The sequence below is a fragment of the Labeo rohita genome, chromosome 20, assembly GCF_022985175.1.
Source record: "Labeo rohita strain BAU-BD-2019 chromosome 20, IGBB_LRoh.1.0, whole genome shotgun sequence".
NCBI lineage: Eukaryota > Metazoa > Chordata > Actinopteri > Cypriniformes > Cyprinidae > Labeo > Labeo rohita.
This window is the reverse complement of record NC_066888.1, coordinates 4,074,128-4,142,263: the sequence shown is the minus strand read 5'-3', so window position 1 is coordinate 4,142,263 and position 68,136 is coordinate 4,074,128. Positions and strand designations below refer to the sequence as shown.

The 68,136-nt window shown below is 37.2% G+C and overlaps 1 protein-coding gene across 1 annotated transcript; it reads left to right on the top strand.

Moving 5' to 3' along the window:
* Positions 1 to 11,244: 11,244 nt before the first annotated feature.
* On the top strand, positions 11,245 to 45,615 carry bcl11bb (BCL11 transcription factor B b). Its single transcript, XM_051138805.1, has 3 exons — positions 11,245 to 11,862; positions 19,854 to 20,213; positions 42,118 to 45,615. Exons 1-3 carry the CDS (start codon positions 11,799 to 11,801, stop codon positions 44,076 to 44,078), a joined length of 2,385 nt encoding a protein of 794 aa, XP_050994762.1. The 5' UTR covers positions 11,245 to 11,798; the 3' UTR covers positions 44,079 to 45,615.
* The last annotated feature ends 22,521 nt before the right edge of the window (positions 45,616 to 68,136 follow it).

The window sequence follows — 68,136 nt, the reverse complement described above, 5'->3', positions numbered from 1 at the left end:
AAATTAACAAGGTGCCACTGAAGCCTAAACTGGGGAGGCAGAAACATCACGTACCACAGCCCATGTCCCAGCTCACCCTGAAAATGGTTAGTCCTTTCTATCTCTCAGTTTAACTTAGACTTATTTAAAAACTGAAGAACTAAAGCTACTGTTTTCCAAATCCTCTGTTTAAAACTGTATGTATTATATTTAAACCCCTCTCATACTGAAATGGTAGAAGCAACATATCTTTAGATTTTTTCTAAGAATCATTTAATCTGTTAAGCATTACATTGTTATGTCTGTTCCTTCAACAGGACAGTGCAGGTGTGGGCCAGTCACCTCCAAAAAAGGAGTGCATGGTGAGAAAAACCAGAGACAACCAGTTGGGACCTGGCGGCTTAAAGCATTTATGTAGTATTTTCATATGTTTAATGGAATATTTGTAAACAGTTATTGTATGTATTGTGCTTCTATGTGTTTAATGTGATTGTATGTATAATAATAAAAATAAAAAACCCTGCATTTATTTATCAAGGACAACACACATCTTAACACTTTAAGCCAATATAGATCATTTTTGGGGTGCCTTCCATTAGTGGGCCTTTTGTATGTTGATAGAAATATATTTATGTACCAAAAGGTAAACTGGGAATTTCTAAATATTTATTTATACAAACTGATTTGTATAAATTATACTATATAATATAATTATAATCTGTTTGACTGGCAGCTGACATATTCAGAAAGGCATTTTGAAAATAATGTTTTATTTTTAAATAAATAAATATATTTTCACAATTTTTCAAAAGAAAGAAAGAAAGCATTGATAGGATGGTGACCTTTGATCAGGATCCTCCATTTGTTCAGCTTCAGTTTTTTTTTTTTTTTTTATAAACATTTATATAGGCATTTATAAACAAAACAAAATGAGGGCAGAGGGCTTAAACCCAGTGCCATTTTCTGAAGTGAAATTTTTGACATTTTGTGCTGATGAGTAGTGCTCATGGTTTTTGTTGTTGGTGGCTTAAGGTAAATATTACATAATATCTGACTTATTAAATGTATATGCTAAATAAGTTACATTTAGCGTGTGCTATGTTAGCTGCCGATTTTAACTGAAAAATGCAAGTGGTTCCAGGGCCACAACTGAAATAATTGGATCAACTTAATTTTTTTGGAGTAGTTAAAACTTAAATTTAAAATATTTTGTGTTTATGCTCAGTGTAGTTTTCAGTGTAATTCAAATTACTGATGCAAACAATTGCGTTTCAATTTTAGTTGTTTTTGAGTCAACTAAGTTTTAAAGTGTGTGTTGCACATTCTCCACTTTTTTTATTTATTTATTTATTTATTTATTTATTTTTACGGCAGGTGAGGTAATATTGAAAGTGCTTGCTCACTTAAGTTTGTTCACTGATGTAAATGAATTCTCTTAATCTTTAACCACTGAATCTTTGAAACACTGAAACAGTTGCCAAAGACTGTAATAGTGAACATCCAGTTGAACAAAATAAATGATGCACTGCTGTTCAAAAGTTTGGTCAGTAAGACTTGACGTGTTTTTAAAAGAAGAGTCTTATGCTCATCAAGGATGCAAACAGTAATATTGTGGAATGTTATTACAATTTAAAATAATGGCTTCTATTTTAATATACTTTAAAACATAATTTATTCTTGTAATGCAAAGCTAAATTTCATCAGCCATTACTCCAGTCTTAAGTGTTTCACTGATTTATTATTATAATTATCTATGTTGGAAACAGTTGTGCTGCCAAATTGTTTATATTTATTTATTTTTTAGGATTCTTGGATGAATAAAAGGTAAAAAACCTTTTATTTAACATATAAATCATTTAATCTATAAGTCTTTGCTATCAATTTTCAACACATCCTTGCTGAATATGATATCTGTGAGGATTTTCAGTCAGGTTTTAGACCGTACCATAGTACTGAGACTGCTCTTATTAGAGTTACAAATGATCTACTCTTGTCATCCGATCGTGGTTGTATCTCTCTGTTAGTGCTACTGGATCTTAGTGCTGCGTTTGATACTGTTGACCACAACATTCTCTTGAATAGACTTGAGAATTATGTTGGCATCAGTGGTAGTGCATTGGCATGGTTCAAATCGTATCTATCTGACCGCCATCAATTCGTGGCAGTAAATGATGAGGTATCATATCGATCTCAAGTGCAGTATGGAGTACCACAAGGCTCAGTACTAGGGCCGTTACTCTTTACGCTTTACATGTTACCCTTGGGTGATATCATCAGGAAATATGGTGTTAGCTTTCACTGCTATGCTGATGATACCCAGCTCTATATTTCTTCGCGGCCCGGCGAAACGTACCAATTTGAAAAACTAATGGATTGTGTAGTTGAGTTAAAAAATTGGATGACAAGTAATTTCTTACTGCTAAATTCTGAAAAAACAGAGGTGTTAGTTATTGGGCCTAAAACCTCAGCGTGTAATAACCTAAAACACTGTCTAATACTTGATGGCTGTTCTGTCAATTCTTCGTCATCAGTTAGGAACCTAGGTGTACTATTTGATGGTAATCTTTCCTTTGAAAACCACATCTCTAGTATTTGCAAAACTGCATTTTTCCATCTCAAAAATATATCTAAACTACGACCTGTGCTATCAATGTCAAATGCTGAAACATTAATTCATGCGTTTATGACCTCACGGTTAGATTATTGTAATGCTTTATTGGGTGGTTGTTCTGCTCGCTTAATAAACAAACTCCAGCTGGTCCAAAATGCAGCAGCTAGAGTTCTTACTAGAACCAAAAAGTATGATCATATTAGCCCGGTTCTGTCTACACTGCACTGGCTCCCTATTAAACATCGTATATATTTTAAAATCTTGCTAATTACTTATAAAGCCCTGAATGGTTTAGCTCCCCAGTACCTGAGCGAGCTCTTATCACATTATAGTCCCTCACGTCCGCTGCGTTCTCAAAACTCTGGCAATTTGATAATACCGAGAATATCAAAATCAACCGCGGGCGGCAGATCTTTTTCTTATTTAGCACCCAAACTCTGGAACAATCTACCCTACAATGTTCGGGACGCAGACACACTCTGTCAGTTTAAATCTAGATTAAAGACCCATCTCTTTAACCTTGCTTACACATAACAAATCCACATTCTTATAATTCAAATCCGTTAAAGGATTGTTGCACTAATTAGGTCAACCGGAACTGGGAACACTTCCCATAACAACTGATGTACTCGGTGCATCGTCAGAAGAATGGCATCTACGCTAATATTAGTCTGTTTCTCTCTTATTCCGAGGTCACATTAACCACCAGATCCAGTCTGTATCCAGATCAGATGGTCACTGCAGTCCCCCCGGATCCAGTCCGAACCCAGCCCAGACGGTGGATCAGCACCTAGAGACGACCTCTACAGCCCTGAATGTCAGCGGAGTCCACATCAACTAGATGAGCCCCAGAGACGGATCCACATTAAAGACCACATCACCTAGACGGCTGTCGGCACAAGACCACGGGAACTTTGGCCAGAGGAGAACTGGCCCCCGACTGAGCCTGGTTTCTCCCAAGGTTTTTTTCTCCATTTGTCACCGATGGAGTTTTGGTTCCTTGCCGCTGTCGCCTCTGGCTTGCTTAGTTGGGGACACTTTCTCTTAACACAATATTGCATTTTATTTTATTGTTTTTGATTAACTACCTTTACCTATAATGTGAGTGTTTAATGTTGCCTTTGGCATTGTTGATGTACTGTTTCCTATTTAATACTGTACAGCCGCCTTGTCACAATTCTGTATTGTTAAAGGCGGTATATAAATAAAGGTAACTTGACTTGACTTGACTGAATAAAAGTAAATAAAAGACAAAAAAATGTACTGACCCCAAACTTTTGAACGGTAGTGTATATTGTAAGAAAATATTTCTATTTAAAATAAATGCTAAATACATAAATAAATAAATAAACAGCCTTGATTAGCATAAGAAACTTCTTTATAAATCATTAAAAAAAAAAAAAAAAAAAAAAATTCTTAGTGATCTCAAATTTTTGAACGATGTATCATTGTACTCTTTATTTATTGGTAAAAATTTTCATTTCACCTTTTATTTGCTAGTAAGGACCAATTACAGGACATTTTAACTTCTATATTTTAAAGTTAAGACAAAAAGACAAGAACTCGTAATGCCACATTTAGGCCTATACCTTTACGAAAAAAAGTTTATTCAAGTGTGCTATTATTATACTTCTTCTAAACTAAAAATAGGAAAGTATACTTTTAGTCTACTTTTTATGTACTTCTCAGAAATATACTTAAAATGGCATTAAAGTATACTTGACATACTTAGAAAAAGTCTAGAGCAATATTGCTCTCCGAAAATCCATGTTTTCATTGTTACATGGTAGGGGGCGCTTCTGTACATAATTTCCAAAACACAAGCAAAGAAATTGAACCAACAGATGCTTCCACATGTTTTAAACATTATCATCAGTCATAAAACAGCATCAAAACTGTAACGTTAAGGAATAAAATGTGACCTTATGAAGAGGTAATAATGACAGTTTGGGGTGTTGATCGAATTCATCTACATTTTGATTATCACTCTGAATCCAATTCATAGTCTTTTTTCATCTTTTTGTTCAAAATGTTTTTTTTTTTTCATTATTATTTATGAAACTTACCAACATTCAAGTGTTTATAAAAAAGAATGCATGAAGCTAGAATAAAATGTAAAAATGTAAAAATGTAAAATTTTGTTTACAAGCAGATGCCCTGTTTTTTCTTTTGATGTTTTATATTTTCAGGTATTCAGAATATATAGAAATTAATACCTAACAGGGACATAGTAGTGTACTTAGAGTATGATGTAAAGCTCACTTAAAAAAAAAACAAAAAAAAAAAAGCTTACGACTATACTTGCAGTATTAAAACTATTAAACTAGCAGTTTACTGAGACTATACTTCAAAGTGTACTAAAGTGTACAAAAGTGTACAAAGTGTACTATCAGTATACCTATACATTCACTTTTAGTATTGTTGCAGAATAAACTAAAACATAGATAAAAACTAGTTTTGTACTCAAAGTTTACTACTGTTATACTGTACTTAAATGTATACTTTCATATACTAGAAAGTGGGCCAATTTAGTCCCAAGGAGTATTGAAATAGTACACTTACAAGTATATTACTAGTACACTGACATTTGTAAACTTACTACATAAAGTATACTTAATGAAATAAACTTGAAGTATACTTCTTTTTGGTAAGGGCTAGGTTAGGAACTGTGAATTTTACTTCATTTGCACACCTGAAATGTGAATAGATTCAGATCGTTTAACAAACCCAGCAGCTAAATGGATTTTGTCTTCTTTTAGTGGCACTGCAATGGTCATTCAGAGTTTGATTCTTGAATCTAGTATCTCTCCTGGAGGAACTTTCTTGGCAGATTCCAGTCAGAGTCAATCTGATGTATGAGGTCCGGGGCACAATCGATCAAGCACGTGAAAACTTTGGGTATGGCCAGTGAGCAATGGTTTTTAGTGATCTTAGTTTTTAACCTGCAATCAAAGACACCTTTTTTAAATGTGAGGGTGCAGGGAGCTCAGTTTGGACCGAGTTCACTGGGCGACCCTGTCCAAGTTTACGGTGCATGTGGTGGTGATTTCTGCTGAGCACACAGATGGGGGTGTTTCACTGGAATAGAATCCACTTGTTTCCTGTTTGAGGACTTAATGTCCTCATTACGTTCCTTTTTTAAGACCTCTCTGAAGGACTCACTGGTCTTCCCTTAAATGTGTCTGAGATGTACAGGTCTTGTCAGTGAAAGCCTCCTGTATGAATTTTGCTCCCAGGTTGATTTTGTAATCCAAAATGGGCTATGTCCCTAAGGTTGCTTCCACTACTAATATTTCAGTCTTTTTCTCCTACACCTTATGGGTTATCGCATGTCACAGTATATAGCGTCTGCTACTGATGCAGCGTTGAGTAAACCTATTGCATTGCTTTCGTGGCTGCTTGGTTTGAAAGAGACTTCTTTGTGACTGGTGCTTTATGCATTGCTGCTCTATTCACAGTAGACAGTGGACCTTGGCCCGGACCTACCATAAGCATTAAGGGACCCCCCATAACACCCAAAAAAAATATGCTTGGGGGGGGTCAGTAAAAATATAATACTTCAAACATAAAACTAGTGAAAATGAAAAAAAAAAAAAAAAAAAAAAATCGATTGCTGTATTAAATTTAGACCTGCTCACGTTAAATCATATTTATTTTCTATGGGTTTTTACAGCGTTGCGCATTATAACCAGTCACACACGACTCTGTTGAGTTTAGAATGCAGTGGCCAATCAGAGGCGTTCAGAACAGTCATTGCTAAAACCAGGAGTTTTGTTCAGACTGAACTCGCGAATTCCCTCATCATAAGCAACAAAGTGCAGATATACGAACTATGTAAGTAAGAGATTAATTTATCATACAGTGTATGGACAGCTTCATTGATTATAAGAGGAGTTATGAGTGCTTAAACACTCGCTAGACTGACTGTGCTCATTTAAAGTGCGATCTTTCTCTGCGTGATTCAGTCTAATAAAATGCATTTTCCTAAAATTCAGCATATGGGGGCAGATTTATAAATTTATAAATTGTATTTATATAATTTCTTTTTTTTTTTTTTTGTTCTTTTTTTTTGTTCTTTTTTTGCAAAAATCACAAATGTTCACAAATATTGATTTTATGCAACAGTTAAATAAACTAGAATATTATTATGAGTCTTACATCACAGACACCATATTGCGTATTTTTGTTCTATTTCGTCAACAAAAATCATTCCAAACACAGCCACTTCACTGTTCTGCGTCTCTGAACAACATGATGTTTGTTTCGTTCCTGAATGAATCAACCGTTTAAATGATTCGGTTCAATCGCAATGACTCGCTTATTAACTATGACTTACTGAAACCTACTGGCGGTTGTAATTCCACTTTAATAATTAAAAAAAAAAAAATCAGCATTTAACATTTTAGGATTAAAATATTTAAACATTTTTCATGCATTTGTGACTGCAGGTTAAATGCATTCATGTCTTGCATTAAACAGTGGGTAAATACATCTAAATGCCATTTCAGATGCAGCGTTTGTTTCCTCTATATTGAAAAGATTAATTTTGTTGATAATGATTTTATTTGTGTGATAACAGCCTAAATGTGTTATTATTCTAAGTGATTTTATTGATTAAATATAAGAATTTGACACAAAAGAAAATGCACACTTTCAGAAAAAAAAGAATGGCTTTGTAAAAGTTGAAAAAATGCCCACAAAAGGTAAAAATCACTTTAAACTTGAATGATTTATTAATTTCCTCAGCTAGATATTTAATTCTTCTTTGCTTAGTGATTGTTTGGTACACCTAATTCACTGATCATCGTAAAATAAGTTTTATATCTTAGAATTAGGTTTTCTCGGTAATAACAAGGACAAGGCAAGGGTTAGGGTTAGTTTTTTATGGGGAGGGGTCTGGTTAGGGGGACCCCCCAGGAGCTTTGACACAATTCGAACACTGAGTAAACTCTAGACAAACTCATACACCTCTGTGCATACTCTCAGATAAAATCCTGGATTATTTCTAAGATATATGCAATTATCTTGTCAAATGACAATTCCCACAACATTAAAACTATCAGGGCTTGGGAAGAAGAACTTGATTTAGAGTTTGAGGATGACTACTGGTGTAAAGTATTAGACAATGTACGTACCACCACTTCATGTGCTAGACTTAGCTTTATACAATTTAAAACGATCCACAGAGGTCATCTTTCGAAGACAAAACTTTCTAAAATATATCCTAATGTTTCAGATGTGTGTGACAAATGTAAACTTTCACCATGTAACCTTAGCCATATGTTTGCATTCTGTCCCAAGTTGCAAAACTTTTGGAATTCTTTCTTTAAAATAGTTTCTGATGTTTTAGGGGTCAAATTAGTTGATTGTTCTTTGATTGCAATCTTTGGGGTTCCTTCTCAATGTCAGCCTTTAAGTCGGAAACAGGCTGACATTGTGGCTTTTGCATCTCTTCTTGCCAGACGTAGAATACTGTTGTCTTGGACCTCCTCACAACCCCCCTCTATTTCACTGTGGCTGAAAGATTTGGCCTTCTTTTTAAAACTTGAAAAAATTAAATACAATATCAGAGGTAGGGGAGAAATGTTTTTTGAAAAATGGCAACAATTTATCACATTTTTTAATGATTTAAAAACCTTAGACGTGGATTGAGTGGAGGTGTATATATAGAGATATTATTATTTTATGTTATGTTATTTATTTATTTATTTTAATTATCATTAATTGTATTATTTATTTATTCATTTATTTATTTTTCTTGTTTTTTTTTGTTTTGTTCTGTTTTTTTTCTTTTCCCTCAGATGTCATTCCTGTTAACTGGGGATTGTTTTGTTGGGGCTGGGTAGGATTGTATATGGTGTGTGGGGTGGTAAAAAAAAAAGGTAAAATTCAAAAAAAAAAAAAAAAAAAAAAATGTGTGTGTGTGTGTGTGTGTGTAAATAAAATTTGTGAATGGTATGGAGCTTTTCTAATGAATCCACTAGAGGGCGTAATTGACCGCAATTTTAAGAGTCAGATCTTCAGTCCACTGTGAACATGACAAACAAAAAGGCCAGTAATCAATAAAATCATAAACATTTTGCTTGCCATTACTACTGAAGCTATCATGTTAAAAATATTATTCCCAGATGTTTAGTTTCAGCAAATAACCCATTTTAAACCTACAGTAAGACAAATATATTAAACTAATGAACTGTTTAATAATGTTTAATTAAATGCCTTTTGTTGAATAGTACATAAATCTTTGTCAAATTAATTTAAATATAATTAGATGACATAAGTCTTTCATGAGCAAATATTGGCTCACTGTGTATAAATGACAGCTAAAGATTTAGTCTCAGCAAAGTGTTTCAGTTAGTCATATTATCTGATACATTTCAGTCTGTTTAGTAATGCAAAATTATAATTATTTATTTAAAAAAAATAACTAATTATTAAACATTATTATTAAAATGGCCTTTTTATTGTTTCATTGCACTACGTTTACATTCGTATTGGTTTTTTTATCAAGCTCATAGGTCAATGCTGTGTTTTCTTGGCACAAAGAGATATTTATTAGCTGTTTGCATGACAAGTGTGCAGTGGGTTTACAGTGGGTCAACCTATACCTGCAATATCTACAAATTTTGTGTCCCAAAATGTCCTGCATGGTGGGTTCTGTTCTTAATCACCATCTACACCTTTCAGAGTGAAGACAGAGACAGTGTTTTAAAACCTAGAGGGTATTTTTGCATCATGTATGCGTTCCAGGTCACTGAGCCGTGTGAACATGTGAGAACGTGTCTATGATGCCCAAAAAATGCAGTCTACCTGTATGTAGGTAAGTCGCTATTGAGACACAACCAAACTAACAGCATAAACTTTTTTCAGTGTCTTGCGTGTTACCATTGTATAATGGTGTTCCTCTCCCAGAGGCAACAACGGTAACCCTTAATGGAAAAAATCATGTTTTATTGATGAATCTGACTTTGCTCTGGGGCTTGACTACACCGACTGTACACTGTATGCAAGTTATTGCTTCGGTGTGAAGTGATATGCCATTTATCATAGTTCATCTGCTGTGATAGAAACAAGCCAAGATGGCTTTTAATTAAAATTTCTTAAAAGTGCATAACAAATGGGTTGTAGGCTCTAATATTAAGACTAAATTGGAGAGGCTATAGAACAATTTTGTTTGTTTGCTTGTTTTTTTTATTTTTATTTTTTTGTTTTTTTGGCTACAGTTGCTATTTGTACTTTCACTATAAGCACATACCTAAAATTGTACAATTGTTATGATGCACGAATTTTCCGAACAACAATGAAAAGAACTGCAAGAAAAACATTTATGTAATGAGACTTTTAATTCAAAACCTTCAGTGCTCAGATGGACCAATATAGCCCTTGTGACAACTAGCCCCGGTCTCTTCTATGCTCTTTTTTTTTCTTGCATGTGTTGGTCTGGAGCAGATGTGGTAAAACCTAGCCTTACCCTCAAAGAACACGCTTTAGGTCCAATTTAGACCAACAGGTGGCGCTATTGGCTTAAATGGAAACAGGACACACACGTGCAAGGGGGCCTAGCACACAAAATTACGTACCGTGAATCTCAGCATTTGGGATCTGTAATGTGTACAAATTAGTTTATGAATTATTATCATTATTATTAGTATTACCACTGTAAATTAAATGCAAAAGACAGCACATGATGCTAGCAACATATTTTAGTTTCTTAAGCGCTGCATTGTATTAAATCACAGCACCAGTTTCTACTTTTGTTTCTACTAAAATGTCAAGTTAATAAGTTATTTCTATAAAATTGTGCATTCTTATAGTAGCATATAGCCACACGACAGTGTAAGAAGCTTTAAGCGTGTTTTAAAGTAGTTTTTCTTTTCTAATACCAGGTTCATACAGAAATGCTAAAATATTCTAAAGAGAAAGATAAAAATAAAACGCTACAGTAAAATATATATTGGCTACATTTCGATTGAACCGGAAAATACAGTACATTTTAGTTTAAAAATTAAAAAGCACAAATTACCATACAAATGAACAGGTCTATTTTTAGATAGCAAAACAATACGTTTTAATATAAAATATGTGAAAATTTACAGTGCAACCCTGTAAAATGACCTCCCGGAAGTCTCTGTTTGACGCATAAACTTTTAATAACAGGCTATTTTATTTATCATCAGTTCTATTCATTGCAGTTGCCTGCTCCGTTATTATGCAATGTTTATTGTATATCTGTTACCCAGATGGGGTTTTGTGTTTGTGCAGCTTTTAATTCAGCATTTTAATTATCAGCAAGTTATATTTTAAGGTGCAAATCAAATTGAACTTGTTTAAGTATGTTGATACTATTTTAGTTAATGAAATGTACGGTTTTGACCTGCAACGCAGGCTATACCTGCACTACAATGCAATCCCGTGTAACGTAGCCATCGTACTGTTAGTAAATTTCATGCAACCGAACCCGTCTGATTTTTCCCCCCGTGAATTTTGTAAGATTTTTTTCCAACAGTGCATTGACGGGAGCGTTGCTGGTGGGCACGGAGACCCCTCTGTACCCAGACTGCCGCCACTAGTCGCCCCCAGCGCCACACGTCACATCACGTCCGTACTTGAACTTGAATCCCATTCCATTCTTCAGAGGCAACCCCTGCCACACACACAGGCGCCGGGTCCTCCCTGTGAGCAGCGTGAATGCGAGACGTAATTGCTCGGGTCCTGATTGATCTGGAGAGGAGGTGTTGTCTTCAGAGGTTGAGCCATTCTGCGCTGTGATGCCAAGCGCACATGGAGGACAGTGCCAAAGACTTCTCTCACCTGGCGAGCCCGCCGTCCACGGATCTTGGATTTCCATTATAGCAGGACAACAACTGTATTTATGTTTTAGGGATTTTTAAAGAAAGAATATTTGCATTTTAGGACAGTGTTTTGGAATCGAGGTTGTCAGGGGTTAAAGAAGCTGCTGCGGGTCGGAGTGATTTTCACGTTTCGCTATCTCAGGTTAAGTGGCACTTAGTTAATGCTTCACGACAGTCGAATTCAGTTTAGTCTGTTCACAGAGTGCAAGTGTTAGTTTGTGCCGTGATAACGAGTAGACTAGCCCGCGAGCGAGCGCAGTGGAACAGTACCCGGGCTGTGGAGGAAAGTTTGGAGAGCTTCGGGAGCGCACACATTAGTCCGAGTGTCCGTGAGATGCTGCTGTAAATGCGGGGCGATGTCCCGACGGAAGCAAGGCAACCCACAGCATCTGTCCCTCACGCAGAGGGAGAACCTACCGAGTAAGTACAAGACCTTTGTCACCTTTATCACACTGACCGCACATAAACTGACTGGCATACTCTGATCAATAGAAGAGCACAGAGAAGTTTCTTTTTCTTTCTTTCTTTCTTTCTTTCTTGTATCTGTAACTAAACATACTTTGCTTTTTTATGTAGCACGTGTGTTAAACATGTAAGATTATCACCTCGTAAAACCGACTAGCACAAGTTATGTTTTTGCATAATGTAATTATGTGCACTACCCTAACTAAAAAGAACCGGTTAAGTTAATTAGAATCAAAAATAATAACAGTAAGCCAGCGTAGGTTTATTACAGTACTTATTACACTTAGGCTATATTTATCGATAACCTATAACCAACAACCGAGGCCTGTTAGTTTTCTTGTTTATTTTTGTTGTTTATTTTAAACACTGTCAGTACATTACTATAATGAGGCTTTTCTCATTTACTTGAATAACTGATTTGAATAGTCTCGAAGTGCTAAAAATAAAACATTATTCATAAGGTTTTGTGAGACCCACGCGTTCATCTGCTCTGTCCCACTCAACACACACACACACACACACACACTCACCTATTTTCTATTATTATCACACACATACAAAACATACATGGCTTATCAACGTTTACTTTATGTAGTTTATTTAAAAGGCCCCGTCTTTGATCTATAGTCTGGTGTGCATGTATATCTAAAAAACAAAGTGCTTATATGTTTTTAATTAGTTTATTTTTATCATAATCTCTGTTTTACTATATCAAGGTTTGCATGCACAGACTTTGGCGTTCATCGTCCAAAACAACACGCTTCTTATGTTTATCCTTAATTTATCCTTTTATCTAAAATGCTTTACACACTCTTTCCACTAGTAAAACTTTATGTAAAAGCACCAAGTACTCTAAACCCTTATTTAGTTTTTTTTTTTTTTTTAACTCCCTAAAAGCTTTTCTTGCACAATAAAAAGAAGCATAAATTAGCTGCAGTGTAAACTATTGAGAGTAACATCATGCAAAGTGTTTACATAAAAAAAAAATAATAATAATTATAAAGGCCTATTCTGTCTAATTTATAACTGGTCAATGATATAATCTTTACACAATGCTCACAAGTGTTTATAACAGTGATTGTAGCCCTAAACAATAAAATACCAGGAAAGTTTGTCCACGATTAATACATTGCATATCTTTGACATGATGTACCCCGTACACCCGTGGTATTTGTGAATTAAACTCGGGAGCTTCTATATCAAATATTTTTACATTTATGTATTTGTTTGACCGACCTCAAGATGTGTTTGTATTTATCACATAATTACTGAGTAAAATATGTATCATATTTAAAATATTTTACAAATGATTTTATTTTTAGAAATGGTTGCCATTTTTTGATTTACCATGACTTTTGATGCTCATTGCGTTCTACCTTGTTATTCATTTTGGTATTTCTGGTTTCTCTGAGAATGTGGGTACAATGCGAAGGCGTGCCTTCCTGAAAATATCTGATTCAGTAGTGAGTAGATGGTCTTTACACGTCAAATTTTGCACTGTTAATGATGCTGATGGTGCCGTTTTACAAAACGTGAAGACAGGAGATGAGAAAAATGTGTTAAAGGAGTGGGTGGGCTTACAGAGAGCCGGTGGCCTTTCAGTTCAAACCACTGTTAGTCTGGCAGTTTATTTCACCTGATGAGGTTTATTTAGCAAATAGATAGCTTCTTTTTTTTTTTTTTTTCTCAGAATAATTTTTTTGGTTGTTGTGACTAATAAAGACTAAAACATCTTGTACATTAGTGCTTGCTTAAATATGTATGCTTGTACAGCAAAACCCATCCAGTGTAAGAGTGTCGAGCAGAATAATTATACTGTGTCTCAAATACGTGTTTAGTTCAAACATAATTAGTCTGTCGGTGTGTGTGTCAGTTGGCAAATGTGCAGTTTACATTGTGCGCTCTATACACTCTTTCGCATGTGTACAGAGTGTAAACCGACACTTTTTAAGTGGACTCCATTCAGGTTTGCACGCCAACCTCCATTCCAGTCTTCACGGGCTCTTACTGGGGTGTCTGTCTGTTTGCAGGGGAAAACCAAAGTGCCCTCATTTGGCTATGTCAATGCTTTTGGCACAAAACATGTCAGTTAGCTGGAGGTTGCACAATAGAGAGATTCTGCCCAGAGCGACAAGACCTATAGATCACACTCAAAGAGAAAACCAAGGAACAGGAATATCAACATACTTCACGTCTTGAAATAAACGCGGGGCGCACTCTCCGCCCGCATGTACATGTACAGGTGTTCGCATTAAAGAAGCCGTCTCGAGCCACGACCTAAAATGGCAGGGCTCTTGCAGACGCAAATAAGGGTTCTTGAGGAAGTCTAAGAGACGAAAGCGCTCGTATTTAGATTTCCGCAAACCGCCCCAGTGCCGAAGAAACTCATTAGTTTTGGTTTTTCTTCATGAGTAGCATGTCAATTGTGTGAACAAACATGTATGATTCATTACACGAGTAGTCTGGTTTACACAGACTTTTTGGACGTGTTGCTTTAAAATGTTAAAATGTGGGTGGGGACCGTCCATTAGGGCCCTTTGCTGGCTCTTAAAATGTAAAACGATTCTTTAATGGCTGTGAATGTCAGCTCTTTGAATGCTCGCATGACGTTTTCCATGATCTTTTAGCGGCCGCTGGTCATCATCCTAATAAAACGCAAGGCATGAAGCGCCGGACCACAGCGCCTTTGATTTCTAAGAGTGGAAAGGGTCACATCAGCCTTTTACAAGTGGCCCACTTCTTTGGGAGTGACTTTATGGCGATGTCCACCCTTTTTGTATGTGCAAGCGCTGCCTTCGACAGAACGCATTTCACAGACCGTGTGAGCCGAGAGCTGTTTGATGGACGTGTGGTTACCCGCTGATCGGACTCGTCTGACCTGACTTGGCAAATATTATAGGCGAGTCTCTGTTCTACTGCACAATATTTCGGTTTATTTTATGAGTGTCGTGTTTGCTGGTTTGCACAGCTTCAGTGGAGTGCAAATGTGCACGCTTGAAGCTGATAGGGGGTGCTGTAAGTCCTTATGAGAGGGAAAGTGATAGAGAGGGTGTATGTTTGTGTGTGTGAGTGTGAGTGTGAGTGTGTTTTCTTTGAGAATCTGATTACTGCCTTCAGGAAACGTGATAACTGTATTTATAATGGTTAATACCCTGAATTGCTATCTCTCCTCCCAAGTGTATCATTCCCACAACAGGCTCAGTATAAATCTCTTATCTTACGCTAAAGGTAATTAATTCAATTTATTGGAGTATAGATTTCACCCTGGGGAGCAGTAATATAGACGCCGTGCCCACTGTGCTCATTGCTCCTAAACATTTCATGTCCTTGCCTCCAACTAACTTTTTAAAACAATATTTGTGGTTCTGATTTCGAGCACACGGCTTTATGTGAATTTTTGGGGTTCAGAGGAGTCGTTAGCACACGCACGTGCGTTTCAGAATTGTGCGCGTTTGCTTGGCACACATCCAGAAGCAGTTGACAGTGTATAGGCCTTAAATGAAGATAAGAAACAGACGTTATCAAGCACACGGATTATTTTTTTAGAAATACACCTGGTGAGCTCAGAAATCACATTAGACTAAATCTTTTAACACATGCTGAAGACAGTAACTGTAACAGTTCCGCAAATATATATCACTCATAATCTTTGTTGTAAATGCGCTAGGTGTTCTCTGTCGTCTGCTGTGTGTTTTTTTTAATGATGATTACTTTAATTCAGAGCTATAACCACAAAGACTTGACCTCAAATTATTACTTATTAAAAATGATTCATAAATTTACACAGTTATTCAAAATAGTTGATCAGTATTTTTTATGACCATTTATTAAACGTTTATCTTATCACAAATATAAATGGTTACATGCTTTCTTTTATTATTAATACTCTAATTACTACGGTGTTATTACAATGCCTTTTAATAGAATAAATAAAAAAAGTTATTCTTTTCTTAGATTTGGTTGCACACTTGTTTTTACGTACTGATTTCCTCTTCACGTAAATCCTTTCCTCTTTTCACATATAGTGAGGTTCAAAAATCTGAGACCAATAATAAATGTGCATTTTTAAAATGTTTTTAAAAAACAGAATTACAATTTGAGTAAAAGGTTGAATAAAAAAATTATAAAAACTGATGATTACTTTATGCAGCATTTCACTGCAAAGCAAGTCTGATTTTGGTCTAAAGTTCACATGATCAGTGTCACAAATCGATTTTTTGATCAGTGAAATAGGAATTATTTTAAAATGTGATGTTCATTTACAGATCCAAGATTTTAAATGTGGACTTTTTAATTCCACTGTGTGGTGAGCAAATGTCTGTAAATTCACAGTGTTATTATTTAAAGAAAACTTGGAAACGTTGCTGGTGCATGTGATTTATGATATATCAGCTTTACTCCATCTTCACACACTTTTTATTTTCTGTAAAGATTTAAGTTTCAGCTTCTGATTGAAATATCTCAGAACACACATCATCTGCTGTACACCTGTGGCTCTCACATACACCTTCTTCTATTGTGTCCACTGCTCGTGTCTGGCCCGTTTAAGACGGCGTGGCTGCCTCCCAGCACACCCCTCCGTGCACAATTCCGTGGCATTGGGTCCATGCCAAGCCTACGATGTTTGTGTTCTCCTTCTTGGCATTACTCCACTGCTCTGGGGGTCTCCTGTCAGCCGGCGAGAGAGCTGCAGACAGCCGAGTGTGTGGCTGCGCTCGCAGGCGTCCTTCAGATCATGCATGTGATGTTCTGTTTAGATACCACATGCTGATCAAACTGACTTTGGTCAACTCTGTGATGGTGGAGGTTCTAAATTTAATGCAGATCAAGAATATTGTTTTAAAAGACTCTAAATATCATGCTGAGTCAAAAGATTCTACAGGAGTTAAGTTACTGTAGTTCTTCCCCTGGCTCCTGCACTCTTAATAATAAAGGTTCCAAACCTTTCAGTTCTTAAAAGAACATTTTTTCCTTAGTGTGTAGAGCATTTTAGAAACTAAAGGACTTGTTGTGCTTTGAAAAGGATCCATGGATGTTAAAGGTTCCTCCTGAACCGTAGACGCCAATAAAGAAGCTTTATTTTTAAGAGTATCTGCCAACCTGTGTGTGTTCAAGAGTGTGTTTGTCCCTCAGGCAGAGACTGGAGTTGATTTGCTATCGAAGCTCATACTGCTGCTGTTTTTTCCTGTATTTACGCTCTCTGTCAATCTGTTTTGTATCTCCTTGTGGTTTTGTGTTGAGTCAGATACATTTCACAGTAAAGAGTGTGCGTTGACTGTTTCGTCATTAAAAATAATGTGGGAAAACAGCGTCGAGATGCCAAACAGGGAATTTTGCGAGGGTACACAGTGGTAAAGATGTAACCGATTTTCTCATACGAAAACGTCTGTTTGTGAAGCTCCTTAACCACTGTTCCCAATGTGCACCTGCGATGCACTGACACACGAGGCGACCCATGCCTGAGAGCGTATTTTGAGGCTGCTTTTGCGGCTTTTGTGAGCGCTAGATTGTCTGCTGTGACATACCTGTACGGTGCATGTGCACCTCTCCAACATCCGTCCAGCATGCAGAGAAGTAGACCGGAAACACAGATACCACTGCAAGACTGCGACTGTACTACCTGTCACACGCAAACAAACACACACACATACACACCCTCCACTGATCTTACTGTGCAACTCACAGGTGTTAATCTGTGCTGTGTGAACTGTGAATTTTGCTTTATGAGGACAGAATCAGACACGTCGGTTCCACAAATAACTGACTAAATGGCTATTTTATTTTCATTAACAGATTAGGTCCAGTTCTTTGTGGACGCACTCAGCTCACAGCGATTTGTGAGGATAGCCACAAATGTGTGGAAAATTTTGGTCCATGTAGTCAAAAGAACTCATTTGTCGTAGTATATGCAGTACCCTAACAAGCAAGTTAATCATGTCTGGACCAGTTTGATAGCCAGACTGAAAAACAGATTTGCAGCTCACAATAACTGAAGAACAAAAATCACAGACACACCAATAGCAATTTGTCATTTAGAACTTGACAGGTACTTTAATTAGTTAAACCAACTATTTTAAATTCGAACTAGTCAAGGCAAGGCATACGTATTTATGCCATCGAATATTTATGTGGACCAAAATGTTCATTTAAAGTGCTTTCATAATAGAGAAAAAGAGATTTAAAGAGAGATGTAAAAGATTTATAAAAGTTTAAAAACATTTAAAACTAATTTTAAATGGTCATTATGTAGCCTCATGTCTTTCTAAACTTGGATGAATTTTCCAAAAATCGTTATAAAGTTCAATGTGACAATGCCAGTCAAGCTCCATAAATGATAGAAAAGCAGCATAAAACTGCAAACTGACTCATGTTTGGTTTTCTGAATTCCTATAATAGCTTTTTTTTTTTTGTGACAGACTACAATTTAAGTCATAATTCACTGAAATTCATCCTTTTCATCAAACATGATTTGGAAACAGATGAAGTGAAAAAATCTAAATGAACACCTTCAGTAACCTAAATTCACCTTACAAAGCTTTGATATGTACATGAGTCAAAGACATTAAGATGTCCACATAAAAGGAAATTTAAAAAAGTGATTTTATGTTCAGAAAGAACATTAAATGTAATTGAACTGTCTACTTTTAAGGTTTCAAATACGTTTTTGGAGACTAAAATGTCAAAAATTGTTTTAAATAATGTTACATTGTCATTCAGTGTAACAATATTTATGTAAAAATTCAAACAACATATTTATTCTTACTTGTACGTCTTAAGGGATAACGAATAAGGGAGCATATTAAATTTTATTGTATTTTAAATGAGTAAATAATTTGTATTTGACAAACGGGCAAAACCTAGGACAGTGGCAAATTTTAAAAATGTAGAATTACACTAATTAGTATTTGGGTTGAAAGTAATTTGTCTTTTAAAATGTCATAAATTGATTTTTCTTGTAAATATGCCTGACAAGATTGTTACACTAAATTACATTTTAGTGGGTGTCTTCTGTAAATTAGGGGAAAAATGTATATTTATTTTTTGCTCAGAAAAACAAAAACAAAAATGCAATAAAATTGAACTGAAAACTTTTTATTTATTTATTTATTTATTTATTTAAAAATGACAACAACTTAAAGCAGTATTACACTTTTGTCTTTGACCCACATACAACTTCAATGTTTTTTTTCAGGTAAAAATGATTAAATGTATTGTTTTTGTGTTTAAGATTGTTATAAAAATAACAGCATGAATAACAGGGATAAATAAATAATGATAGAATGTTCTTTTAAGAACAGTAGACAAAGACAAGACAAAAAAAAAAACAAAAAACAAAACAAAGATCAGTCAAAACCTAATTCATACATGTATTAAAACGAAAAAGTATTAATAAAACTGAAATTAAATAACTCAACCCAGTCCGTACAAACTGAGATCAGTATAATAAGTACAATTTCAGCACAGTGGTTAATTTGAGAACGCAAGCATATGTTTTCAGTCTGGACTTGAATGTGGTTACCGTTGGGGAACGTATGACATCTTTTGGAAATCAAATAATGTTCACCTGTACTTGCCAAACATGCAATGTTGTTCACACTGTTGTAGCTCACAGCAAATTTTGCAAATCACACATGACAGACATAGGTGAATAGTCAAATATGTATATTTGGTATTAATACTTGACTAAAAACTCAAATCCTCTAAGACTTAGATAAATGCGATGGATTAGAAATTATAACAAGAAACTGATGATGAAAACAATATTCAAATTTATACAAAACACATTGGCAGGCTTTTTATCTCAGCTGTTTGCAGCTACCTGTGGCAGATTGATCGGATACAAACCAAAATTGATTATTGTAAGCCTTTTATTATTATGAACTATTATGTCCCTAAAATAGAGTCATGCAGTAATGGATCATTTTTCCTCTTCTTTCACTGCTCAGCTGCAGCAGATCATGACGCAGGGGTGGATCAGTGCCCATCAGAGGGCTCCATAGCCAGCCCTGTGGGCGGATCCGGAGAGAGTGACCTGCTGACCTGTGGTCAGTGTCAAACCAACTTCCCCCTGGGAGATATTCTAGTGTTTATCGAGCACAAAAGGAGACTGTGTCCCGGACCCAGCGCCTGTTTCGATAAACCGACTGACTGCGGCGGCTCCCCGTCCCCCAGACCCCCACGGGCAGAAGTCTGCCGGAGGTCTGGACCGGTGGAGGTTGGGATCCAGGTCACGCCAAGAGAGGAGGAGGAAAAACGACTGACGCCCGCCAGAGGAATCTGCCCCAAGCAGGAGGGCGTCCCAACAGGTAGGTGTTTTACACTGAGGGCTGGAGGAGGGGAATCTTTAATTTCTGAAGCTTGGCAGGAAAGAGAAACCTGTGAAGTGACAAACACCCATGCACACACATAAAAATGTTTACTTATATATTTGAGGTGCACTCTTAACAAACCAACAAAGTCTTTTCTTATCGTCTTATCAGTTTTACAGTACATAGTAACTATAAAATAAAATCTTGAGGAACTTAAAATGTAACAGACAGAAGTTTTTTGGTGGTTACTACATAAAATATTTTAATATATAATACGTGTTTATTATATTTTAATATACTCTGCTGGTTTGGAATAATAAGGATTTTTACAAATCTTTTGTTCTTTTGGCAGTTATACTGCATTTATTTAAGAAAAAGTACAGTAAAATATTATTACAATTAAAAAAAATAATAATGTATTGTAAAATGTAATTTATTGTGTTGGCAAAACTGAATGTTCAGCAGTCATCAACATTTTTGTAGAAATAATAATAGTGATAAATAATAATTAATAGGAATAAAAATAAATTGAACATATTTTTATAATTTCAGAAGGATCATGTGACAATGAAGACTGGAGTAATGATGCTGAAAGTTCAGCTTTGCCATCACATGAATAAATTACATTTTAAAATATATTAATATTGAAATAATTTTTAGCAATAGCCAACAATATTTGTTGTATCGTATGGGTCAAAATGATCGATTTTTATGCCAAAAATCATTTTGATATTAAGTAAAGATCATGTTCAATGAAGATATTTTATAAATTTCCTACTGTAAATATATCAGAACTTAATTTTTGATTAGTAATATGCATTGCTAAGAACTTCATTTGATGATTTTCTCAAAATGTAGATTTTTTTTGCACCTTCAGATTCCAGATTTTCAAATAGTTGTATCTCGGCCAAGTATTGTCCTATCCTATCCATACATCAACAGAAAGCTTATTTATTTATTTATTTAATTTGATTTCATTAAATTGACCCTTATGACTGGCTTTGTGGTGCAGGGTCACATATAACAATATTATTGTTTTTAATGTATTTTTGTATCAAAAAAGATACTTATTTCAAAACCAACAACAACAAAGACTATCATTTTCATTAAAACCAATTCTCTATGAATCTAAGGCCATCATTCCACTAGAATGCTCTGTCCATGATATGCGAACTAAGGGTAAAAGTTGGTCTCAATAGGTGCTTTGCAGTAATATACACAGTAGCTTGGTGAACAGGGATTTTGCTTCATAGCTGTTCCTCTATTGTATATTTTAGCAAGGCTGCAACACTGACCAATTAGAATGCAGGCTCAGAACTGTTTGTTTTATAAAAGTTCTTTAAAACCAATGTGATTCTAATTAAAACCTTTCTTTTTGAAAGGAATATTTTACCCCAAAGGACTATTTGTCTACTTTTGTGTACTAATCATGTCGTTTCAACCTCCGCATTATTTTCTTTCTTCTGTGAAACAAAAAGAGATCCATTAGGCGGAATGACTGAGCTTCTGTTTTAAACCGATGGCACATGACGTCAGTGGCATCAAAGCTGATGTGAGGCTTTTAAAGGTGCTACTTTTGAATTGAACACAATTAATCATACAAATGATCCCATTTGAGGAGAATAAGATTTGAGTAACTAAATACATTTTGATCTGTTCATCTAACAAAGCTATTGTATGGATTTTTTGAATATTGCAATTTGGGTACTTTTATGCTGCTTTTTTAGATCTTTTTGGATCTTAGCAAGATAAATCACCATCCATTTTTGTTGTATGAAAAAGAGCAGCTTAAAAATTCAGCCTAGCTTGTCTTTTGGAAAAAATAACGGTAATGAGGGTGAGTAAATGATGACAAAATCTTCATTTTTGGACTGTAAGAGCGTAGCTTTAAATACATAGTTTCTCTTTAGCACAACACAAACACACACATATTTAAACACACACGTACTGTTCACCAGTTCTGACTGGATCGCTTCTCTCAAAAGGTCCTCTTCTTTTGACACGGGCCTTCAAGAGGGATTAACACCCCTTGCATGATTTTATTAGAGCAAGACGGAGCATCTCTCTCTCTTTCTCTCATCTCTAAGTGAAACATAACAGCCCTGAGTGCGCCAGCAGCTGAAACCAATTCTCTAAGAGGAAAAAAAAAAACCTCCAGAAATCCTCACCCGACGTGTTTGGGGGAAATATCATCGTATTAAGAAAAAAAGGCTAAGAAAGCCCATTAAAATTCAAGTGCTAAGAGACATAGTGTGGGGATTAATGAAGAAGATTCCTCATTCAGAGGGTTAAAGACTCAGTTTAGCGTGCGGGGCCTGGAGGGGCCACATGTTATCTTCCAGCACAGTGCCGCCCACCCTCCTCTCAGCACACACGGCCTGGACAAGGAAATGCTTCACTTGCTAGTCAGGATATGACAAATAGAGACAAATCAAACAGACGCACACGTTTGCTGCCTTACGCTAGTCAGCAGGACCCAGGCTTCAGCCTCGTCAATACTTAGAAAAAAACTAAATTATACAAGGTTATTAGTTTTCTGTATTTGTTTGAATGTGCCTTTTCAAAGCTTTTAATCTTAAGTTTTTTTTTTTTTTTGTATTATCTGAACTTTTTTTACTGAACAACTTTGGCTTTAGTTTTGCTTCGTTGACAGAAGTGGAGAAGTAAAGTCAAGGTTATCCACAGAAATGCAGGGCAGAAAGGTGCTTTAGGCTTGAATTAAATATTTCCAGAGCATGAAAGCTTTGCTCAACACATTAGATTGCCACTTAACTGTCTTAAGTTTCAGCCAAATTAGATTATATTTAATAGAGCTAATTAAATACAATATGGAGCTATGGCTGCCTAGAGGCAAAAGCCATGCATGCTGTGGGCCAAAATGCCAAGCCTGATGGGTGTGCGTTAAACCCTTCACATCTCAATGGAGATGTTTTAATCCATGCTCGAATGGCTCTTCCGTTCAAAAGTAAATTTTATAATAGTGTATGTTTATTTAGATTTGGTTAAGATAGTTGACACAGAAAAGGCCATTTTGAAAATGTAGTTGCCATTTACTTTAATGTTGCTTTGTAAATGGTTACTGGAGCATTAGGGAATCTGTAGGCATTTGTGGGTTCTGATATGATTCAGATTCTGGGAATCATGATTTTATTATTAATTAATGAGTTTACTGACTTTGAATGTCACATTTATTCATGCATTTTTATTAAATTAGCTACTTATAAATACATAAATACGTAAAAATCAATAATTGCTGCATCAAGAAAGCATTTGGAAATGCAAGTGCATTTAACTGCTTACACAGAGTCACATCTATCAGTAAGTGAGTTTTGTGTATCTCATTTAAACTGCATTCCAAACAGCATAAAGCATCATTTGGAATGAAAAACACTGAAATACGAGAATTGCAGAATTGCTCCCACCCATAATTTATATGCATTCAAATATGGTGCATCAAGATTTGATATCAGTGACACTCTGGTTTTGTGGTCCAGGGTCACATATATGCAGTCATAAGTTGCGCGAGTATATTTGTAGCAGTAGCCAAAAATACATTGTATGGGTCAAAGTCATAGATTTTTCTTCTATCCAGAAAATCATTTGGATAGTAAGTAAAGATCATGTTCCATGAAGATATTTTGTAAATTTCCTACCATAAATATATAAAAACTTTTTATTTTAAAATTTTTAATCAGTAATTTGCTTTGCTAAGACCTTCATTTGGACAACATTAAAGGCGATTTTCTCAATATTTAGATTTTTTGCACCCTCAAATTCCATATATTCAAATTGTTCAAGTTGTATCTCAGCCAAATATTGTCCTATCCTAACAAACCATACATCATTGGAAATCTTATTTATTCACTTTCAGATGATGTATAAATCTCAATTTCGCAAAATTGACACTTGGTTTTGTGGTCCAGGTTCACATATATGCATATTTAAGAAGAACCCCAATTCACTTTCATTATGTGGAAAAGAGCAGCATGAACATTCTACTAAACATCTCTTTTTGTGTTATAAAAAAAAAATGCACCCAAACACCCAAATATGAGATAAAATGAATAAATGTTATGTAAAATGTTAATAGTAATAGGTTTAAATATCATGTCCTGCTGTAACGTTAGGATAATACAGTGTGTCCCCTATGAACAGCACATGTGAATATTATGTAGACATTATTTAAATCAAATTTCTGCTTTAAAAGTCATAGCATATCATAGCAGTTTTCATCCATAATCTGTCCTTTTAAGCATCTGCGTTTAACTTCAGATGATGTCTTTGACAACAGTATTGTATACAATTATTTGCCTTCTGATTCTGACATCAAAAGGCACAAAACTGTTTTTCTCTCTTATTCCATAGATTTTACCTGTTTCCCTCCACTTACCAGTTACCGGTGTTTTTTTGTTTTGTTTTTTTGTTACTATTTTTAAATGCTGTTACTTAATATTCATATATTTATGGCTATGCCAAAATATCTGTCTCTAAGTTCTCTTTGTTTCTCTAATATAGAAGATTCAGAAATTTTTAATGTTAAAAAGTAGCTATTAGCTACTTCTCTGGCCAGATTTATTTTTGGCTAGAAAATAGTTGGTTTAATGCATCTAATACTTCTCTGGAAAAAAAAAAAAAAAAAAAAAGAACAATAAATACATAAATAAATAAATAACATGTAATTTATACATCTACTGTGTTGAATAATTAACAGGACACCAATTTGTACCATATTCAAGGGAAGTGCCCATTACCTGCTGTTTTTGAAAGAATATCCCATCAAGTAAATACCACCATCATTTATGCTATTTTCAGATCTTATCCTATGTGAAACTGCCCTTAGTTTCTAATCAATCTCTGAACTATCTAGCTAATCATACTCCATGAACGCGGGAGAAAGTGTACCGCATCATGCGCTTGTCCTTTCCAACGCTCCTCTAATCACCTAGCATGCGCTCATTTAAATATTAGAGTAGGCTTTAATCATGGAAAGTAATCAGTGTCATGAATATTCATACCGTGCCGGTCTAACAGTCTCATTGTCTCACTCCTGTGCCAAATCGTGTCTTCCTGCCTCTCAGCTGTCTGCTCTGATGGCCCCAGTCTGGTGTCAATGGAAAGAAGTTTAAAATAAATACACTATTCATACATGATCCTAAGAGAACAGTGTGTGTGTGTGTGTGTGTGTGTGTGTTGTGAGAGAGTTTCTAAAGATGGGGAGACTGATCCCTGTTCCAAGTGATGAATATTTGCACAGCGGCTCAAGAAGACGCCATTTGCATAATGACTTTGTAGTTTTGCATTAATTAAATTTGCATATGAAACTGCGTTAATTACCTCTGATCATCTGTTTTCAACGTTGCAGCATTTGATGTCCAGCCTTCGGGGTTGTGATTAGGGGTTACAGTGGCTGTTTCAGACTGTGCGTGTGTGTGTGTGTGTGTGTGCAGGGACTGAAGCAGGATAGAAAGTGAATTTGATGAGTCAGTTTCACAGTCCTTTTTCCTCTTTTTTGTGTCCAAACTCTTGCTAATATCCTGGCATATGAAAACAGCTCTTCTGAGTCCTGTAGTTAAAAGAGAAGAAATGTTTTTGAAGTTCAGAGATTTTTTTTTTTAATACACAGTGTCTTTAGCAAGTTCAAGGATCGGCCTTTTAATTTTCATGAAGGTACTGTCTTAAGTAATTTTTTTGTGTAAATGCACAGGCATTTTTTTTTTAAGAATAACATATCTGGAGCTCTTTGTCTCTGAACATCTTTAGGCAAAATGAACCACAGATCCAGAAGTGCAGAGAAACACTGTTTTCACGTGTTTACACCATTGAGGAAATTATGGTTATCCTTGACCATAAGATCTTCACATAAATCTCCAAAGTTTTTGCTTCAGGACCCATATTATATGTTTGACACAAGTGTTTATTAGACAAATACTTGAAGTGAGCAGTTAAATAAAAAGTCCTTAAATCAAACATTTAGACACAATCTGAGAGACTTATTAAAATGGCATAGGCTGAAGAGGAAAACTGACAATTTTATAAATGCATAAGCAAACCACAAAATAGTGATTTACAGTCTTTATAGTTTGGGTGTTTGTTTTATAAATGTAAATTGAATTTTGATGGTTTCATGCTCTCTGCAGCCAACAGTTCACTGCTAAAAACACATTGTGGTCACACACACCATATTTATCCTCTTTACGAATGAACAAGTGTATTTAATCGGTGTCTGTGTCTGTGCTACATTTTCTTTTGCATAGTTTTGTTCATGGCTTTCGAACATGTGTCACAACCTGTCCTAGTGTTTTTGCATATTTGTTTGACTGGTTGCACAAATGAATAAACAAGACAAGAAAGCATTTTTTTAAAAGTCAGTTTTTATGCAAGAACGCATTCATTAGTATTTGCATTTTGTTACGTGTATTTAGCATTGTTTTTCCCCACTGTGAAATCTTATCCTAACAGATCTACGACCCATTTTTATGTTACCGCACGCCAGTTGAGAACTGTTATAGATTAAGATCAATTCACTTTCAATTCAGCAAATTTAACTGCAAAAAAATCTCAACTCAAAATTAAAGTAAAACCAGCACATCTTAGTTAGATTATTTTTACAGACAATATTAATTAATTTCAATGAAAAGATCGTTTTACACACAAATGGTGGAAAAACATACCATAGTATCATTTGATGTCTTTTGAAGCATAGCATATAAATTAGTAATCAGTCAGTACCTTGGCATGTATGAATTAGAGGACTTTTTGTAAATGTTGACTTAAAATCGCAATTAAAACCATATTGAGCTAGATCTCTTTGTAGTGTTTGATGGACAGTCTTCTGTACCAATTTCAGTCTCTCGGACCTCTGACCTCTAGCAGAAAAACGCAAAGCCATGATGCCTGGCACTTCACAGAAACCATACCCATGATCCATTGCAACACCCAAGCTATGCCAGCATCTCTGGTGCAGGGTGCCTGTGGTTAGAGCCTCAGTGATTTCAGGCCTGCTTATTTTTGGGATCCATCCAAACGAGACCACCCCATCGCCGTCTGATTGGTGCTGTCTGCCGGCAGGGGTCAACCTGGTCCATGTTGGACGCATTATAGAGCAGGACAGCGCTGCATGTGCGCTCCACGCCGAGCCCTGGTGGAAAGAGTTAAAGTCTCCCACATGAAGGCATCAAACGCTCCACATACCACTTTATTGTAGTCATATGGCAGCAGATTTGATATTTTTCCTTCCACAGCGGGGAATAAAACTCGCCACTAATTTGGACTGTGAGCTTCGCCACTAAATTTCAGCATGTGCTGATGGTGTTGACCAGATGTGTAACGCTTTTTTCCCTCTTCCTCTCTGTCTCACTATCGCTCTTTTGTCAAATTAGCCATGACTGAATTCAAGTAAAATATTTAAGAAGAAATAGCAAGGATGGTGAGATGACATGACAGTGGTTTCGCAAACGTTGGCTGTTTTTTAAAACCAACCCTTCTGAAAAAGCCATCTTTTACAAGTGTAAGCTGGTTTGCTGGCCTTTTCTAGTTTAAGCTGGTCCCTAGGGCTGCACAATATATCATGATAAAATCAATACTGAGATATGGCTTAGTGCGGTTATTAAATCAGCTCATGATGCAACGTGCGGCTCACAGTTTCAGTAGATGAACCAAGCTGCTCTGAAATGCTGAAATATCATATAATGAGTTGAATGTGTAAATGAACACAGTGCCCAGCTTCATTCTGAAATCTGCAGCACATATGTTTATTTTGCTGGAAAACAAACAAAATAAAAGCTTGATGGTTAAATGTTTGAAAATGAATAAAATAGGATAACTAAGCTGCTCTGAGATGCTGAAATACCATATAATGAGCTGAACATGTAAATGAACACAGTGCCATGCTTAATTTTGAAACCTGCAGAATATATATTTACTTGCTGGAAAACAAACAAAATAAAAGTTTGATGGTTAAATGTTTGAAAATTAATAAAATAGGATAACCAAGCTGCTCTGAGATGCTGAAATACCATATAATGAGCTGAACGTGTAAGTGAACACAGTGCCATGCTTAATTTTAAAACCTGCAGCATATATATGTATATATATTTATTTGCTGGAAAACAAACAAAATAAAAGCTCGATGGTTAAATGTTTGAAAATGAATAAAATAGGATAACCAAGCTGCTCTGAGATGCTGAAATACCATATAATGAGCTAAACGTGTAAATAAACACAGTGCCACACTTAATTTTGAAACCTGCAGCATAGATATTTATTTGCTGGAAAACGAACTAAATAAAAGCTTGATGGTTAGATATTTGAAAATGAATAAAATAGGATAACCAAGCTGCAAAATTTTAAATCTGGCCGTGTTGGTGCCAATAGCCTCATAGCGGTCCCGATTTAGTGTTCCGGCTAGCAGACCTTTCCTGATCCTGTCCCCCTCTCTCTCCCTCTTCACTTCCTGTCTCTTTACTGTCTAAAGCAAAAATGCCCAAGAATTTTTTTTGCTGATTTATAATTGATAAAATAGGTTTCAGTTGTTTTTTCCACCAAATCGATCAATTCTGAAAAAAAAAAAAAAAACGAAATATTTAATATTAATTATCATCCATTATCATATAATCAAAATCACCTTATCATACTAGAATGATTAATTATTACCAAATATAGCTATTCACCTAGTGAGTTTGTTTTTTCCTGTTTTTTAAAAACCTATATGGCAACCTGCAATACAGAAAAACAAACAAATACACCGTTGTCAGTTTTTCCCCCTTCAATATATGCCCTACTGATTACTGATTTCCCAGCCTGGCCAAGCTGGTGTTTATGGTTAGCCTGCAGGTCTTCCAGTCTGACCAAGTGCCCAAAACGTATTTACTTTGTTCCAAAAAACCCTTTCAAACCAGGGTGGAAAACTCATCTTAGTCTGGTCTAAACTGTTTTTTTCCCAACATTTTTTTTCTTAAGGTTTTATCAGGTTACTCACAGGAACAACAACATTTTTTACAGTCTTGATCAAAAAAAGTTAAACAAGTCTTAATGTCTTTTATTTCTTTTTTTAATTTTCCCCACCATTCTTATGCTCTTGACATTATGGATGGCTCTACCAGTAACACATTACGATAGTCTTGGCACTGCAGGGTGAGAAAGTGTTTGCGTGGAGAGTTATTTGCCAAACACTGACTATAGTGTCACAATCAGGCAGCCAAGCCACACACATGCTGATGCCCAAAGAAGAAGGCTCTTCTGGCGGCTGTCTCAGGCAGACAGCGAAGGATTTTGGGTTAAGACTCTCTCAAACCTGCAACATGTGCAGTCTATCTGTACTTTAATGTCATCTTCCACGTGGCACATGGTTTACTGACAACAAACGTTTTATGTGTCGAGTTTAGAAAAGCTAAGGCTCTGTGACCATTTGAAAGGATGTTAATAGAAACAGTGTCATTATCAAAGCGAGATCTTGCAGACTGCATTGAATTAGACTGCAGTAAACAGCAGTGTTTTCAACCATTGCTGTGGTTTGGTGTTAGAGTTTGGTGGCAAATTTCTGTCATTGTGTGTTGAAGTCCTGCTGGGTGGCACCATAAAAGTAAAGTCAAGCTAATACAACTTGACTTTTTTCTCAGTCCGTCTGTATTTTTTACAGTATAGTAATGGTGGGAATTCACTGAGAATGAATTGCGGCCACTGATAAGGTTGTTTATTTGCACATGCTGTCTGTGTTTTTACAACACTGAATACACAGTGGAATAATGCAAATCAAATAATGCTTGAAAATACTTCCAAAGAACTGCTTGCTTGTAGCTTATATGTTGCAATTCATCATACAGGTCAATTTGCGGCAGATTACTGGTTTTTGGCATACTTTATTAGGACTCGACAAAGCCATAGTGTTGAATTTGCCCTTGGGTCTCTCTGATATATCTAGATGGGTTTGAACCTGTGTGTTTTCCATGAAAGTTCCCGTTATTGTTGTTTGATTTTCTGATTGATTATTTTTACACCATAAAAACAAGGAAAAAAATAACAAACACTGCTGTTTGTGACCTTTTCCCATGTTTTGTTTTGTTTTTTTTTGTTTTGTTATACAGTATAGTAATCCTGTTTCTAAAACAACGTGGGAATTCGGTAAGAACAAATTGTGGCCACTAATAACATTGTTTATTTAATTTTAGATTTAAACATGCTAAACTTTAATTTTTTATTCAGTAGTAAATGCACTAAAGTAATTATGTGCAGTTTGTATGTTGCAATTCATAATCTTGGATTTCCAGCAGACTACTGCATTCTGGCATGCTTTACTGGCACCTCAATGTTGAATTTGTTAAAATTAACCATTCGTGTCTTAGCAATCGTATTTGAATTTCAAGCATTTATTTTTTAATTTTTTTATTAGCTGTCTTTTTTGCTCTGTTCCCATCTCAAAAATCAGCAGCGAGTGCTTGAACATGAGTGTAGTACTCCAAAATAAGGGGAGGGGGCTGCTCTGTCATGTTGATAGTGGTTGATGACATTATAGTCTGAAGATTTGTAGGGTGAGAGCCGCCATGATAATTCAGCATTAAACCCTCCCTGGCAGCCCGCTGAATGAATAAACCCTCGATCTTATCAGTTTTTTATTCATGCCAGTGAGGGCTTGTTCTTGCATGTAGTGTGCGGCAGATGTGGCCCTCCCGGTATGTTTGCTAAAGGCATTGGCTAGATGAAAGACTGTTCTTAACCATAAGCTATGCGGGGAGCTGTGCCAAAAGCTGAAAACGCATCATTGTGAAAACAGCCCTGGGAGAAGCTGATCTCCCCCAGCAGAGGATGAAGAGGGCTTCGGCGGAGGGCTGAGGGCGAGATGACACACGAAGGAGAAATCGGCACTCTCGCTTTTAACTTTGACTTTTGTTCTTTTAAATATGACTGGCATGGAGCAGTTAACCGTCGATGCTGTCAACCAGTTTGTAAATACGGCAACTTCTTTTCGTAATCTGCATACTTCTATACGCTACAAGTACTCTGATAACACATTGTTTTGAGTACATAGTAAAATAAATAAATAAATACATGAAATGATTAAAAAATCAATTTAAATAGTAAAACTAAAAAATTCTGTAAATGAAACAGGCCTACTACTTTAAAATGCTACCTACAGGTTAATTTTTTTATAATGCACAGTATGAAAGATGTAAAAGAACAAAAGTCTACTGTTTGAATAAGAATATATATTTGTTTTAATAACAGAGGAGGGACTTCTGGGATGCTGGTTAGATAGCTGGTTTAAAAAATCCAAGAGTAGAGCTCAGAGCTTAAAACTTTGGATTTTAATGATAAGTTGGGTATTAGACAAGTTTGTGTGTGTGGTCTGAAACAGAGTCGGATAAACGTGGTATTAAGTATAAATAACAATTATAATTTCTATGCTACAACTGTGAACATTTGCCCTGAGATAAACAGAGAAAGTATTTCACTTTTAATGTGAAAATTAGATCTTAATGCATTATAATGTATTTTAGAGTAGATGCATGTAATACAGAAAAGTATAATAATATTTAATATACAGTATAGTGTAGTATTCCATTCTGAATGCTTTTTTTTGTGTGTGTGAATATATATATATATATATATATATATATATACATACACACACACACACACACACACACATATATATATATATATATATATATATGTGTGTGTGTGTGTGTGTGTGTGTGTCCTCTTACTTTCCCTTAATCCCTACCCTGCTCTAGCTTGTACTATTGTAAAGGGTGTCTGAAACTATTACGAGCACTTGTGTTATTTAAAGATGACTTTATGATGAATCACTTCTTGTATTCATCATTTGTATGTCTCTTTGAATAAAAGTGTCTGCTAAATAAATTAATGTAAACCTGCTATTATGTTATTTAGTGTAGATGCATGTTAAATGTACAAGTATATGCAAGAATACTTAAAATTAGATAAACAGGCAAAATGACACATCATATTTAAAGAGACAGTGCTTTTTTTAAGAGATTAATCTTGGGATAATATGGTCCTGTTCCTTTAAATTTCTGCTAGACGATGGAAAAATATATATCACATATTTTAAAAATGTGCAGAAACAACAAAGCACATTGTGCTAAATATGCCACTCCACAATGCAATGTGCTTGACCTTCTTGATTTACAGTTTGACAACTGAGCCATAAATAATACACAATTTTTGAATCTTTTTCTTGACTTGACATTTAATTGGACTGCCAAATGCTGGATTAAAAATGATAGATATCAGGTTTTTTATAGTTCTAAGATGACAAGTAGACATCACAATGCAGCTAAAAAATTTGTGAAACATTTATTATATTTGTATGATGCATTTTGTTTAATACACATTCTGAACACATTCAGCGTAATCTAAAAAGTGGAGAACAGTCCACAATAAAATATCCAATATAAACCAACTAAATATCTAACATATAATGGATCATACTGATGAATTAAAATAGTATTAGGACATCATCCATGCACATTTTTTGGCGTCAGACATGGTAATTCTAATTGTGCATTCTATTAGGGTGCATAGTAGACAGCCTAAGCTTTAATCTTGGACTACACGCTTTTGATTTGAAATCTGAGTTTGTGTGGTTTAGGTACTGTACCTGTGCCAAAGAGTATGGGTACTCAGTGATCCTTGCACCAGTCAAAGCGCTGCAGCTTTGGTCCTGCTGAGCGCAACAGAAGTGGAACCCATTCACATGACTGGCATGTGTCGCTGATCCAGCGCACATACGGTATCTAAAGAGCTGTTTTACAGGGCCCTGATTGTTTTGGAAGGCGCGCTGAGGGCCTGGGGATTTTTACAGTGAACTTTAAATGGGTATAGAAGCCTGGGCCCAGCTGGGGACCATTATAGTTCACGTTATCCAAAAAATACCAGGGCAATTATTTGGCATACGGGATAGCACTCCATTCTTTTTTTTTCGCTTTCCTTGCTCACACACATGCAAGAAGCGAAGTCTAGCATGGTTCGTTTATCCACTGATGGTAGATAGCATAACTACACTATTCTGCTGCCAAAAAGCATCTTTATGCATTGACAGCCAATCAAAAGTAGCCATGTATTCTGATGAAATGTTACAGCATCAGCCAATCAGCACAGTCAAGACACCGTTTTTTTCTGTGGCTCCAGAGTGATTACACATCTAAGTATTTGTGTCGTATTTTGTGTACGGTCTCACTTTCGGTTGGGGATCAAATCTTACCATTAACTTCTAACCTCGACTTTTGCCTCAATAACCTCTATGTGCACTTTCAGCAATTAGTTTGCAATTGAAATCCTATTACTGCTCATTAATAGTTCTTAAGGTAAGTGTTAAGTTTAGGTTTGATGCAGGATTAAGGGATTTAAAATATGGTCATGAAGAATAAAGCATTAATATATGGTTGATAAGTACTAATAATCAGACAATTTGCTAGTAATATGCATACAAATACGCAACTAGTGAGAACTGGTCACCAAAGTGTTACCTGCAGTACATTCTTAAAATAAAATATGTTTATTTGAGTAGCAAAATTACTTGAAATATAATGTTTTGGTAACTGTTTATTTTACGGTCTCTTAAGTAGTTGCTTATTAGCATGCATATTACTAGAATATTAGCCATTATTAGTACTATTAATGCCTTATTCTACATGGCGTTATTCTACATCCCTAACCTACACAATACCTAAACTTAGAAACTACCTTACTAATTATAAATAAGCAGCAAATTGGGAATTTATTGAGGGAAAAGTTATAGTTAATAGTAAGTAAGTGTTACCAATGTTTTCGAAAACATTGTTCAAAATTAAGTGTATGCTTAAAACAAGAAAAATATTTTTTTTTACCCTCATTGTTATGCTTTTTTCTTATTTAGATCATGAAGTCACACTTAAATGCATTTTTAAGAAAACTAGACTGTCAGAATTTTGCTTCTAAAGTAATTACATAGAGATTTAAGAATATTTTAAAATTTGTACTGGATAATAAGACAAAAATGCTGGGGCAGAAAATCTTTTTTTTTTTTTTTTTTTTTTTTTGCAGTGTAGTCAGATTTACGGTTTAGGTGATTGATGTCTGTGCCCAGAACTAATCGGCCACGAGCAAAAAATGGCACAATTCAAATTTTGCACTTCTAGGACATCCTGCACCAGCCAAAGAGAGAGTATGTTAACGGTTATTTTTTATCGATCTTTGTGTCTTGAACTGTAAAAGTGAAAGGAGTAAAAGGATCTAAAAGGCAGAAGTTTTTCACAGTAACAACTTAATGCAAGACTATTTTAATTCCGTCTCATGTCAAGCTATTAGCGTTAACCGCTGGATATACGGGTGGGAGATTTGATTGTGATCCAGGGTATGATTGCGATGACATGGAGCAATGTTTGCTTTGAACTGGTCCCTCGCTGTCCCCCTATTTGCTTTTTTCCTCTCCACCCCGCTGGCTTTTCTGCGTCTCCCTTCAGCCGCAAGCAGCAGTGTCATCCATCAAGTTCCTGCAGCTCTTCTTGAACGCCTTTTCACGCCAGCCAGATCTTAACGCGGTGACGCACACTCCAAGCTATGATTCAGACTAGTTGCAATGCCACAAAACGCTGTGCTAATGCACTTCTCTGTGTTCTCACCGAGCCAAGAGTCATAGCTCTTACTGACAGAGAAGTCTTTCCAGTTGTTTTTCACTGTCCTTTCCCGTCTGCACCGTAGGACGTCTTTCGCTCTGGCAGTATCAGATGATGACAGGGCACTCTAGGGTGGCATGTGTTTTCATTTAGACGGTTACTCTACCCTTGGCTGGCCTGTTTCTTCATGAGACTGGCAGTGAGCATGCAGGAGGAAGTAGAAGGCTGATGTGGGTGTGTCAGTATGCATAGGATCGGTATTGTGGTAAATACTGACACAAATTGTTCTATGAAGTATTTTTCTCTTGATATACAGTTACAAATATGTGACGATCTTTGAAGCCTGATAAATTTACTTTCAAAAACATTTGCAATTTATTCAGGTAAAATTTTGCAGGTAAACAATGAAATAAACATCTAAAGCTATTCCCTAAACCAGCCTTAAATAACTGCTCTCCAAATAGCCTTTTTAAATGGGTAATTTAACAAAATGAAGTAGAAACAGAGTGCTTTGTCCATTTATGGATCTTCAGTTACAAAGCTCCACCCACTCAGAGGTAATTAACGAGCCAAGAGGCTTGCTATTGGTCGGAGTCAAATTAAATTCTTTATCATGCTGAGTCATATTGAAATGACTGGAGTTTTCTCACAGAATTTTTGCCAAGCCTCATCAGGGCTGTCATTTATTTAACCTGCTGAATACTGGATTTGTATCTTCTGCAATGGCATTGCTTTATTTTTCTGCTATAGAATCGGTAACTAAAAGCTTGGATCCAAACCACTAGTTGTCAGTATATGTCCCAGAGGACTGCCATATCAGCCAAGGTAACATTACAAAAAATGATCCTTAATAAATAATGTATAATAATGCTTCAAAAAGTACAGTTTGCATTTTTTACTGAAAAGCAAGGCAAAAATGGTGATTGGGAAAATATTTTCTTTTCTTTGCAGTGTAGTGCAGGCTTCTAGAACCTAAACAGCTGGGTGGATTTTGTGTGTTAGTAAGTTGGGATAAATTTATACTGGTATCTAGGTGGTTTCTTTGTTTGTTTGTGATAGTGGCTGAGAAAATATGAGTTTATTTGTATAAGTGTGGGTGTGGCTGTGGATATGTAGGTGTCTTGTGTATATATGCATCAGTATGCTTGTGTGTGTGTGCTGTGAGAGCGCAGTTGCTTCTCTTCTAGAGGCAGTTTGTGATGTCCCTCCTCTGTGTTCCTGCAGATGGAGACAGATTGGAACGGTTACTGCAACAGGCCTGCTTTCACTTAGACAGGAGACAGCCGTGTATGTATGTATGTGTGTGTGCCTGCCATAACCGCTATTCCTGCCACTATCCTCTGTGGCTTCTTTACACACACAGTTTTTCCACTGTAGAATGGGAGTCTTTTCAAATACAGTTGTTCATCCTCATTATGGCCAGGAATCACAGATAAATCTAATCCACCAGAGCGCTGAACTACGAGAGGATTATGGGACATTTGCACCGCAAAAAAATCTCAATAATTTTTATTTTTTACATTTAAAGTGTAAATATTTTTACAATAAGATAAATTTACTTGAGAATCAAAATTGTGTAAGTTAATATCCTGTTTTCATGGAATATGTTATTGCTTAGTTGTAACATTTTGCCAATAGGATATTTATTAATATACATTACACATATTTTACTTTTACAGGTTGTTTGAACATTAATGTGTGTTGGCAGTGTATGTACAAATCTACCCTATAATGATAAAAATACATGCAGTGGTTTTTAATTAATCTGTAAAAATAATATCCCATTTTTCAAATCGAGCCATTCTCAGATGCCAGAGGCCGCTCCCACAGTAGTTGATTGACATGAGCGTCTTACCTCAGATCAGCTGTAACAGTCCGACCTCCATTGTTTCGTTGCCGGAGCAGGGATATAAGTTAGACAAAAATATATCTCGGATTGAGCAATTGAGGTGTTGTGTTGCTGGATGTAATAATGAACATAGTGGCCATCATTTAATCCCAACATCTGAGCCGCTGAAGATGCAGTGGATTACGTTTGTTTGTGAAGGGAATGTGCCTCCCGATCCACATAAGTGCGTCTATGTTTGCGCAAATCATTCGTTATCCAGCTTCACCTACAGCAGAAGTGCTTCGCTGCTAAACGCGCTAAATGCGGAGCAGCAGAGAGAAGAGAGGGGTGGGGCGAGCAGAGCTCATTTGAATTTAAAGGAACAATCCCTCAGAATTGGATGATTTTTGCAGATCTGATTTTGGCAAGGTAAAAAGGGTGTTGTTTTACACAACCATTAGGAATTTTTAACCAAAGTATATTATAGACTTTTCATTAAGACCCTAAAGAATCATATCAGCTTGTGGAAAATGGGCATCCGATGACCCCTTTAAAAAAAACTTTTTAAATGTAATTTTTAATTTAATTTAATTTACATATTTGCACAATTTTATTTCTCTATCATATTTATCTTGATTTTAGAATTATTATGTAGTTTTGTTTGAAAACAAGACAAAAACATATATTGAAATTTATTAAAAATTTTTAGGGGTTTATTTCTCACAAGCAGAGCATATCAAAGAGGATATCAAAGATGATGCAGACACACACACACACACACACACACACACTACTCTGCAGGCTTTCAGATTTAATATGAACATTTCAGGCTCCCCTTAGAAACTGGTATGGTGGTTTTGGCCCCAGCATGTGGTCTGGCTTTCCACTCATCATTTTCCTGCCAAAATCATTTATTTCATTGTCATATTCATTTATCAAAGACAATACGATAGTCTGTTAAGGCTCACAGCTCAATCAGTGCACAGTCACATCTATCATGAGGACTGAGAGAAATCCAAGCAGACAAAGAGAAACAGTAAAGGAAGGATATACAGTCAACCATCTGTAGAATTATGTCATTTTTAGGCATACAAATTCTTAAATCTTAATGTACAGAGTCAGCTGCAAGTAAGCCAGATTTATGATGATGTCTCTGAGAAGTGTCTCAGGGAAACCAACCATCCCGACCAACAATGATTCAACCGATGACTTAAGTTTGGGGCGGGGCTACCTGTCTAACCATTCAATGATGCAGGGTATTCAGAAAACCTGTCAGCAAACAGTCATTATTTTTCCATTTGGTACCACTAGAGGCATAAAAATAGCACAATTAACCTAACTTGACTTTAAAGAATCAGCAATAGTTCAAAAATTTGTTAAAAAAATAACAAATTTCTATGTTTCTCTTCCCATAGCAGTGCATAGATATTGTTTAGCTCCCTCACACACAAACACTCACATACAAATCACATCACCGATCCCCTAGAGTGTGTTGGTGGCACAGACAGCAGAGTTGCACTACACAGAACGCTGCACCTCTGTGTTTCTCATTAGCATAGTGGTCTGGCCCCCTGATTAGCCACGATCATCACAAACAAGACATCAGTGATGCGAGGTGAGGCCCCACAAGCCCCTGGGAGCCCCAGATCACAGGCATGCTAATGAGGGCCTGCGTTACTGCGGTGTGAGGTGTCAGCCAGGCTTGTGACAGGTGCACAGAGGGGACGTTCGGTGGGGGGGAGGGTCCGGAGGGGAGTGAAGGCGTGTCGTAGTCCCCATGGCATCACCTCGTCCTTTGTTCTCTATGCAAATCCACTGCTGTGGCTTTCGACAGCTAGGAATGTGGTGGGTTCGAGGGGCAGAGCTGTTCGAATGCCAGGCCCGAGTTGTACACACACACACACAGATGCATATGCATATGCTGTTGCACTGCTATTTTAGATTTGTGACATCATATAAGTTGTACGCATTTGTATGTGCATATAAATTCTTGCATTGTGGCTTATATATGCCTGCGTTGTCATCATCATACAAGTTTCATGCATTCACACGATGTGTTTGCCAAACACATTTACAAAAACGCTCATTTGTCGACGCGTTGACATCATTAGACAATTTGCACACATGCACTTTGACAAGTAACTCATATGACAATGCAGGGGCATCTGTTTGTGTGCAAACGCATGCAACCCAACATGTTGCATGCATTTGCATGTGCATAGATGCCCATGTGTTGTCATGTGAGTTTTAAGCATTTGCACACCCTCATATGTCCCTGTGTTGTGACATCATCAAACAAGTGTACACATGCACACATATTTGCGGTAGTATTACCAAATGTGTTGCACACATTTGCATGCGCAAAGATGCACTTGCATTGTCACAAGTTTTACGACTCGCACATGCTCATATGTGATCCTTGATGATGTCCAAATGAAGTTCTTAGCAATGCATTTTACTAATCAAAAGCCTTTATATGTTTAAAGTAAGAAATGTACAAAATATCTTCGTCTTCAAAATTTTGACCCATACAATGTATGGTTGGCTATTGCTACAAACATACTAGTGCTACTTATGACTGGTTTTGTGGTCCAGGCTCACATATGTCCTTTCGTTGTGACATCATCAAATAACTTGCACACATTCGCACATGCAGTTGTCTTTGCGATATGAATACCAAAAAATATTATTTGTTGTTGCACACACATAAATGCCTTTGCGTTGTCATGAGTTTTGACATACATATTCATATGTTCCTTGCATTATGACATAAGTAAGTTGCACACACACTTATCTTGGCGATATGATTACAAAACACCCGCATTTGCACACGCATATTTTTGCATTGTAACTTCACGAAAGGAATTTTACACATTTGCACACATGCATATATATTTGCATTGTGGCATCATCAAACCAGTTTCATGCATTTGCACATGCTCATATGTCCTTGGGTTGTGACATTAGCAAATGAGCTGCACATTATCGCACACACATATGCCCTTGCATTTTGACAATATCAAACGAGTTTCACGCATTCGCACATGACTATTCCATTAGTCCAGCTTCAGTAAGTGATTGGTTCATGCTCGGGTAATGCTGGAGACAGCAGTAGCTAATGCTAATGTTGTTTCCCTTGTGAAACAGCAGTGCTCGCAAGTCTGCCAGATTTGTTCGCAGATAATTAAAAAACACCCTCCAGCCCCTCCTCCTCAATTTCTGTCACTGCATTCATGCTCTTAAAAGGAAATTAATTGCCACAAAATGTTGAAATCAACATATCTAAACCCAGGTTGGAGGTCCCCGAGGATGGACTAATTGGCCGTGAGGTTTTGTAATACTAAACCCAAGAGAGTAGATAAGTTTAGTGTAAGACCCCCTCTGCGTGCGCACACGCTCGTGTGTCATTAATCACACATCCTGTACACACACACGCATACGAAGACATGCACGTAGACATCCCCGCGCTGTTTAACACAACGAGGACGCTGCTGCAGAGTTGTTAGCACCATGCACACCAACAGCCAGCTCTGTAATATAACAGCCACAACTCAATTTAGCTGTTTAACCTGTAATCCCGGCAATATTTATTGAAGTGCAAGAGGGAAGAAAATTAGGCTATTAGGCTCTTGCAATTGAATACATTGAGAGGAGAAAAGACACTCTGTTAACTGGCAGTTGACCTCTGCGGCCCGCAGCGAACGGTTTCATGAACGCGGACCGCGGTAATTACTGCAAATTGAATCACAGAGCGAACAGCGATGATTCCGTAATGAGCGCTTTTATTGGCTGGAGCTCTTTGCTGTGACATGGCCCTCCCAGGCCTCTGTAGTGTGGCACACACACACACACACACTAGGACCCAATGGACCATGATCAGATGGAGATTTGTGTTCCTGAGGTGCCTGATGGGTAATTTCACACCATCATGCCACACAAGCTGCTGTCACAAGACATGGATCTCTGATGGGTCATTAGCATATCCTAACTTATTCACTATGGGTTTCTCTCCCTCGTTCTGGCTTGTTTGGAAAGTTGATGAAATTTGTCTTTGGTCGTCATTAAGTCTGCCTGTCTGTTAGCTGACACGGTCCCTTAGTAACATATGGTGTTTTTTGTATGATGTGATAGGATGCAAATTGCAATAGCTCAAGCACACAGTTATGTTGGGGTAAGAGCGCGAGCGCACACACACGAATGCATATATTTCTGCATGCACGAATGCTCTATTGCACGCTTTTTGTCCATCCCACATTATGTTGAGTCCTGTACAGCCATCAGAGGAATATGGGATGTTAATGAGGCTTTTTTTGGAACTAGCAGAATATGGGCGCAGAATATGTCCGTTGTTGATTTTATCCAGACTTGGGCTCCTGTCCAGGGCCTGAAAATGAAAATGAACAGCCTGTGTGTGTTTTAGTACCTAATCTCCGCCACCTCTTTTCTCATGTCCCCTCAGTTTCTCTCTCTGTTACTCTCTTAGCAGCCAAAATCCCCCCGCCAGGTGTCCATTTAAAGGCCGGCCAAACCAAACACAGGCTGTGGACCTGTCATACACAAGCACTTCCGCTTCACTGCATCAGTCAGGTGTTTTTCAGGCAGCTATATATTAAGAAAAAAAAAACCTAACGTGAAAGCCTTTTTGGTTAATATTCCTAACATTTTTCTTCAATGTGAAATCATGCACATGACTGCACTGGCATGTATTTGCAAAGTGCATTTAACTGAAAATATCATATCACACTAATGCAACTTTGTCGGTAGCTAACTGTGCACCTGAATGTCAGTGCATGGACCTGTCAACACGATTCCCGTTCGTTTTCTTTCTTTCTTAATCCTCTCTTTCTCTTTCTTTTGCCACAGAAGTATCTCCATATGGAAATAGTGAAGGGTGGGGGTGTCGGGGTGTTGAATGGGGAGTTCTATATTAACGTCTGGCTGACATTAGCATTAGCACAATGCGTTGTGGCCTGTGGGCGATACCTGCCATCTGCATTAGGCTCCAGCCCTCAAGGAGCTTCCCTGCTCTCACTAACCCCCTAGTGTGACTCAGATTCTGGGTGAGTCACATACAGGCAGATCCTCTTTGACACAGCTTTAGAGAGCAGCCGGCCCTGCCGCACAGTAGATAACCCGCTAGGCTATCAGAGAGTTCTTGTCTCCCCTCTTAGGGTGATGTAATTTTCATTCAATCTTATAAAATGGCTGTCGCCGCAGCGCAATGAGATGTCTTTCACATGTTGCCTGTTTAATTTTTAAACAGAAATGATCCATGAACCTCACCATAGAGGACTCTTAGCTTTGATTACATTCAAAGCCATCACTGAGAACAAACAGATGCGCAAATGACAAGGAAAGCTATTAAAGTGTGCTATCTCAACCTCCCCTTGCACCAAATCAGAGTGTTAATAGCTAATATGTGTATATTAATTCCATCCACTTGTTTTGTGTCTTCCAGGAAAAGATGAGCCCTCCAGTTACATCTGCACCACTTGTAAGCAACCCTTTACCAGTGCATGGTTTCTGCTGCAGCATGCACAGAACACCCACGGGATACGCATCTACCTGGACACCCACCCAACTAGCTGCTCGCTGACCCCTCGCATGGCCCTTCCTCCGCCACTGGGGGCCGATGCCTTGCCCCGTTCCCCTCTAGCCAGCTTTCTGGGAGATGGCAGCAACCCTTTCCAGCTGTTGCGCATGGGTGCCCCACTGCTACGTGAACCTCCACCACCTGGATACATTGACACCCGCTTGCCATCCACCCCGCCCTTTGTAAGCCCTCCGCCGCCTCGCCATCCTCTGGAACGGCTTGGCCCTGAGGAGATGGGTCTCCTGTCCCAGCATCCAAGTGCTTTTGAGCGGGTGATGCGGCTGACACCCATGGGCATTGAACCATCCATGGGCTTCTCTCAGCGTCTTCGTGAACTGGCGGGCAACAACAACAATGGGGGTCCAACTCCCCCTCTTTCGCCTAACCGGGTACCCCCCATGCATCGGCTTCTCAGTCCCACTCTCTTCCAGCCCGGCTCCAAACCTCTACCTTTTCTAACCACGCCCTCACAGCCGCCATCAGTTCCATCCAGAGGCAGTTCCTCACCACCACTAAATCAGGTCGGCAAAGCCAAGTCCTGTGAGTTTTGTGGCAAGACTTTCAAGTTCCAAAGCAACTTGATCGTGCACAGACGTAGCCACACTGGCGAAAGACCCTACAAGTGTCATCTCTGTGACCATGCATGTTCGCAGGCCAGCAAGCTAAAGCGCCACATGAAGACGCACATGCACAAGTCAGGTTCCATGGGGAGTTCACCTGAGCAGGGAGGGCAAGACTCGGCTGGAGAGGGGCTTAAGAACAGTGAGGACAATGGCACAAGGGAGGGAATGGATAATGAGGAGGAAGAAGAAGAAGAAGAGGAGGAAGAGGAGGAGGAGGAGGAAGAAGAGGAACAACAGCAAAATGGGAGCAGGCCTGATTCCAACCTGAGCATGGACTCAGAGTTGAGCAGAAACAGAGAGAATGGCCCAAGACCCTCCCCAGAGGAGAAACCTCTGGGCACTGACAGAGTGACAGAAAGCCAATACAACAACCTCGACAATCACTTGAGACTGCCACCGGGCAGCAGGCCATGCGAGGAGATGGACACAGATTCGGCGTCCAGAGAGAATGATAGAGACAGGGGTCCAATGGTGAATGGAAGAGGCTGCGGCCCGGAGGATTCCATCTCAGCGCTGTTCCACCGGAAGCCAATGCCTATTTCCAGCTCCAGCCTCACTGGCTCTTCCGCCAAGAGGATCAAGGTAGAGAAGGATGTGGAGCTGCCACAGGTGCCCGTCATATCCCCCGAAAATGTGTATTCTCAGTTGCTTGCCGGTTATGCTGCATCCCGCCACTTCATAAGGGAGCCCTTCCTGGGCTTTAACGACTCCAGGCAGTCGCCTTTCGGCACTTCTTCCGAGCACTCTTCATCTGAGACGGGCAGTCTGCGCTTCTCCACCCCTCCAGGGGAAATTCTGGAAGGCGGTGGGCTGTCGGGGCGAAGTGGTAGCAGTACACCTCACCTCCAGCTGCGGGGTCCTGGGCCAGGGAGACCACCCAGCTCCAAGGAAAGTCGACGGAGTGACACCTGTGAGTTCTGTGGTAAGGTGTTCAAGAACTGCAGTAATCTGACCGTGCATCGGCGCAGCCACACAGGTGAGAGGCCTTACAAGTGTGACCTGTGCAGCTACGCTTGTGCCCAGAGCAGCAAGCTTACCCGGCACATGAAGACCCACGGGCAGTTTGGCAAAGAGGTGTATCGCTGCGATATTTGCCACATGCCCTTCAGCGTGTACAGCACCCTGGAAAAACACATGAAGAAGTGGCATGGAGAGCATTTGCTGACCAATGAGGTCAAACTTGAGCAGGCTGACAGAGCTTGAGACCACTTTCCAATGCACTGCATTATGGGTTTAGCTGGATAGTCTTTTCCTTGACTATATATTTTTTGGAGTGATTTTTTTTTTTTTTTTGTGAAAACAAACTGCCACCTGAGAAACAAGAACACAGGGAAATGTTAGTCTGCGGTTCTAAAACCCTTCTTGCATATCCCAGCAACTAACAGAGGAGTAGTCCATTAGGAATTCATGGAGCCTTTCTACTGTGCAATAATTTCTGTATTTATTGGATTATTTGTAATGATACATGGCATGTGCAGGTACATTATCGATGGGTTTCTAATGCATTCAGTTCCTGAAATTATATTTCTACACCCCATCCTATGATATGACAAATACTGAGATTTTGGCATTCAGCCACTTTTGTGTTATAAACTAGTTTCCTCAAAGGAAACAAATGGGTAATTTCTAAAAGAAGAGGTCAACTTCTAAAAATCTGAGAACGTTTTCATGTTATTGTTGCTGTCATTGGCCCCACTCATCATGGGTTATATTCAGAAGATAGACGTAAAAAGCACTGAATGTCACTTTGACAATAAAATATTCAACAATTTTAAGGGGCAAAAAAAAACCCAGGGATGTTTTAAGGCAGCTGATAGGCAGTTTGACTGCATCTGATTGATTTTCTGTTGACAACCTTTGAAATGAATGAGATGAAACGAAAGGAAAGTTCATCAACCGTGACATTTATGAGAATGAAATGACAACAAAAATGACTATATTTCCTCTACATGATTATGGTTCCCGTATATAAACAGTGTTGAGGCCACCAGTGTTGCATTCCTGACATATTTTTTCAAAAGGCTGACATTTTAAATAGCCCAGATTTTATTTTTAAAGATCAAAATGTTTACATTCGCTCAAATTAACATCCATCTCATCTATTCCTTAATTATGTTTGAATGCTTTCCAAACCTTGTACATGGTCAAAAATGTCAGTGGCTTTATATTGTTATATTATAGTGCCGTCTTTAATTCAGCCTGGATTCACTTGTTAAGGGAAGCCGTAAGCTTGTTATCATGGGCTCATATGGAGGATTTTTAGATGCTGCATTCCTGTTAAATTATTAAGGGAATGTATTCATTTACAAATCAATCTATCATGAAATCAAAAATGAATTAGCAGCTATTTGGACACCAATATAAAGCACAGGTGCTCACCTGTAGAAATCATTTGAGTAAACACACACACACAGGCCATTAAGCTGTAGCAGCATTATACGCACCATCCTGTGCGTTGTTGAAACCGCAATCACTGAATTGTGCCGGGGCTCTCTGGAAACCCTGGGTGACTGCTTGTCCTCTAAAGGATCCTAGGATTAAATGATTTCCTCATTACGACCTCTGTTCCTACACACTGAATCGCCTCCACCTGTCTCCTTTCATACATCATCAGCTCAGATTTAAACCACAGTCCTGTTCTCATCTGCGTATTCATTATTTACAACATCCTGCCGTTTATATTCATGGCTTTTGACAGTTTACATTTTATTTTTGACTTGAATAGAAAGTCGAATTTAAGCTAAGGCTGCACATGTTGCCCGTTTGAAATCAGTCAGCAGGGTACATCATAACGAAAGGTACGGCACAATGACGAGAATCTTTTTTTTTTAATACGGATGTGTAGTTTTTCACCTACTTGTCAGATACAGCAAACTGGCAAACCTCTCTTTGCGTAAATGACAGGAAGTGGCCATAACTTGAAAGAAAATCAGGAGGAAATGTGTTGTAGTCAAGAAAGCATGTCGAATTTAAGTGCTACCAATGGCTTTCGGAGACAGACGTAACCAGACAACACGGACGTGCCTCAAATTAATATTCAGCCTTTATCTTCTGATGTAGTTTAAACTCCTGCTATACAGCGGACAAAAACAATCCATGAGCAAACTATCATAACCAGTATCATTTAAATTCATTAAGAGGAATTAAATCAAATAAAGTTGTGAGGATGACTGTCCTTTTATTTGGGAAATGTAAAGTCTGCTTAATTTTTAAGGGAAAGTCTTAACGCACAGATTTGTTTGAGAAATTCCTAAGCCATTTCTTTGCTGATTTATTTAGATGGACTAGAGAATTATTGACAGTGGAGGTAAAACAAATAATTGGAATAAAAAAAAAATGACAAAACTATGACACTGTCTTTAAATGATGTTTACAGTGTTGAAGTATAAGGATACTGAGCTCTTCTGTATATGTGTTTTAAATGAGACAAATGTTTTGTCCTCTGTTTTTCTACAATATTGAATATCATAGCAGGGTTTTCTCCTTTTCCCCTTTGTTTCTTTCCCTCCCCTCCTTTTTTTGGTGCAGGTATTTCCGTAAATTTCTATGGATATATGCGCGTGTATGTTTTGTTCATTGTTAAATACTCAATGTATTTGTAATTTCAGTGGCATTTTATGAAATGATGCAAAAAATCTTTATATTTTGCAGTCCATTATGAAATTGTGAGTCTATTCAAATGTTTTGTCACTATATCTGTTCATAATTTTGGTAATTCCATCCACAGGAGGATGTAAAAAAAAAAAAAAAATTAAAAAAAAATAAAAATGAAAACAAACAAGAAAATAATCTTTTGTGAATTATTTTTTGATGGAATCATGTTAGTGCTGTATAATTAAGTAGTCTTTTGCAATCAGCAAACACTTTTTTATTTAGTCTAAATACATTACTCGTTTGATCCACTTAAACCTGCAAGTTAAGCCAAACAGGGATGATTTGCAATTGACCTTTGACCCAAGCACTTCACTAATTTGTAAAACCTCCATCTTCACTGCACCTGCCCTTCCTCCTCTTTAGTTTGAGTACGGAGCACATGAAATCTTGTCTGACCTCTCTTGACCTCTCCCATCTTGCCTCATCCCTTCTTGTCTTTTGTTTGGCAGGTGGGTCTTTTGTGGCCCCAACAATGTTTCATGTTGGGGAGGGGAAGCACTTAAAAAACCTCTTGGTAGAACATTTACACATGGCCAGACACAACGTAGACGTTTTCTTGAATGAGCCACTCATGTGGAGACCCGCAGGCTAAAAGCAGTCTGACCTAGAGATATTGTAAACAAACAATTGCCCCGTAGTTAATTCATCGTGTTCAAGTTTAAGAAACATGTCTCTTTAAAGAAGGAGGGGTGAATATGGTTACAATGGAGCCGGACATCTGGGAGACATCTTCTACCCGCAAACATCCCGGTCCCAGCACGTTCCCGGCGGCTTAAGAAGTCAGATTCCCAGAGCCTCATTCATGGCACCAGTTTCCCCTCGAGGTCTCACTTTTTTCACACTCTAATTATGACCAGCCACACCAATGAGCTGCCAAGTCGCTCTGACCACGTCCCCACATGAGCTGGTGTCGTAGCTCAGATACGCTGTGCCATTTAAGGTCCCTTTTAGGTTTTCGTAATGGCAGGTCCCACTGGGCCTGTCCTCTCTCTGCCATGGGAAGAGACATATCTCTCTATGGTGGTGAAGTAGCCCCTTATTTGTCAGGCCAAAACGACTAGGATCCAAATAGGTCGCACACAGAGAGAGTGGCAGGCAAATGAGGGGTCTGAGCAGTGCGGTCGCAACAAACGGGGTGTCAGCAGGGGTTGCGGCTCGCGCCTTGACCGTGCCTCGCAACCGCAGAGTCCTAGGTTTTCGCCGGATGACAGGGAGTCTTCCCAGCAGTCCCCTGCTCTATATATCCAGTTACTAATCTCCGTTCCCCTGACCACTGCCCAATCAAACTGTGTCCTGTGAGCAGGAACGAGCCCATGAGGCAGACAAGACGGCAACCAGGGAAAATCTGCTCCAGCTGGCTTGCCGTGGGAATGAGAGGGTACGGAGAGGATTTTTTATAAAACTGAAATGCAGGGATGTGCGGTTACGCTGTGGCTATTCAGCAGCTGTGGGTTCTGAAGATCTGTCCGCAGCAGAGATATGACCTAAAGGAACAAAGACTTCGTGGTATAAAAGCCCATATATATGTACTTCCTGTCCTAGTTTAAGATGCCACTGACTGTCATTTGATGATGAAAACTAAATTGATATCTTTCTTGTTATTTATATGACTCAGGCCTGTGCAGAATTTACACTGGCAAATTTACACAAAGCAAATTTCGCCTTTCACACACACTCCCCTCCCTTGTGTGTTTATATATTAAATAGTTTGGCTAGCATGCAGAATCATATGCAGCTACCAATAAAAGTGTATGCTCTTTGGAGATCTATGGAGAACCTTCAACATCCATGGAACCTTTCCAATGCACTTTGCACAAAAAGTTTTTTTCAGATTAGTCAAATTTTAAATATTAATGCTAAACAAAATGTTTGTATAAATACATAGATTTTTACAGCAGTTTCCAGTTGAAATGAATAGCAGAGGCAAAAAAAAACCCCAGCAACTTCTATTCATTTTCGCACAAATTATGCAGGAGTAAATTATGGATAAATAAAGACTTATTTTGTGTGATTATTTTCATACTATGATCTCAGAACTAGGGTTGTTCGATTCCAAAAATTTTGGAATCGAGTCAGATTCAAGCTTCTAAAATTGATGGGATTTGATTAAATGATTCCTCACTGTTGTTTTCAAATCTTTTTCAGTTATTGTTTTTTAGATTGGAGAAACGTAACGTAAAGGTTGTAAAAAGTAACCTTTTCATAATACAAAGTAAAAATTACCATGCATTTCTGTAGTGCTGATTGATTTAAAATTGTAATTTTATCTGCATTGTGCATTAAAATTAATGTTCATGTCTTTCTTTCTTTAGTCTTAAAGAAATTATGTTTTTTGAGGAAAACATATTAGGATTTTTCTCCATATAATGGACTTCATTGGTGCCCAAAATGCAGTTTGAATGCGGCTTTAAATTTCAGAATTATCATTGGCTGATAGAAAGGTTAAAAAAAATAGCATTTTATTTAAGATGTAAATAAGATCAAGACCTTCGACCATGTCATGATCTATTCTGTCATGCAGTGCTCAAAATTGTGGACAACGTAAGTCAGTTTCACCGTAAAATAACCTTGTTCATTATTGCAGCCTTCATAGAATGCATCCTTCCATTTGAGAGGCACCCATAGATTAGCTTTTTTGAACTGAAAATGGCTCTGAATAAGGAGTCGATTCACCTTGATGGGATCGATTCCAACCTTTGGAATCTACTCTTGATTCCTAAAGCCTCGGAATCGAGAAAACAAACTCAGAAAACAAAATTGAGTTATTCACATATTCTTATTCTGTGACAACTTATTTGCACTATGTGATGTTTCTTTTGTAAGCTGCTTACATTTTGGGCCAAAGCAAAAATGGTTCTTTCTACTGATGTCTATGGAACGCAAAATCTTTGAAGCTCAATATCTCAAAAGTGCTCAGAATGCAGATAGAATCTTATAATTCTAAGGTGACGGTTTGCATCGTATAAACAGCTTTATACATATGACATTGCTGTAGTAAACTTGCTAGGTAGCTCACCTGGTACAGCATTACACTTGCGAAGTGTAGAGCTCAGGTATGAGTCAGGAGCTCAAAGTGTTGTAGAGCCAAAACACGTTTGCTTTTGTTAACATTACTGGTTAGGTTTAGGGTAGGGATTACCGTAGTGGTTATATCAATTTGATACAGCTTTAACTTTTTAGCACCACTCACTGAAAATTTCAAATCGGAAATGAACACGATATTTAGCACTAGTCACTGGACTGGACTTAAATTTCAGTTGAAACAAACTACAAACAACAATAAATTTAGCAAAAATTTACCCACAAGCTCAATTTTTGCCATGATACTGAGCCGTTTAATAAATCTTCACCAGGAACTGAGAATATCAGGACGTTGCTTATAGTTCCTCTTGTAGACATACACCTGAAATGTGTATTTCAGGTTTTGCAAAAATGTATGCAGTCACCTATTTCCAATGAGTTTGGATTTCAAACTATTCTTAAGAAAAAAATGAAACAAAACAACATCTGTACTTTAAGGTATAAATGACTAAAGGTTTCTTTGGGGAAGCCCAAATTGCTCTTCTGTGGCATTGCTGCAAAATCCCCTTTTTGAAACTCTTTGTGTAGCATTTTTAGCTCCCTTTACCACATGTGACCATATTTATACACTATAATAATATTATAATATGAAAAAAGTTGTAGATATAACATACAATAGTAGAAGCAACTCTAAAACTGTAGCTTGGTAGCTACAAGCTGCTCATTTGAACTACTGACAAGCTACTCTTTTGAAAAAGTACTTATCTTGACTATAAACTGCTATGTGAACACCAAAGCTATTTGGAGAAGGGAGTAACTATATAGTTTAGAATATACAGCAGACACAACAGTGATGATTTTTAATGTTCAATTGCTAAATGTTTAGTTGCTAGAAAAGCTAAAGAAAAATATACTTATAAGTTTGTGTTGCTTCTAGTTACTACTAAATGTAGTATTTTAAAAAGGTTAACAACCGTTGTTTTGTTTAGTTGCTAAGCTTGCGATATGTACGTCATCTAAGATGAGGGGGAGAGGGTGTGAAACTATGTTGTTTCAGGTACCATTGTATTCAGTGGCATGCTGACACCCATTCTGCACAGTCCAATATTAATTTTCCCCTGCAGAACAATTCCATTTGTATAAATGAAATATGAGCTCAGGTCATGCTGATACAAGCTCTGGAGATACTTGATGACACATTGGAATGGGGGAAACAGCGAAGCGTAGCCTGTATATAATGAAAAACCACACCTACGGTCTGAATAATTGCCACCACTCTCTCCAAGTTGCAGTCATTTGGATTCTTGTAGTCAGACCTCCCTGGAGCACCCAAACAGAGGTGAATTACCGAACTATTTAGACTGCCTCTTCTCTACCTTGGGGGGGTCAGTGTAATTGTTGACACTGGAGTCCGCGCTTGTCCCGGCGAAATATGAAATCTTCTCATTTGATTTGGACTGTAATTATGTCGTAAAAGCAAACTGGCTGTGAAACTGCGGCCCCGCCAGTTGAATTTGCTTTCATCAAGTGCAGACTGGCTTAATTACAGAGTACAAGATCAGCCATCTTTCAGTGCACAAGCCTCGTCTGTTGTTTTATTTTCAGAGCCGTATCGTTCCTCTGTTTGAAGCTAATCACTAGGTGATTGTGCTGTTCACAGCGGCTTCAGAGGCATTTTGACACGGAGAGCAAAGTTGATCTCTTGTGCAACTTTCAAGGTTGGATAAACTTCTAGCCTTCTCTTTTAATGGTCAGGTATTCTTAGTCATAGTGCATTTTAATAGAAGAAAGATACCGCAAGGAAAATGGGTCAGATATGCCATAAATCAATGTCAATGCTGCATGTGTATAAGTGCCATTTTTTCAAGGTTAAAATATGCAGATACGAGTAAAAAAAAAATAAGCCATTCATAGGTTAAGCCCCCCTAAAATGCAAACAATGTGGCTTTGGTGGCATCAGAACATGTTTGTTTGAGCATCCCATTCAGTCCAGCACCGCAACATACAGTAAGTTTAACCAATGGTGTGAGTTTGGGGTGGGACTGTTTATCAAATCAGTAGCAGAGATGGAAAAAAAATGCATATTTTACTAGAATTACAGATTTAAAACAACATTAATCTACTGAAGATGTAAAATTGCATTAATAAGACTTAATAAGACCAATAAGACAAAAATGTTTATTTTTTAATTAAATAAAAGTAAATGTAACTAGATAAAAAAGTTCGTCAAAACAAACTTTGAAGTTGGCTTGAGAAAGCTAAGTAGGAAGTTTAAAAGTTTTAAAAGGTAGAAGTTAGAAGGTTTTAAGTTTGAAGTAGTTTTAAAGATTAGATAGTTTCAAGCATGATTAGCAAGTTACTAGCATGATTGCAGCATGATTAGCATGTTACTAGCATGTTGTTAGCATGATTAGCAAGTTACTACCACGTTGCTAGGACGATTGGCATTTTTTAGCATGTTTCTTACATGATTAGCATGTTACTAGCATGTTGTTATCATGATTAGCAAGTCACTAGCATGTTTCTAGCATGATTGGCATTTTACTAGCATGTTTCTTACATGATTAGCATGTTACTAACATATGGTTATCATGATTAGTAAGTTACTAGCATGTTTCTAACATGATTAGCAAGTTACTAGCATGTTGTTAGCATGATTAGCAAGTTACTAGCATGTTGTTATCATGATTAGCAAGTCACTAGCATGTTTCTAACATGATTAGCATGTTACTAGCATATGGCTATCATGATTAGCAAGTTACTAGCATGTTTCTAACATGATTAGCATGTTACTAGCATGTCATTATCATGATTAACAAGTTACTAGCATATTTCTAGCATGATTAGCATGTTACTAGCATGTTGTTAGCATGATTAGCAAGTAACTAGAATATTGCTAGCAGGATTCTAACATGATTAGCATGTTGTTAGCATGATTAGCAAGTTACTAGCATGTTACTCGCATGTTGTTAGCATGATTAACATGTTACTAGCAGGATTCTAGCATGATTAGCAAGTTACTAGCATGGTACTAGCATGTTTCTAGCATGATTCGCAAATTAGTTAGAATGTTTTGACAGTTTATAAAATTTACAACTTAATAAAATTATTATTAGTAGTATCATTCTATATCATACTTACTTAGATAATATTTATAATAGAAATACATCTTTTTAATTTATTTTAATTGAATTCATATATAGCTACTTTGAAAATGGCACATAAATATTTGCCAATGAACTACAAAAGCAGGACAAAATCTGAACTTCTGCAGCTCAATATATCATTTGTATTATAAAAAGTAGATATGACAGGACCGGTTCTAGGCAGAGCCCTTCCATTCTTGGGTGAATAAATATGTGCTGTTCTTTTACAAGCAGATAATTAGCTCCTCATATTCAAGTGACTTTTATATCTGTCTGTTTTATGGCAAGACATCTTGAGAAGTGTCTGCTCAGCACTGAGCTTGTTACGTGGTAAGTGAAGACAGATACTTTCACTCAGGATCCCATACGCTTCAGGTTGTGCTGTGTTTCTGTTCACATTTAAACCCTCCAGACTGTCAAATAAATCGAATAAGCCTCTTTGTCTTTGGTTAACACCATCCATAAAATTCAAAGCTGCCAAACCCTCTGTAGTTTTTCCACATCTTGCAAAATTAAGTCTATATAGCCATCACCTTGACGCTACCGTGAGCCACCTTAAGTGAAACGCAGCACACAAATCAAGAGCCAACCGGCCATTTTTCAAAACAGGAAGACAGGCGCTTGGAGACCTCATGTGGGGTAAATTCCCAGTCCTAAACGTGAGAAGATCACTGAGTTAGAACAGACGGAGTGAAACAGGCTTTGGTGGAGAATCTGGGCTGTCTGAAAGTTGACCTCTTGTGTCTCAAGTGCATGCTGGTTAATCAATGGGAGGGTCTGGAGGGCCCAGAGGTCATTGTGAGCGTGTCTGTAGGATGCGTTCCCTTTGTGCATGCTGACGGGAGTTCTTTATAATGCAGTCACCTGTGTTTGGGCAGGTGGCTGGAGAAGAGTTCACATCTTCCCGCATGAGGGTCCTCTTTGTCCCTCGGCTTAAAGGACTCTGCCTCATTAAAGCGCTTTTAAGAGGTTAAGAAAAATAGACTTTTCTGTGGTGCGAGAGAGAGGCGCTAGAGGGTGAAGGTGAGAGGTGAGAGAGGAAGCGCTTTAGGTTCAATAATGGTGTCTGTTTTCACAAATTTTTACTCAGCTGATAATTATTTGTCATTAATGTTATTGTATTCAGAGCCACATTTTATCTAGTTTTAAACAACATGAGTAATAAAACTCTAACAGTGCACTATAATACATTTTTACAGGAAAATAAAACCTCTACAAATACTAACTGTCAGTAGGTTAGCTGTATATTAACATACCATACAGTGGAAAACTATATGGTTAATATTAGTAAATTTACTGTAAAATACTGTCAAATGCATGCTTTTTTTTTTGCAAATAAAAACTAGGATTTACCATATCACTTATGGTGAAAGAAGGACATTCCCAGAAGTCCTATCACATACTGTATAATTAATACAGCGGGTAAAATAAGTATTGAACACATCACTATTTTTCTCAGTAAATATATTTCCAAAGGTGCTGCTGACTTGACATTTTCACCAAATGTCGGTAACAACCCAAGTAATCCATACATACAAAAAAAAACAAAAAACAAATAAGTTCATAAATTAAGTTATGTGTAATAAAATGGAATGACGTGGGGGAAAAGTATTTGAAGAAAGAGAGGTAAAAAAGGCATGGAAAGCCAAGACACCAGTTGAAATCTATCAGCAATTAGAAAACTACCCTGCCCCTTGTCAGTGGAAATTAATATTAGCTAGCTCAGTCCGTGTCCACACCACACGTGACGCGACACCGCGACGTGACAGTTATCACAGCCATTTAAAAGGGCGGAAGTGCACTGCACTCCCAACGAAATGGGCAAGTTTCTGATCTTTTTATAATTCATAAGTATTAAACCTTTTTAACATTATTAAATGTACACACTGAGTGACTGATACTGTTTTTGTTATGGAATACACTTGATGGTTCGCACTGAGTTCACAGTTTTAAGGTACACTTTTGCTTTCATTTATTTTAAAGATCTGAGGTAAATGTTCTGTTGTTGCTTTCAGTATGGCTATAAAAGTCAAACAAAATGATATTCAAACTCACATTAGACACATTCAACTTTGAATAAAGCACATACCTGGGATTATCACTATCATTAGTTTGTATGCCGCAATGTCGCAGAAATAGAAACCGTTTCTAAAATAGAAATTTCACTTGTCGCCGTCGTGTCGCCCCGTGTAGTTAGGACACGGTGTAACAGCACCTTTAGAAATATATTTACCGGGAAAAATAGTGACGTGTTCGATACTTATTTTACCCGCTGTATAGATAAATTACGTAAAAAGCTCTTGTCATTTTTCCTTATCAGTAATGCAAATTAGAGTGTTTTGTGTTACATTTTATCTGAAAATGTACTCACCTTCAGGCCATCCAAGACTATGATGAGTTTGTTTCTTCATCAGAACAGACTTTTAGAAGTTTAACATTAGTTGCTCATCAGTGGATCCTCACCCATCCTTGTGTGAATGGGTGCCGTCAGAATGACAGTCCAAAAAGCTGATAAAAAACATCACAATAATCCACAAGTAATCCACACCACTCCAGTCCATCAATTATAAAAGGGTGAGGATTTTAAATTTTGGGGCAAACTATTACTTTAAGTATTTTTGCATATGACTTAAATTAAATGTACTGCCATAAGCAGTGTTGGGGAAAGTTACTTTTAAAAGTAATGCATTACAATATTGAATAACTAAAAAAGTAACTAATTACGTTACTTAGTTACTTTTCATGGAAAGTAATGCATTACTTTACTTTTGTATTAATTTTTAAATCTGGGCAGGACTTGCTTGTTTTTTTGTTTTTTGTTTTATATAAAACGTTCTATTTTTGGCAAATGTAAAAGCCTTTTCACACCAAATTCTCAGGCTTTGAGAAAAGTAAATTCACGTCTGTACAGTAGACTGCAGAAGAAAAATGTCAACTCTTCAGCAATAAAAAAAGGAAAACAAATGTTAGATTATCTTGAGTAATTTTTGCTTATTAGTATGATTGAATTGGATCATCGAAAGTTGGCAGCAAAGACATTGGTTAATAAAATGGGAATAAATTCATAAGGGATATTTGTGTTGTTTAACATATATTTAATTATTGCAGGTTTGTGTCATATTCTGAGTTGAATTTCGATTTTTTTATTCATTTTGAGGAATACTGAAAAGTAACTAGCGTTACTTATTTGAAAAAAGTAACTCAGATATTTTCTTGTCAATTAAAAAGTAATGCATTAGTTTACTAGTTACTTGGAAAAAGTAATAATATTACGTAACTCGCGTTACTTGTAATGCGTTACCCCCAACACTGGTCATAAGATATATACACGCATCAATATGTCATCCTGTAATATTTAAAACATTGCTACCATATTTTATACAGAGAATTTCTGGCAACCACAGCTATGTTTATTTATTTATGTATTTATTTATTTTTGCATTTGACTTTATTTTTGCCAGAGTCAAATAAGCTTTGCTATACAGTTTAAATTGCTAATTTAATTTTACTAAGATGATGTGAAATGAGAATGAAACAGTGGTTTGAATGATGTGATGCATGAAAAATTATGTATTTTTATAAATACAGTTAGCATATTTTCAGTCTCTTAGCTGTTTGTGTTGCTGCTTAACATTACAAAACTTAAATTGTCAACTACAGTAACATACAGAAGTGGCCCTATTTGTGATACTGGCAACCTTTTATGTAAAACAGGTTTCTGATAATGAAGCAGGAAGGAGAACGATTTCGATAATGACTCAGTGTCTCAATTTATGCATACATAATACATATAAAATTACACACATAATTTACACTAAACAGTTAATAAAAAAAGTAACGTCTGTATGAAGGAATAAGGGGCTAACTACCCAAGCTATCCAGCCAAACCTAGACCCATTCATGAAAATGTGTCAAATACGAGCCAAAAAAAGGGATTGTTTGTCTGGATGATGTAAGAGGGCTGTTAAAGAAAGAGACTGAAGCGAAACTTGATTTCTAGCGAACTAGATGAGCTGGTCAGGGTGAATAAATTTGATTACATGATCATGGTAATCCAAGTGTTAAGCTGGAAACTGATGAACGTGTTTTAAACGTGCTATTTTGGCAAGAAAGAGGAGCAGATAAACAAATTTCTGGCCTAACGCAAACGTAGCATTACACATGACACAGGGTCATCTGCCGTACTAAAAACGTTCCAGCTTTCATCTCAGTTGCATGGCTCTATTTATAAAATCCTACTATTAATTAGCCATTATTTTTTATGTCTTTGCATCGGGGTAATTTCCTGACACTCGAGGTCTCCTTCCTGTCACTCATTAGCCTTTATTATGTGGCGTCGTGTGTTTTTCTTTGCGAGCCCCTCATCCGCCGCAGCAGAGTCGGTCGCGGACCACCAGCTGGAGGCACTTATGTCTCCGCCGTTCAGATGCCTTGTGTCCATGGGAATCTGCATCATTAGCCCGATTCAACGAGATCATTTGCTCAGGTTGTTGGAATAATCCTAAAGAGTCACTCCGAACCTCACATATAGGCCATGTAAACCCCCTTCTCTCTGTTTGGCATGAGATTTGTTTTGCTCTTCACAATTTGGCAGGATCTTCACCCTCCAGGTAATGTAATGCTGCTGAAGTGTGATCAGTCAGGCAATTTGAAGAACTTTCATTGAGTGCAGAAGATTGGAGGAAGAGACAGGGGATAAACACAAGCACACCCACATGCAACGCGCACACGACACCGACCAAACACAGCCGCTGAAATTTGCATGGTGCTCGGTAATACATTAGTGAACATCACTTGGCAATCTGTTCATTCCGGCTTAATTGGATTTTAATACCGCCTCTGATCTTGTTTTCTAATTAACGGCAGTGGCTGGCAACCAAGCAGAACCGTGCAGTGAACAACACCTTTGATCCCGGCCATATGGAGCTCCTCCAAGCATTCCTCGGATAGAGAAATCCGTCACCTCGATGCAGGGTGTAAAGGTATGGGGGCGAAACGGGGGGGATGGCGTGGCGCAGGCCGGCGCTCCGGGTGGCTTTCCTATTGATTAATTTTCCTCACGATCGGTTGTGATCACAGATAAATAAAACATGAGCTGGTGAACTGATGCAAATAAGCCCTTGCATGCTTTAGGGAAATGTCAATTGCTTTTCTAATCTGTTTATTTCTCCCCTCGTGGCCCTTCTCGCTCTCTCTCTCTCCTCTGTTTTTGATGAAGACCTGCTGAAATGTATTCCTTTTCTTCCTCTGGCATGTCTTGTGAAGTACATCCTGAACTGCTTTTGTTATTGAATGCCATTTGAAAAAGAAAAGATGCCCTTGTACAAGCAATGCACTGCACTGTGTGATCAATATACTTTTTTGGCATATCGTTTTGAATATGTTTCTGTAAGATTTTACACACTCTAAGATCCAAAACAATGACTTTAAGAAATTACACTGTGATATTACAAGTTAGGATAACATGACTGACAGGTTTTTTCAATTAAGGGTACGGTTACGTAACAATGATTGTACTAAAAATACTGTAGTTTTGTCTTTGCATTTTTTGAAAAGTTTTGCAGATGACAACATTGTCAAAACAATCCCCATTCACACAATTTCAGACCCCCAAAATGCCATTGTCGCATAAATGAACAGGCGAAACGCATTAAAAAATATATGTTTGTAGTTGAATACGGTGTCGCATCTACTGACCATTTATTATTACAATTATTATTTTCATTTTAGTAATGAGAATGAGATTAAAAAACATATGGTCAGAAACATCATTCAAACAATGCTTGAGCCAAGCAACTTCTAAATGTGACCCTGGACCACAAAACCAGTCATACACCACACATGTGTATTTGTAGCCAATAATACATTGTATGGGGCAAAACTATTGATTTTTCTTTGATGCCAAAAATCATTAGGATATTAAGTACTGATCATGTTCCATGAATATAGTCAGTAAATTTCCTACCGTAAATATATCAAAACTTAATTTTTGATTAGTAATATGTATTGCTAAGAACTTCATCTGGACAACTTTAAATGCGATTTTCTCAATATTTTTTTACACCCTCAGATTCCAGATTTCAAATAATTTTATCTTGGCCAAATATTGTCCTATCCTAACATACCATACATCAGTGGAAAGTTTATTCAGCTCTCAGATGATGTATAAAAATCCAGGGTCCAAAAATTTGTCTTATCAGTCACAATTATTGTAGCTCACCTATACACATCTAAATTTTGTCAGTCAAATTGAGATACATCTTCCGTAGATAATTTGCTTTACTGTGTCAGCATTTTTATTACGTTGGTACAGGCACATCTTGCTACATTTTTATTACGTTACTTCAAGCTTGTATTGCAGCGGTCTAGAATTCAAATGTTCATGTTATAAAATAACATACCCACTACACAAAAACCATCCTTAAACCTACCTGATAGTGTTAATGAAAGCTAAAGTGATATAAAAACACAACCACCTAATGCAACCACGTTTTACATTTTAACTTTTGGGTTTAACATTTGGGTTTGAGCTGTTTTTTTGAACCGTAGTTTCACAGGATTCATACTGAAGTGCTTAATCTCACAAGTTCAACGCTGTATTGTGTGAGCTATTGCACTGGGAAAACCATTACATGTGAAGCTGTATATGTGACACCAACGTTCAAAATTAAAGAATGTTAAAATTGTTGTAGAGTCATAACAATCTGCAAGGAACTGTGCGAAAGTTAGGCTTTCTTAATCAGAACACTGGCCCTGTAAACAGTGGCGTAGCCCTGGATACCAAAAAATACATAAATAAATAATTTGTACAGGCTTCCCATACAGTTAACATAAGTTCTCTTTTCTGAGGTAAATACCGTCACATGACTATTCACAAGCTGCCCTATTGATGGTAAATGCTTGGAAATAATATTTAACATTTTTAAGCCCATTCATTATTTGTACCGCATCATCGAGCCAATAATCGCAACAAGCTTTGTACTTTTTTGGTTTTTAATATAACACGAAGTCTCAGCTTGCAAATTCTGTCAATTTTATCACAAAATACAAACAATTAGTGTTGTTTTTACATTCTAATGTGATGTGAGTATTTGCCTCAATTCAAGCGGCATGTGAATTAATTATCTGTTCCTCTTTACTACTAGTTGCAGCACAAAATAAATATATTTATGAACATTTTCGAAGGCATGTTGAAAGAAACAGAACAACTTAATGAAACTAATATTTAATGTAATTAATCAATCAGTGTTTCAACCACAGAAAAACATCAATAAAGCAGCTTGTGAATGGTCGTAACATTACATTTACCTCAGAAAAGCCAACAATATAACTTTGCCAACACTGCGACCAAGAAGCTAACCGAGTTGAAGCCTACTTCAACCGTTAACTGTTTTCAACAGTTTCAACTTCAGATCGTAATTTTAACTTTATTCTTAAAATCTGATGACTTTAATCTTGTAATCTTTTTTTTTTGTTTTGACGTGGCACTGAATCGCCACCGTATTTACTGAACTACTGCAAACACAAACAATCTTGCATGGCAGCCCAAAATGTAAAAAGAACAAGCTACTTACTCATTTTAGTTGTATTCTCCAGGCCTTTCTTTCAGCAAAATCATCTTCAGTGTCCTTGGTGTTTATTTAATTTTGTGTATTCTCAGTGGAAAGTCTAAATAGTCTGTTCTGCGCCATGGGGCTCTGCATCTTTTTTTTTTATAAGATTCCATTTTGAAAATAAGCATTATGTTGAAGCAACAGTCAAAGAAGAGAATTAAAATGGTGCAGATATCGCTGGAAGCTGTATGATATTGCTGGATGATTTCAAAAGAATCCAGTTGTATGGAGGCTGTGGGGTGCAAAAAAAAAAAATAAATAAATAAAATCCGGGCCCATATGCACGTGCATATTCTGCATACCCAGATGCTACACCATTGCCTGTAAATCATACTTTGAGTTTTACTGCCTCTAGTGTTCATTTGAACTGGAAACAGTGGTGATTTGTACATATAGATACATTTTTTTGAGTCTTGCAGAAATGAAAGTAGAGGTATGTATTTCCAATTAGCCTGCGTAAACTGTAGGCCAGTGAAAGGCCTCCCTTCAATGATATAGAAATTAAGAAATGTATTAACTATAAAACACACCAGAATCATTTGAATCATCTTTGCACATATGGTTATGAAAGACACAAATGTACCCCTTTTGTAGAATGACCCCTTTAGTAATAGCCTGATCCCTGGAACGTTCATTCATATAGAAGAGTGTTTCTGTATTCATTTTTTATTATTATTAATATTATTTTACTTGAGTCAAGCACAGTGAATGGCCTTGCGGAACAGTGAACTATGAAGCACATCTGTGCTGATTTACCCACACTTGCTCTATCTAGGGTTCCACTTGAGGAACTGCTATTGAAATGATGTGTTTGCCCTTCAGAATGCAATTATTTAACTTAATGTGTAGTATCTTTAGGAGCACTATTCTTTGGCTAATATCCTTATGTGCTTTACCCCACAGTCCTGGTTTAATGGCAACAGACTCTGTTGTGCTGCTTCTAATGACTAAAAACTATTAGAGCTGAAGTGATCATAAGATAACAGTATTCATCAAGGTCCAAGTCTAATTCTTGACATCAAGCTTTAAATGTGTTTTCTGAATGCACAAGTATGGCTGTCAGTGATTGCATGTGGAGTCAACATTTTGCTTTAAAGCTATGCATGCCTAAATGCTTGAAATAATAAAGAAATAAACCAAACATGTTTTTATTTAAAACAACCTCAATTCAAAAATGCTGACAAAATGGAATATCTACCTCTATCTATTTTAGGAGATCTAAGGATTTAGGATTTTTTTTAGAGGAAAGGTAACACTTTATTTTAATTTGTCCTTGTTACCCATTACACATATAATAATAACAGTAAATTATTAATAATTACAAGAAACTAAAACTAACCCAAACCCTATCTATAGTAAGTAGTAAGTGTACATTATTAATATTACTCAGTACATATTTGTGTAATTATGCTGAAAAAGGACATATTTAAAAAAGTGTGACCAAATAAATAAATGATAATAAGTCAGTAGATTTTAAAAAATGAAGGAATACTTCTGTTCAGGTGTTATTCATGTTTTTTTTTGGTTTTTTTTGTAATTATAATTTACCTATACCCTAACTGAATATATGTCACTATCTGAACATTATGCATTATGCATATTATATAATTTTATATTTATTCATTGGCCATTTCAATTGGAATGCCACAGCTCTACTTTAACTATTTCTGTTGCAGGTTAATTGCTTAAAAATCGTATTAATCGTAGAAAAAAAAAAAAAAAAAAAAAAAAAAATACCAGTAAATAATTAAGCAAGCTGCAAAGCTACAGATATACTTGGAACTAGACTAAATGCACATTGTTTTGAAACAAACAAACAAACAAACAAACAAAGAAAATTTAGCGTTCATTGAGGTCCATCACAGAAACAAAAAAAAAAAAAAAATAGTGGTTGCTATCAGTGGTACATCTATCACACAAGTGTCAATTCCTCTGGGCATGGGTTTCCTGTCAGAGTGAGATTTTTTATTTTTTTAATTTTTTGTGTGAATCGTCCTTGCACTTTTTTCTGGTGTGAAAAGTGAAAAGTGTAATCACTGTTAGAACTGTCTGTGTTGTTTTCTGGAAAGTGTACATGGCTGTGTGTTCTTTATACACGACTGTTTGGGGGATTGTAACTGCTTTGTTCTTGTTCAAATGTAATTTTATTATTATTATTTATTTATTTATTTTTTGATCATTTTTATCATCTTCCATTGGTGATTACAATCCTCTATCCCAAATGTCACCACTGACTCAGTGTTTCTGAGTCAGGCTCAAGGAGTTTCATAATATCTATAGAAATCTTTATAAGTTGTTTGAGTTCTATGCTTTGTGTCTGGTGTTCCTACCTTCCTTTTGTGGACATACCTGTGTGGATTTACGTGTGGATTATATTAAAGATGTTTCATTGCATTACATCTTTGTGTTGCGCCTTTCCTCTCATGAACTGTGACAGAAGACCGGACCGCAAACAGTTATATTTTTTATTTTCAATCAGTATTTTATTTTTTTTCCCTTTTGTCATGAATGACCCGGCCTTCCTCATCCACCTGCTGGAGCAGGGGGATCGCTCTCTCGAGGACCATACCATCGACTTTGTGTTTTTGGCCAACACACTACCCGGATAGCTGTGTATTATTAGCCACGCTTTATAAGTTGTTTGGGGTCTGAGGGTGTTTTGGCACACTGGAGAAGTTTTGACATGCCCTGACATTAGTGCTTTTTATCAGCATCTTAAAAACATATGAATTGCTAAAGTCTGATTACATTGTAATCAGCACCAACTGGGCTACAATAATATACAAGCAACATTAATGTACATGTTTGTGTTTTTGTAAAAACAACAGACTTTTTTTGCACCTTTCCTCTCATGAACTGTGACACCCTGCATGTGGCACCAAATTAAAATCCAGGTTTATTTCATGTTTTTCAGAGCCCTCTCATTTCCTAATTTCAGATTTCCAGGAACTTCACAATGACCTCAAACGTTTAAACCTCTTCAGGTCTTTGATCATTTGTCTGACTGTCTGAGGCCTTACAGTCAGATCAGCTGGAATAAAGAGAAGTCTAGAAAGCCTGAAAGGACACAGTAACCTAGCCTGTGTTAATGCCCAGTGGCAGAGACAATCAATTCAACTGTTGTTAAAATGTCCCAGCAATGTCAATCAGCGTGACTCCCTGCGGCAAAACAGCAGTTTAAAGTCAAAGAGATGCACCTTTCTACCGGTTCACTAATTTCCCGACATGTCACTCAAGTTAGTGAAAACAACAAAGGTATGTAAAGGATCACGACATTCTGAAGACGACTAATCCACAATCAGAAACATAATGACGCTGTGTATGAGTGTATGATTCATCCCTTGTTTTATTTTCTGTTCTATGATACATTCTCCTGCGGATTTGCATGAGTGGGTGTGTGTACATCAGAGAAAGACATGAAATGGAGAACGAGTGAACTTAAAACAATTCCAAAGAAATGTATCATAATGGAGTTTGTGACACACATATATAGAGCAAACAGCTTTGCCAAGTTTTTATGAAAACACTAAAGCAAAGGTTCAGCATTTTTACATGAATTATGAACAAAATATTCATCAATGATTCACTTATTGTTTATTGATTTGTCTGTAGATGAATACTAAAATACTACTGAATCAGCATGAAGAATTATAGACTGTTGGATAAGTGACTTTAAAAGCTCTAGAAGAGCATGTTGTGCATGTGCCTTGCATGAATACACCAAGGTTTAACAAATTACTGCATAAGGTGAGCAATACACCTGCAATAAAAATGTGTTTAACACGTCTGCTTATCAGTATGCATGTGGCTATTAAATGGTCATGGGAAAGTTTGTTGATGACCAACGATGCAGTGATGCATCAGGGTAACAAGACAAATGTGGCCACACAGGTTTGGGCTGAACTAGAGTGTCAGCCACCACACCTTCTGTAAGCTGATTTTTGATCAAAATAAACCTTTCTGGTTTGACTCACTAGTAGAATAAAGTATATATTGGGAAAGAATATATCACACCCTTATTTAGCAGCTGATTTAACTGATGTTTTCACCATCTCTGAGATAAAAGATGCTTGCTTTGTTATTTCGAATAAATACTCCACCCATGTTTTTTTGCATGTGTAAACTGACCACAACACCCAAAACCACAAGGCAAGAATCAACTTCAATTAATCACAGCGGCCAACATCAGTCAAATACTAGAAGAGTGACATGTCAAATGATAATCAGGTCCATGGGAAGCTGCTTCAGGTATACTGCATTATTGTGACAGAGCCTTGACATTAAAAACTCAGGAATGTTCACAGAGCGTACTTGATTTACAGTGTTTGTTGACCTGCCAACTGCCTGCTATGCATGTTGGGACGGATTGTCTGGAAGGACTCGAGATTCCAAAACGACTGAACTACCATGCTCTCTACCATCTGTAGCTAAGTAAAACTGAACCTTGTGAGCAATCCATTTGGACCGCTGTACATAGGCAGCAACTCCATATATCATTATTTTTTTTTTAGATTAGATTTAGATTACACTTCATTTCAATATTCTGGTTTAGACATTTGTAGTGAATTTTGCTTTCGCCAGCCTACGGAGGTGAAATAGTGTAGTGATGGGTACTCATGTCACAGATGACGTTATGATTCTTGGATCACGTGTCAACTGATGTGTGGTTATGAGTACATCACATAAGAAAGATTGGTGGAATCTCTAACTTGTAGAACCTCTTACTGTATTATCAACACAAGGAAGACACAAGTTATAATAAAATAAATTTTATTAACAATAGATAGACAAAAGTAATCAACAACTACTAAATGAATACCATGAATAAAACAGGAATAAAGCATAAGATGCATAAAATGCAAGTGATTATGTTGGGTGTTGCTATGTCAGAGCTACATTATCTGGAAAGATAAACTGTTGCTACTCTGAAACAAATAAGGTGAAGAACATTATTATGCATCAAACAAATACGTGTAAGATTTGTTATGAACTGCAGTCAGCTATATAATACCCAATATAAATTAGAAAATCATATACTGATAATATACAACAATGGCAAGGTCTCTGGAAGAGGTTTGGAAGTGATATTTACGTTCACTGTGGTTGAAGAGCAGTCCGGTGGTGGTGACTTCATCCACTGGTTGCACTGGTGGCAGTACAGTGGGGGAAAGGAGCAGGAATCCATTTCGACAGCCTTGAACATGAAGCACTGTAGGATGCTGATCTCCTGGAGCACTAAAGGGTCCTAAGATCTGGAACACGCAGATGTGGCCCTGGAGTAGGTGCTGAAGGTTCTTAGCTTGGAACATGCAAGCAAAAGTACCTGAAGTGAAGGTTTGCTCGCCGGAGCTTAACCGTGTTGCAAATGTCTGTGTGCCTTCTGCCTCTCTGGGCTAGAGACTCAGAACTTGGTCACTTTGTCTCCCTAGGACACGGTATCTGTTGTTGTCTCGCTGGACGAAGACTCTGAACATAGATTTTCTCTTTCCTCGCAGACTGGAGGCTCAGAATGTGGTTGTATCTGTTGTTGCCTCAAAAGCTGGAGACTCGGACTTGGTATCTGTTGTTATCTCACCCTTGCAGTGAACGGTGTAGCTGTTATTGCCTCTTCCCTTACAGGACTCAGGCCCAGTACAGGGGTTAGTCTCTCTGGATGAAAGACTCAGAAGGAGTTGATCTGTTAGTGTCTCCTGTACGGGCCAGAGACTCAGAACAAAGGTTGTTCTGTTAGTGTCCCTTCTTTTACAAGACTCAGACTTTGTTGTTCTGTTACAGTCCTTTCCTTGACGGGCGGCAGACTCAGAACAAGAAGTGTCTTTTGGAAAGGCACCTTTATCCCTTTCCGATGAGGAGGAGATTGCAATTTGGCGCTTCTCCATTTCCGTGCTGTGATTGGCTGGTTCCATCAAAGTTTGCATAGTCCAAACACAAGGTTAGAAAAGTGTCACTAAAGTTTTACCGGTGCATTTCTCACTTTCCAAACCTTAACCATTGTCCATTATCAGCTGTTGCACTACACATCGCTGTCACCAAGAATACTAAGTATTCCTCTGAATAAGTATAAGATGTGTGTGTTGTAGTGTGTATCAGTTTTAAGGTTTGAAAACCTAGTTATGAATAGATTTGGATGGATCTTTGTGATCGCTCTGTGTTTCACCCACTGCTGCTGCATCTGGAGGCCCTAAGGAATTTTTATGGTCGGTCACAGGCCAAAACCTTAGGAATCAGTCTCAAGATGGGTGGAGGGCAGAAACTGCCTTTTGACCAATAGGAAGTCCTGTCCTTCCGGGCTTGATACCAAAGATCTTCTTTTTGCCCTCTAAGAGATGTCTGGCTGTTGTTCTGGCATCTTTATCCGATGGCGTTGGACAGTTTGCTTATGTTAGTCCACCAAGATCCAATCAAAATGTAGCAAACCTTTGTCCACTGTTGTGGTCAGAGAGGGGCCCAAGCCATAAACCGGGCCCTGGAATGTGCGGTCCACTACACATTCTATTAACTACTTTGCAACTACCCCTTTTGGGGGAAAAAAAGCAGCTGGTTTAAGCTGGTCTTTAGTTGGTCATGAGCTGGTTATACATTATGCTGGTTAAGATGCTTAGGATCAGCACATGACCATCTTAAACCAGCTTATAACCACCTCAGGACCAGCTTAACCCAGCTGACATCCCTGCTGAAAAAAACACCTAAAACCAGCCTAAGCTGATTGGCTGGTTTTAGCTGGTCGTAGCTGGTCAGCAGGCTGGTTTTAGAGGGGGTTTGGCCACTTCCAGGCTGGTCTTAGCTGGTCAGGCTGGGAGACCAGCTGGAACGACCAGCTAAAACCAGACGGGGAGATCTTATTAGCTGGTTTTAGCTGTTTTTTTTTCAGTAGAGATGCTTCAAAACATACCTAACCAGCATATGCTGATTTTTTTTTCATTTTTTTTTCAGCAGGGACATGTCAACTAACTCTTTCATTTGCAACTACATGTCAACTTTCATTTAAGTATTAGTAGACTTTTAAATTGGGATTAGTGTTAGTAATAAGTTGTCATGTTCTTGAAAAGTTACTAATAGTCAGTAGAGTGCTTGTTGGGGGAGCATCAAATTAAAGTGTTAGCAGACAGTCTACTAATACTCTAATGACTGGTCGTTGACAAGTAGTTGTAAAGCTACTTAGTCAGCAGAATGATCATCAAAATAAAGTGTTATCATAATATTGCTTACAAAGCACAAAGCTAGACTCGATTGATGTTAACATGTTGATAAGCTAACAACATGGTATTCTCTTAGAGTGCTGCAGGGATGATGTATTTTTTTAAGGCCAAAACCTGGAAACTAGTTAGCATTGTAGCACTTCCGGTTCCATAGTCTTGAAGTCAATGTTTCTTTCTTTTTATAAAAAAAAAAAAAAAAAACAACAACAATAGAAACCACCAGAGGTGTAAAGTATTTCAGTAAATGTAATTAATTACTGTACTTGAGTATATTTCTGGATAGTTTTACTGAGTATCAAAGATATTAGTAACTTTTACTCTCTACTGCACTGTACTTCAGTGGTGGACAGTATCGAAGTAGTTGAACTTCGTTACTGTACTTAAGTGTATTTTTGATGTATCTGTACATTACTGGAGTAGTTTTATTTTGAGTAACTTTCACTTTTACTTCACTACATTCCAAAGCGTAAGATTGTACTTCACTACATTTCATAAGACATATCATTACTCCTTATAATATATCACGTGCTCCGAGACGCAGAACCGGTGTCTGATTCATGAACAAACTGATTCTTTACAATGAAACTGTTAAATCGATTCGCAAATCGCACCAAACATTTCATTCATG

Coding starts and splice junctions, on each gene's coding strand:
- bcl11bb (XM_051138805.1), top strand. CDS start 11,799: ATGTCCCGACGGAAGCAAGGCAACCCACAGCATCTGTCCCTCACGCAG. Junction 11,863..19,853: donor GCAGAGGGAGAACCTACCGA/GTAAGTACAAGA, acceptor TTCACTGCTCAG/CTGCAGCAGATCATGACGCA. Junction 20,214..42,117: donor GCAGGAGGGCGTCCCAACAG/GTAGGTGTTTTA, acceptor TGTGTCTTCCAG/GAAAAGATGAGCCCTCCAGT.